The following is a 60,948-nucleotide window of genomic DNA, read 5'->3' on the forward strand; positions in this document are numbered from 1 at the left end:
TCTTCTCAGGGTGTAGTTCTACTGCCATTAGTGCCAATATACCAATTCGGAAAGGACTGATAAAATTTGGAAATGAAATTCCATTTTGAAGCAGACATACCGGCCAAAAAAAATGAACAAAGTGAATAGGTTGAAAAGTACCAAGATACATAAATATCTGGCAATTCAAAAACATATAAAACATATTTTTAAAATGGCCTTGAAAGTTCAGAAGGGTGTTACATTTTATAACTTAAGCTCAAAGTTACCCCAAAATCAATCATTTTTTATTGAAGGAGGAATAAAAACTAAAATTCTGCAACACTGCAGTTCACAGGAATGGTAGATTTTCAAATCACTGAATTAAGTGTGAATACTCAAAATGAGAAATTTATCATCTGTGGGGAACTGTGAAAATATACACTGGAAACATTTTAAATTTTTAACAATTAACTTAATGGATTTTGATTCTACCTTTCATAAATAATTTCTTTTTTCAGGGTTACAGGAAATCTTTCATTTAGAACTAGTTTCAATGGGGAAATACTTATGAGTTGCATATCTGGCTGTAATAGTCAATAAAATAGAAAATAGAACAGGCATTTTCCATTGAACAGCTTATCTTTAAATTATTCTCATAACCGGAACAATATATGCAACCTGACTTCTGTTAAACATTCATACTCCAGCATTTCCTTCTCTCTTCAGTTTAAATGTACTTCAAGCTGCTGTGAATTTTCAATAGTTTTGGGTTAGGAGTTTGTGAACACCTATTTTTTAGTTTCTTTATCCACTGACTATTAACAGCCAAAATTTATGTAGGGAGGTCCAAGGAGCTCAGGACTTTTTAACCTCAGAACTTACTTCCAAGTAGAAGGAGCCCAGTGGTGAGAGCCTGCACACACTCATGTACAATACTATTGGTCAAGATCACAAGGATATGCAGGGATGGCTGGGACTCATAATTAGATTGATGGGAACCAAGATATCAGGAAAGATCATTGCAGGAGGATGCAATACTCTTTGAGGGTGTCACTCTGTCAATCAAGGAGAGAGGAGTGGTGATGCAAGGAGACTAGGGCTGGGGTTCAGAGTAGATTACAGAAGCAATGGAGGGCAGAATCAGGAGTCAAGTCATTCAAGATTTTGAATTGATCACTGATTGAGTGATTAATGTGAATTCATAACCAAATTTTCATTCAGTGATGTTTAGAATTGTTTTTCCCAGCGACAATTATTTGCATTTTTAATAAACTAATGCTTATTTCTGATATGGGTAAAGGATGATACATACTTGGTCTTTCCCAAAACAGCATCTGTTGAGCAGAGTGGTGATTGTTTCAATGCAAAATGGCTAAAAACCCATTTGCCAAGCGGCTGAATTTCTAACCCTTCAAACCGTCTCGTGCAATTGGCAAGGAATTGCGGAAACTAACAAAAGGACAAATGAAATGAATTTGTGCACAATTCACTGTCAACGAGTACAAGAGGCAGCAGACCAGTTAAAATACACAGTCCCTGAATGAGTGATAGTCATCAAATGAAGAAACGGAGATATTTATTCTGAAACAGAGAGGTGATCATTAGTTTGTTGACGTTCAGGTGCAGTGAAGTCAAATGACAACTTTAATTTACACAGTACACTTAATGTGTCAAAATGTCTGAAAATATTTCACAGGAATATTATAGAACGAAAAATGACACTGAGAACAGAGTAAGAGGTTTCTTCTTCATATTGTTTTTAAATTTGCACCAGTTGATGCAAGACCTAATAGAATGTGAAATGTTACATTCCAAAAATGCCCATATGGGCTGTTGGAGCTCTAGAGAATGCAATGCTGTCTGAATATTAACCTTTAGCTGCTAGTGACTGGAGCTCCATACATTAGCTAGAGCAGTTCTACGTTGCTCAAATAGATCCCAGTTTCGGCCCACTAACAACAGTATAGCCGAATAATTCATGACATTTGCCTTAGAAAGCAATAACTCACATTTCTTTAGTCCTGAACAGACATCATGGATAAAAAGAAGATCCTAACACCCTTTACATGAAGTGTAATACTAGCATCAGGAATGTGGATTCAATGCAGTCAAATTGACCAAGAATCCTGAGACAGCACTTTCCAAACATACAACCACTAACATCTAGAATGATAAGGGCAACAAATGCATGAGAATACCACTCCACCTTCTGCAAGTTCATTTCCAAACCTGACTTGGAAATATATCACTGTTATTTCACTGTCATCAATTCAATATTCTAGAATTTATACAAATTATTTAGATGGTAACATAGCAGGTATAGTTAGATGACACCAAAATTGGAGGTGTAGTGGACAGTGAAGAAGGTTATCTCAGAGAACCATAGGGGTCTTGATCAACTGGACAGGTGGGCCGAGGAGTGGCAGATGGAGTTTAATTTAGATAAATGTGAATTGCTACATTTTGGAAAGGAAAATCAGGGCAGGACTTACACACTTAATGGTAGGGTCCTGGGGAGTGTTGCTGAACAAAGAGACCTTGGAGTGCAAGTTCATAATTCCTTGAAAATGGAGTCATAGGTAGACAGGTTAGTGAAGAAAACGTTTGGTATGCTTTCCTTTATTGGTCAGGCCACTGAGTATAGGAGTTGGGAGGTCATGTTGTGGCTGTACAGGATGTTGGTTAAGCCACTTTTGGAATACTGCATTCAATTCTGGCCTCCCTACTATAGGAAAGATATTGTGAAATCTGAAAGGGTTCAGAAAATATTTACAAGGATGTTGCCAGAGTTGGTGAGCTTAAGCTATAGGGAGAGGTTGAATAGGCTTGGGCTGTTTTCCCTGGAACATTGGATGCTGAGGGGTGACTATGATGGGCATAGATAGGGTGAATTGCCAAGGTCTCCTCAGGGTAGACGAGTCCAAAATTAAAGGACATGGGTTTAAGGTGAGAGGAAAGAAATTTAAAAGGGGCCTAAGGGGCAACGTTTTCATGCAGATAGTGGTTGTGAATGGAATGAGCTGCCAGAGGAAGTGGTGGAGGCTGGTACAATTACAGCATTTAAAAGGCAACTGGATGGGTGTATGTATAGGAACGGTAAAGAGTGCTATGGGCCAACTGCTGGCAAATGGGACGAGATTAATTTAGGATATCTGGTTGGCGTGGACAAGTTGGACTGAAGGGTCTGTTTCCATACTCTATGACTCTTTAACTGTCTCACTAAAAGCACTGTGGATGAATCTACCCCAAAATGAACTGCAGTGGTCCATGAAGACAGCTTGTCGCAATCTTTTGATAGTCAATCAGGCACTGTCAGCCAACAAAACCCTCATCTCATAAATGAATAATAAAAAAAAACTAAGTTTATTTGGTCTTTCTGATAGTCAATAGAATTCTTGAACAACCTTTAATGCAAATAAGGAATTTGCTGTACACCATCTTGCACATTCCCACTCCCTAATTATTTTGAATGTTTTGGAGAAATTGTAAATAAACAACAGTTACATTTTGATGAAGAATTCAATCAAAAAACATGAATTCTTTGATTCCCCTTTCAAATGCTAACTGGCGCGCTTTGCATTTGAAGAAAGAAAGACTTGCATTTATTTTGCACATTTAACAACACCTGAAAAACTCACATCATTGTAAAGCTGATGACATTCCTTTCTCAGCAATCCCTGTTGTAATATAGGAAACTCAGCCACCAATTTTTGTGCAGCAAGTTCCCACAAAGAGCAATGTGACAATGAACAGATCATCTGTTTCTGTGATGTTTATTGAGGAATAAGCATTGGCTAGACATCAGGGAAACTCCCAGAGGCTTTTCAAAGTAGTGCCAGACATCTTTCACCCCAACCCCTACCTTTTCCTCCGCTACATTGATGACAGTATCGTTGCTACCTCTTACTCCCACAAGAAGGTTGAACAGTTCATCAACTTCACTAACACCTTTTACCCTGACCTTAAATTTACCTGGACTATCTCAGACACCTCCCTCCCCTCTCCATCTCCATCTCTGGTGACTGATGTGCCACAGACATTTACTACAAACCCACTGACTTCCACAGCTACTTGGACCTCCTCCCACCCTGTCTCCTGTAAACATACCATCTCTTATTCCCAATTCCTCCATTTACACTGCAAAGGGAGGCACAGAGGCTCAGTGGTTAGCACTGCTGCCTCACAGCACCAGGGACCTGAGTTTCATTCCATTGTCTTTCCCTTAGGACAAAAATGGATACCCCCGCAATTTTATCAACAGATGCCTAAGGGGAAGACAACGGAATGAGGACATGCCACAACCCAAAGGACTTGCCACGTTACCATACATCAAGAACATTTCTGAACGGACAGCCAGACTACTACGACCACTACGACTCATAACAGCACACAAACCAACAGCCACTCTCAGACAACAACTCACCAGGACAAAGGACCCGATACCCAGCATGAGCAAAACCAACATAGTGTACAAAATCCCATGCAAGGACTGCACAAAACACTACATAGGACAAATAGGAAGACAGCTAACGATCCGTATCCATGAACACCAACTAGCCACGAAACGACACAACCAGCTATCCTTAGTAGCCACACACGCGGATGACAAGCAACATGAGTTCGACTGGAACAACACTACTATTATAGGACAAGCCAAACAGAGAACAGCCAGGGAATTCCTGGAGGCATGGCACTCATCCATAGATTCTATCAACAAACACATCGACCTGGGCCCAATATACCGGCCACTGCAGCGGACAGCTGGAACTGACAACCGGAAGCGGCAGAGACAAACCACAATAAATGCCGGAGGAAACATCACAGAAGCGCTTCACAGGAGGGTCCCAAGCACTGAGGATGTCACCTGGACAAGGGATGAAACGTCTGCAACACAAATTCCCAGCTCGGCGAACAGAACCACAACAACGAGCACCCGAGCTACAAATCTTTTCACAAACCTTGCCTATCTATACCCCTTATAAACCTTTATAAAGTCACCTCTTAAGTTCCAGTGCAAAAAGTCCCATCTTATCCAGCCTTTATTAATAATGCAAACCTTCCATACCTGGCAACATCCTGGTAAATCTTTTCTGAACCCCTCCTACAGCTAGGTGACCAGAACTGGACACAATACCCCAGAAGAGGCTTCACCAATGCCCTGTATAACCTCAACTTGACTTCCCAATTCCTGTACTCAATGGATTGATCAATGAAGGCAAGTGTGTTAAACATTTTTTTAACCATCCTGTCTATATGTGATGCAAACGTCAAGGAATTATGTACCTCCAATATCCTTTAAGGAAGGAAACCTGCTGCCCTTACTTGCTCTGACCTACAGGTGACTCCAGACTCACAACAAAATGATTGACTGTTATCTCGGCAATTAGGAATGAACAATGTGATGACTTAGCCAGTACACTCACATCTCATGGATGAACACAAAAAAAATATTTTAACTTGAGTTAATTTAACAAAGCTTTCAGGACTTAACAAAAGAGTGAATATTTTTAGTTACGAAGATCAAGAAGAAAAAACCTGCAATAAGTGGATTAGAAATGAGAAAAGAGGCCATAAAAAAGTGAAAAAGATTCCATCTCTGAGTCATTTGTGAAAAGTAGATAATGGAACTTTTATGGTCAAGCTGTTATTCTTGGGAGACCTCGCAGTTTAACTGAAATGACTTTGTTCAATTTCCTTTGTTTCGCTTGCTGGCGAGCTAGCCTCTAACACTTACTTATCTCTGATGCTGAGGTGACTATTAAAAAGTTCTTTGATTTTAAGACCATAAGACCATAAGACATAGGAGTGGAAGTAAGGCCATTCGGCCCATCGAGTCCACTCCGCCATTCAATCATGGCTGATGGGCATTTCAACTCCACTTACCTGCATTCTCCCCGTAGCCCTTAATTCCTTGTGACATCAAGAATTTATCAATCTCTGCCTTGAAGACATTTAGCGTTCCGGCCTCCACTGCACTCTGCGGCAATGAATTTCACAGGCCCACCACTCTCTGGCTGAAGAAATGTCTCCGCATTTCTGTTCTGAATTTACCCCCTCTAATTCTAAGGCTGTGTCCACGTGTTCTAGTCTCCTTGCCTAACGGAAACAATTTCCTAGCGCCCACCCTTTTCAAGCCATGTATTATCTTGTAAGTTTCTATTAGATCTCCTCTTAATCTTCTAAACTCCAATTAATACAATCCCAGGATCCTCAGCCGTTCCTCGTATGTTAGACCTACCATTCCAGGGATCATCCGTGTGAATCTCCGCTGGACATGCTCCAGTGCCAGTATGTCCTTCTGAGGTATGGGGACCAAAACTGGACACAGTACTCCAAATGGGGCCTAACCAGAGCTTTATAAAGTCTCAGTAGCACAATGGTGCTTTTATATTCCAACCCTCTTGAGATAAATGACAACATTGCATTCGCTTTCTTGATAAATGACAACATTGCATTCGCTTTCTTTGACATTCATAGCACTCTAGCTCTTGAACTCTTACGAGTACACATGTGTATCTCAGCCCATTGACACACAGGTTCACAAGCACACCTTCTTCAATGAACACAGGTCAATTGGATGCAGGGCAGGTGACTAAGGTGTCAATGGGAGAGCAGTTTGGGGCCAGCAAACATTATTCTAATAGTTTTAAAATAGTGATGGAAAAGGATAGACCAGATCTAAAAGTTAAAATTCTAAATTAGAGGAAGGCTAATTTTGATGGTATTAGGCAAAAACTTTCAAAAACTGATTGGGGGCAGATGTTTGCAGGTAAAGGAATGGCTAGAAAATGTGAAGCCTTCAGAAATGAGATAACGAGAGGCCGGAGACAGTTTATTCCTGTTAGGGTGAAAGGAAAGGCTGGTAGGTGTAGGGAATGCTGGATAAATAGAGAAATTGAGGGTTTGGTTAAGAAAAAGAAGCAAGTGTATGTCAGATATAGACAGGATAGATCAAGTGAATCCTTTGAAGAGTAGTAAGGGAGTAGAAGTATAGTTAAGAGGGAAATCAGGAGGCCAAAAGAGGGACATGAGATAGCTTTGGCAAATAGGGTTAAGGATAATCAAAAGGGATTTTACAAATCCATTAACGGCAAAAGGGTAACTAAGGAGAGAATAGGGCCTCTCAAAGATCGAGGACCCCTTTGCCCACCTCCAACACATTGCATCCACCTGGACACCCCGCGCTGGCCTATTACCTGCCCTCGAGCTCTTCATTTCCAACTGCCGCCGGGACATTAACCGCCTCAACCTGTCTACCCAACTCGCCCACTCCAACCTCACCCTCACAACGCACAGCCCTCCAATCCCTCTGCTCCAATCCCAACCTCACCATCAAGCCAGCGGATAAAGGGGGCGCAGTGGTAGTCTGGCGCACTGACCTCTACACCGCTGAAGCCAAACGCCAACTCGAGGACACCTCTTCCTACACCCCATCAACCATGACACCACCCCCCATCACCAAACCATCATCTCCCAGACCATACAGATCCTCATCACCTCAGGAGATCTCCCACCCATAGCTTCCAACCTCATAGTCCGGGAACCCCGCACTGCCCAGTTCTACCTCCTTCCCAAGATCCACAAGCCTGACCACCCTGGCCGACCCATTGTCTCAGCATGCTCCTGCCCCACTGAACTCATCTCTACCTAACTCCACACTGTCCTATCCCCCCTAGTCCAGCAACTCCCCACATACGTTCGAGACACCACCCACGCCCTCCACCTCCTCCAAGACTTCCGTTTCCCCGGCCCCCAATGCCTCATCTTCACCATAGATATCCAATCCCTCTACACCTCCATCCGCCATGACCAGGGCCTCCAAGCCCTCTGTTATTTCCTCTCCAGACGTCCCCACCAGTACCCTTCCACCGACACTCTCATTTGTTTGGCCGAACTGGTCCTCACCCTTAACAATTTCTCCTTTGAATCCTCCCACTTCCTCCAGACCAAAGGGGTAGCCATGGGCACACGTATGGGCCCCAGCTATACCTGTCTCTTTGTTGGCTACGCAGAACAGTCGATCTTCCGTAAGTACACCGGCACCACTCCCCACCTCTTCCTTCGCTACATTGATGACTGCATTGGCGCCACCTCGTGCTCCCGCGAGAAGGTTGAGCAATTCATCAACTTCACCAACACATTCCACCCTGACTTTAAATTTACCTGGACCATCTCTGACACCTCCCTCCCCTTCCTGGACCTCTCCATCTCCATTAATGACGACTGACTTGACACTGACATTTTTTACAAACCCACCGACTCCCACAGCTACCTGGATTACACCTCTTCTCACCCTACCTCTTGCAAAAATGCCATCCCGTATTCCCAATTCCTCCGCCTCCACCGTATCTGCTCCCAGGAGGACCAGTTCCACCACAGAACACACCAGATGGCCTCCTTCTGTAGAGACCGCAATTTCCCTTCCCATGTGGTTAAAGATGCCCTCCAACGCATCTCGTCCACATCCTGCACCTCCGCCCTCAGACCCCACCCCTCCAACAGTAACAAGGACAGAACGCCCCTGGTGCTCACCTTCCACCCTACTAACCTTCGCATAAACCAAATCATCCGCCGACATTTCCGCCACCTCCAAAAAGACCCCACCACTAGGGATATATTTCCCTCCCCACCCCTTTCCGCCTTCCGCAATGACCGTTCCCTCCGTGACTATCTGGTCAGGTCCACGCCCCCCTACAACCCACCCTCCCATCCTGCACTTTCCCCTGCCACCACAGGAACTGTAAAACCTGCGCCCACACCTCCTCCCTCACCTCTATCCAAAGCCCTAAAGGAGCCTTCCACATCCATCAAAGTTTTACCTGCACATCCACCAATATCATTTATTGTATCTGTTGCTCCCGATGCAGTCTCCTCTACATTGGGGAGACTGGACGTCTCCTAGCAGAGTGCTTTAGGGAACATCTCCGGGACACCCGCACCAATCAACCACACCGCCCCGTGGCCCAACATTTCAACTCCCCCTCCCACTCTGCTGAGGACATGGAGGTCCTGGGCCTCCTTCACTGCCGCTCCCTCACCACCAGACGCCTGGAGGAAGTACGCCTCATCTTCCGCCTCGGAACGCTTCAACCCCAGGGCATCAATGTGGACTTCAACAGTTTCCCCCACCTCACCCTAGTTCCAAACTTCCAGCTCAGTACTGTCCCCATGACTTGTCTGGACTTGTCCTACCTGATATCTCCTTTTCCACCTATCCACTCCACCCTCTCCTCCCTGACCTATCACCTTCATCCCCTACCCCACTCATCCATTGTATTCTATGCTACTTTCTCCCCACCCACACCCTCCTCTAGCTTATCTCTCCATGCTTCAGAATCTCTGCCTTTATTCCTGATGAAGGGCTTTTGCCCGAAACATCGATTTCGCTGCTCCTTAGATGCTGCCTGAACTGCTGTGCTCTTCCAGCACCACTAATCCAGAACCTCTCAAAGATCAGCAAGGCAACCTTTGTGTGGAGCCACAAGTTATGGGGAAGGTACTAAACGAGTATTTTGCATCAGTGTTTACTGTGGAGAAAGACATGGACGATATCGAATGAAGGGAAATAAATGGTGACATCTTGAAAAATGTCCCTATTACAGAGGAGGAAGTACTGAATGTCTTGAAACACATAAAGGTGGATAAATCCCCAGGACCTGATCAGGTGTACTCTAGAACTCTGTGGGAAACTAGGGAAGATGATTGCTGGGCCCCTTGCTGAGATATTTGCCTCATCGATAGTCACAGGTGAGGTGCCAGAAGACTAGGAAGACTTAATTAAAGATCTTATGTGAAAACACAAAGAAGACTGATGATTATTTAAACCATGGCCAGGCACCAGGACTCTGTTCTCTTAATCAATAATGACACAACAGTGTCCATTACAAATAGCACAGCTGTAGAACTCATGTATACACTTCAACAGAAGTGTTTCAAACAGAGCAATGATGAAATATATTCTATTTAATTTATATCATGTGCAAGCGAGGCAATTTCAAATGGTTTCTCAGTATGTTGAAGAGTTTCAGTGCACAATCATGGCCTTGACAGTACCAAAGGGATTACCTGGTAAGCTTAGCGCTTCATTGTAGAATAATCAATCAGTTTAATAATGGCAATGGCCTGAAGTGTTCACTGTCAGTAAATATATAGTCGTTACCATGACATAATGAGTAATTATAAGAAAGTATTATTGCTCCTAGCCATGACAACCAACTGACTTCTAATGGCATATGTATACTAAATAGGACATTTGAATCAATTGGGCTAAATAAGAAGTCAATTCAAGGTTAAGTAATAATGAACATGCATGGGTACTATTTTGAAAATACAAGAAACATTGAATAAGTAAAGACCGATGCTGCATCTTCACATTTTCAGTGCATTGACAGTGTAAGTGTAATCCAATCATGTTGCATAGCTCTTCCACAACATCTTTATATGTAGGTCTATACATTTATTGTTTTGGTGATATTTTAAACAGTTAAAGAAGGTGATAGTTCGAGTTCACATGGAACAAATCTGGTACAGATTCTGCACTGCAGTGAACTTGGCAGCAAACCAGCTGAAATTTCAAAACAAGACTTTGATGTGATTCCAGTACCAGTAAACACAGGTCCCAAGTCCAATACCATAATAAGTTTTCAATATCTCCAGGCAACAAAGGACATCACTGTAATGATTTGACACCATTACTCTAGTGCCTTTTCCATATACTCAAACCTTAGAGATGGGAAACATCAGATCCTCAGTAGTAAACATTACCCAAACTCTCATTTAAAACAGTTAATAATAGTTAGATTTGGGGCAGTATTGATTAAGATCTATCTCAAATCTATACCTGGGTGTGGAGGTGCACTTTGGTACATGACTGGACAGACAGCCATTTTTCTGGATTAGTGGTGTTGGAAGAGCACAGCAGTTCAGGCAGCATCCGAGGAGCAGTAAAATCAACGTTTCGGGCAAAAGCCCTTCATCAGGAATAAAGGAAGAGAGCCTGAAGCGTGGAGAGATAAGCTAGAGGAGAGTGGGAGGATTCGAAGTGGGAGGATCCTCCCACTTCTTCCAGACCAAAGGGGTAGTCATGGGCACATGTATGGACCCCAGCTATGCCTGTCTCTTTGTTTGCTACGTAGAACAGTCGATCTTCCGTAATTACACCGGCACCACTCCCCACCTCTTCCTCTGCTACATTGATGACTGCATTGGCGCCACCTCATGCTCCCGCGAGAAGGTTGAGCAATTCATCAACTTCACCAACACATTCCACCCTGACCTTAAATTTACCTGGACCATCTCTGACACCTCCCTCCCCTTCCTGGACCTCTCCATCCCCATTAATGACGACCGACTTGACACTGACATTTTTTACAAACCCACCGACTCCCACAGCTACCTGGATTACACCTCTTCTCACCCTACCTCTTGCAAAAATGCCATCCCGTATTCCCAATTCCTCCGCCTCCACCGTATCTGCTCCCAGGAGGACTAGTTCCACCACAGAACACACCAGATGGCCTCCTTCTTTAGAGACCGCAATTTCCCTTCCTATGTGGTTAAAGATGCCCTCCAACGCATCTCGTCCACATCCTGCACCTCCGCCCTCAGACCCCACCCCTCCAACTGTAACAAGGACAGAACGCCCCTGGTGCTCACATTCCACCCTACCAACCTTCGCATAAACCAAATCATCCGCCGACATTTCCGCCACCTCCAAAAAGACCCCACCACCAGAGATATATTTCCCTCCCCACCCCATTCTGCCTTCCACAAAGACCGTTCCCTCCGTGACTACCTGGTCAGATCCACACCCCCCTACAACCCACCCTCCCATCCTGGCACTTTCCCCTGCCACCACAGGAACTGCAAAACCTGCACCCACACCTCCTCCCTCACCTCCATCCAAGGCCCTAAAGGAGCCTTCCACATCCATCAAAGTTTTCCCTGCACATCCACCAATATCATTTATTGTATCCGTTGCTCCCAATGCGGTCTCCTCTACATTGGGGAGACTGGATGCCTCCTAGCAGAGTGCTTTAGGGATCATCTCCGGGACACCCACACCAATCAACTACACCGCCCTGTGGCACAACATTTCAACTCCCCCTCCCACTCTGCCGAGGACATGGAGGTCCTGGGCCTCCTTTACCGCCGCTCCCTCACCACCAGATGCCTGGAGGAAGAACGCCTCATCTTCCGCCTCGGAACATTTCAACCCCAGGGCATCAATGTGGACTTCAACAGTTTCCCCCACCTCACCCTAGTTCCAAACTTCCAGCTCAGCACTGTCCCCATGACTTGTCTTACCTGCCTATCTTCTTTTCCACCTATCTAGTCCACCCTCCCGCCGCCACTGACCTATCACCTTCATCCCCTCCCCCACTCACCTATTGTACTCCATGCTACTTTCCCCCCACCCGCACCCTCCTCCACCTTATCTTTCCACCCTTCAGGCTCTCTGCCTTTATTCCTGATGGAGGGCTTTTGCCCAAAACATCGATTTTACTGCTCCTTGGATGCTGCCTGAACTGCTGTGCTCTTCCAGCACCACTAAACCAGAATCTGGTTTCCAGCATCTGCAGTCATTGTTTTTACCGAGACAGCCATTTTTGATGAGGGAAAAAAATACTTCCTGACACTGCACAATTTTCTTCAGAATTTCATGCAGGTCATGGATATTTAACTCCACAGTGGCCAAGTTGCCCATTTTACATCGGAGTGAAAATTGGATCTCCTCTTGTGCAACATTTTTGATTAACATTATTGATTTGGAAATTCAATAAAAGCACCCCTAATTTCATGAAGACTATGGAAAACTTGCTGAGGAGTCTCGAACATTCTGAAAAGTAAATGCTGAGGGTTTCAAACTTTCAAAAGTCACTATTTAAAATTATGCTATATTGCAGACGTGTTTTTCATGCAGTGATTCATCATAGGGAACTATCTTTCAAAGATAAGTTGATACTTATTTTGGTTAGCATTGTAAATTTGTTTACATGCATCACAATATTTTTACAATGGAGAAACACAAGATGTGGTGAAAAACATATTAATATGTCCATCAATCTGTTCTTACTACTTTCTACTCTGACTTAAATTACTTTGGCAGATTTTTCTTAGAACTGGCTTTGGTGCTTTAAAAAAGAACAACTTGCCTGTTCCCTTACATAAATTGACAGGCAGTCTTCTTTAAACTGGAAATGTTGTTCTTTCCTTCCTTGACAACAGTCTATTACTCAAACAGCTGTGGCCATTATCAATGATTGGCTGAGCTTCAAATGCAAAGGATTCAGAATAACCAATGTTCCATTCATCTGGAAGAGGAATGTCAGTTTCAGAAATTGTGACATTTTGATGTGGTTTCTGATTTATTGATGCAAGCTAACAGGATTACAACTATTAGATGCTTTATTCACATGACCAACCACAGTTGTTTTGTTCAGAAACAAAAATATTGAGGCTTTGTTAAATGATGAGAGGTTTTTTATTTCCCCCAAATAATGCAAAACACATTCCATTGAATGGAATCCAAGGACAGTAAATAACATTGGTACCACACAAATGTCAGGCAATGACCATCTTCAAGAACAAGAAGCTAACTATTGCTCCTCAACATTCAATGGCATTACCATTGCTAAGTCCTTCATTATCAACATCTTGGTGTTTAGTATTAAGTAAAAGTTCAACATCCTGGGGTTTACTATTAACCAGAAGTTTAACGGGAATAGCCATTTACGCACTGTGGCTACAAAGGCAGGTCAGAGGTTAGGAATCCTATGATGAGTAACTCAACTCCTGACTCCCAAAAACTGCACCATTTATAAGGCGCAAGCTATGGAATATTTCTCCCTTGCCTGGTGCAATGCCAACAATGCACAAGCAGCTTGACACCATCAAAGACAAAGCAACACAGTTTGTCAAACGTCTTGAATTCCTTCTCTAACAGGATTATGGATCTACCTACACCAAATGAACTGCAGGGGTTCAGAAGGCAGCTTACCATCATCTTCTCAAGGGCAGTTAGGGATGGGCAATAAATATTGGCCCATTCAGAGACACACACATGCTATGAATGAATTTTAAAAATGACCAAAATGGGCCATGGAAATGATATGGCTGTTCTGAGATGGGCTTGGAGGATACATTGAGAGGTGGGGGAAAGAGGTATGTAATGGCCCATATGATCTAATGGGGCATGCACTGTCCTGGAGAACAGGTGGTTGAGGGAAAGATGGATGAAGTATAGCGAATCTTTAAACATTGATGAGAGCTGGGATACTGTGGGGAGTAGCTTAAGGTTAACTAGCCTGTTTCTACATCAGATTCCACATGGACTCCAGCGGACTCAAAAACTGATCTGTGAACCTAACCATAGTGTGAAAAGACATAAATGATGTGTGAATTCACTCATGGGATAGGTGTGTCCCTGATCTCTGTTGGTTGCTGTAAACATACTAAATTTAGCATTACAGATAAATAATACGCAAAACCATTAAACTTAGTCATACACAGGGTAATATAATAACAGCAATTTTCTTGCTAAGGTTATCTACAGCAGTCATCAATATTACTTCTCCTTTTAGACACAGCATCTTGCAAGTTTGGCTTGTTCTCATTAGAATTATGTTTTCCCACTTCTCGAACAGCTGCATTTATTCATACTGTACCTAATTTGCAAGATATGTCTACACTTATTATTATAAAAAGCAGAACTCTTTTTGTTGGTAAACAATATAAATTGGTTAATGATTTGTCCTGTAACAAAGTAAGTATGGAATTGTTCCCTGTACAAATTTCAACAAGTTTTACAGTAAAGTGATGACAAGTAATGAGTGTACTTTTGAAGTTAATAATGCAATATTTGAACAGTTGAATAATGCAATATTTTTGATCTTTGTATTAAATCACTTCAAAATTTTGGCTTGTTTTTAAAGTCACAATGGATTATTTCCAATTTCGACAGTCTCACTCCTCCTTAACTCTGTAATCTTTTCCACTTCGTAAGCTTCCAAGATATCAGTGTCCCTCTAAGTTTGATCTCTCAAATAACACACTTTTAATTGCTTCATCAATATTAGCCACGTGCTCAGCAGCATGACCCTCAATCTTTCATCTTGCTTCTTTGAAATTCTCTGCATCTCTACTAACATCTCCTCTAACATTTTTCTCATGTAATGCAATGTCTGTTCATTCAAGAGCATAGGTACCTTCAAATATTTTTTGCATAGGTACACATGTGTACTATCTGAAAAGGATAACCTATATACAGTAACTAGAAGAAAATGATAGGGAATAATGCTGTCCAATCCCTTTCATCATTTAGGACATCCTTGAATCTACAGCTTTGACCAAGAATTTAGACAATGACTGTAGATGCTGGAAATCTGAAAAAAAAGCACACAGAATACTCGAGAAACTCAACAGGTCAGGCAGCATCTGCGGAAAGAGAAACAGTTATCATTTTGAGTCCAGTAATGACTCATTTTTAGAATGTATTCTTCTTCAGAACTTATTGTTGATTTAATAAGTTGTTTTTATTTAGATGCATCCTTTGTCAAACCACAAATGCATTATTAAATGCACAAAACAAGCATTAGTAAAAAAAGGCTTGTACAGCTGACACAATCAATGTCTTTCAGCTATAACAGGTATGTCATCCTATGATGCAGAATGTAATAAATATAGTTTTCCCCAAGTTAGTTTTATGGCAAGGGGATTGGCATACATACATAATGTTGCATTGATGAATTGGATTGAGATTTAGTTATAGGACACCTGCAGTACCATGTTCAGTTTTGATCTCCATATTTAAAGAATATTATAATTGAAATGAAGGTGGTAGAGTATAAGATGGTGATGGAGGATGGTTCACCACATAGTGTCTTTCTTTTGAAGGATGATAATGAAACATATTAATGCTGGAAAGAAAATTCTCGGCAAGTTGTCAAACATGAATTGACTTTAGCAACTGCAAATCTCCAGGCTCTCCATCAGTAACCTGTGAGCCATTGATTCAAAACCTGCAACAAGCAAATCAACAGATGAAAAGCAACAAAACCTGTGGCCTTGTTAAGGTCTTTAACGCTGGTCAGCTTTTGCTCCATTGAGCTCCCTGTCCATATCCTGTAGCTTTGGAAGGAGAAAGAACTGTCCACGACTTTCACAAATGTGTCTTCAAGAAGGGTGGTAAAGTATGCATTGTAACCTATCAAACTGCTTTCTTTTTGAAATACCTACTCTTTGTGGCAGAGAAAATTCTGCCAGAGAAAAAGTATGGCTTTAGACCTTCCAGAAGAACCTCTGATATGATCCTTATTGCCAGATAAATCCAAGTTGTTGCTGAGAACAGCACCAGGAGCTTTCATAACATTCACTGACCAGACCAAAGTATTTGATTCAATAACTCACAAGGCCTTGTGATTTGTTCTCCAGAAATTTGGATATCCAAGACACCTCAACACAATCCTTGCTGCTTCATGACAATGTGATTGTAACTGTCTCATCAAAGATCAACCATACCCTCTGGTGTGAGTATTAAATGTCAGCGAAATGGAAAACTCCTTAAACTTTGACATCTCTATACCAAGACTAATCTCTCATAGACATATGTGACTTACAATGTGCAGAAGACTCAATGCTATTGATCACTCTGCAGCAACTTTGTAAGCCACTCTTGATCCTTTCCAATTCTACTTACGAGAGACTTACTCTGACCTTGAATGTTGCCAAATCAAAACAGACATATCAAACCAGTCAAATTTTCCATCTCTTATATACATCAAAGGAGACGGTCGAGAATATGTTAACCACTTCCTATACCTTGGCAGCCAGCTCTCATGGAAGACCCCATTTGTAAGGTAATGTAATATCAACTCGGCCTTCTACAAACTACAGCTTTGAATATTTGCAATTAACAAAAGTCTTAGTGACCAGAAGAATTATACCGAAGTAAAACTTGGACTGTGTAACAGAGATACATGAGAGCACGAGAGAAATTCTATCAGCAATGCCTCTGTCACGTTCTCTGAATTCAATGGGAGGACCACCAAACAAATGCTAGTATCCTTTTCTAATGCCAGTTCTACAAACATTCAGGGGAAAAAAGACATTGCAGAACAAACTACACTGGTTTGGATACTGTGTCCTAATGGCTGAAATGCAATGTTACACAGACTCTGAAGCTCTCTGTGAAGCATGACAGCATTGATATGAATGACAGGAAGGATCTTGCCACTAATTATTCAAAATGATGACAATTTGTCCATTATATTGCATCATGTTTTAAGGCTTGATGATGAATCAGAGAAGTGGCAAAGAAAAGAAAACAAATGTTGCAGTAGGGGTAGCACGCTGGTTACCACTGTTGCCTCACAGTGCCAGGGACCCGGGTTCAATTCCAGCCTTGTGTGACTGTCTGTGTGGAGTCTGCACATCCTCCCCGTGTCTGCGTGGGTTTTTCTCCAGGTGGTCCGGTTTCCTCCCACAGTCCAAAGTTGTGCAGGTCAGGTGAATTGGCTGTGCTAAATTACCCATAGTGTTATGTGCATTAGGCAGAGGGAAATGGGTCTAGGTGTGTTACTTCTCGGAGGGTCGGTGTGGGCCAAAGGGCCTGTTTCCACACTGTATGGAATCTAATCTAATCAAATCCAACTACTCCATTTGGTAGCCTTCTCCATGTGTCCAATGACCTGCAGGTCAAGAATCAGCCTGTTCAATCATATGAAGACCAATGCAGAAACTTGGAATCCTGAGTAGACATCATTCTTGAATCATCTGTTATGAAGTTGAAGGCATGTAATGGACCTTTAAGAAAGAGTGAAAGCTGGCAAACACCTGTCATGTTACAGAGTGTGCTGGAAAATTTAAAGATGTAGCATTTTGGCTATAACCTAGACACCTGACTTATTTTCACAGCAGTTCAAATTTAACCAATCAGTTTAAATTATGCCCCAAGATACTAAAACCCAATCAAATTTGAATTTTACTGTTTTGACAACATCGAACCAATGAGACAATCTGATGTTTTGGGGTATAAAAAACAGACATTTTGGACAGTTAGGCAGACAAAGTGCACCTACTGCCATCAACAGACTGCCCGCAAACCCTCTGTCTAAAAGGTACCTTTTTCAAATGAAACATCTTTTCAGCAGAAGACTAAAGATGACCCAGGGAGATCTACAAACAGAGGAAGATTGACACCACTGTCTGGTTTTGAAAATTGATTTGCTGTAAATGTTTTAGGGGCTTTATCAGGTCAGTATATTGTTGTAGAGTGGGAGGTAGATAACAAACCTTTTAGTGAAAGGAGGCTTCGAGTTTAAAATAGTTGTTGTTTTTTGTTCTCTTTTGGAGTTAAAGAATAAAATTGTTACTTTTTCTTTAAATAGTGGAATTTGGGTGGTTCTCTGTCACTCATACTTTAACAGATTATGAGATGAGGTGAGCTTTTGTGTGTTTGGTTTAAATGGCAGAGGGATTTACCGGACAGGACAGACAGACTTTTGGTTTCTTGGAGAATCAAGACAGATGGGACTGAGTTGGAAAGTGCAGTTGAAACTAAAGATCAGCTACGATCACATTGGAAGCTTGACAGGTCACATAATCTCTCCCTGCTCCAATTTGTTATATTCGTATGCTTAAGAAAAAGAAGATTGGAGTATAGCATATGGAAATTATTCTGAAGATCATAGAACATTGTTTGAAAAGCTCACACATTCATATTAAAATAAACATGAAAACAAAAAATGAACATGTATTGTCTGAATGATGTGTGAATTTCATAGTTATTTAGATGTTGCAAAGATTATTTCTACATTGATGCTATACGAATGCAGCAATTTACACCCAGAGTCACGTTCTAACTGAGTTGGCATGCAACTATGAAAAATTCATCTTGCACTCATTTGGGCTTAATGTTTCATGGCATTTGGCTCTATTGATATGCCAAGACAGATTTAAAAAGTGCCCATGGGTACTTTGAAGCAACAGCAAAATGCAGCTGATCTCTCCTGTGAAGTTAACTGTTCATATTATCTAAAGATATGTAGAAACTGATGCAGAATGGCTACACAGTCTTTGTAGCTAGAGAATGAATTTCCATAGAAGCGGTTTGAAGGAGAATTACTCTATCACAGATGGGTTCAAATGGTTGAGATTCAAACTCCATAGTATATCAGGCAGTATTTATGTGGTTCATTGGAACATCAAGACTATGATTTACTAACGTGAATCTTGGGTGGTAGCTTCAGGTCATTCAGCTTGAGAGAAAAAGAGACTCAAAGGAGAGAGACCCCATCAGGCACTACCTAAAAAGCACGAACACTCAGAGAGGTGGGATTATACAATCAGGTCATATCTTCACTACAGGGGCTTAACTATAGTTTTGACTGGAACAATACCAGAAACCTACTGTTACAAAGAATAAGTCATTGTGAAATCATCACCAGAAACTTCTAGTAACCTTTTGCTTCCGTTAACCAAAAATAAATCATCAGCCTGCAAAGTTTTCAGCTTTTTGTTTCTTTAAAATCTGAAATGAATCTCTTTTGCAATCACCTTTGCTTATATGTCTGTGTGTTATGTCAATAATTCAACAGGCCCTGTTCAATTACATTTTGGTGTCGAGGAATAAACATTTATTTTAATTGAAAACGTAATGGAAACACTTGTTTTGAGTTTTTGTGTCACAACATTCAAGGGGTCAAAGCACTTTTATAAAAAACATTGTTTGCAATTGACTGAGAAGTGGATAAAAGAAGAAACCATGCTACTATCTCTCCCCTGTTCATAGTAATTTTATTCAACATGAAACATCAAATAGTACAATTTTGGAGCTCAATTCTCCACCTTATATCTACTCTAAGGCAACCCATCCACCACATTCAATATTTACAGCAACCAACACCAACACACAGTGGCAGCACTGTGGACTATTTCAATATGTACTGCTGCAATCCATTAAGGCTCCTTTGATAGTTCCTTGCAAATTCTCAATCTCTACCACCTAGAAAAAAAAGGACAGGCAGAGCATGGAAATACCACCATTGCAGTTCTCCTCCATGCCAGAGACCATCCTGAATTGGAAAATAATTCACCACTCCTTCAATGTCACTGAGTCAAAATTATGGAACTCCCTTCCGAGCAAGTTATCCCTACACTGACTAGATTGCTGCAGTTCAACAAAAGTGGCTCACTAGCAACTGGTCAAGGGCAATTTGGGATGGGGCGTGTCCTACTCAATTGGCCTACTCAATAACATCCCATGAATGAATTAATAAATGGGAAAAAAAATGGTTACAATCTCAAAAGTGTAGAGTGTAAAGGGCTCCAACTACAGCACAGGACAAGGATTGCATTGCCAATATCTCTGAAGGTAGTAATGGCTGTGAACATTCATTCCTTGGCTTCCTCCAGGCTGCTGCTAGGGATATTAGTGACATCTTGCTGTTGGCATTCCACTGTTGCATGAGGAAGGTTACTGAGGCTCTACTCTTAAAGAGCATGTACTTCATTTCATTCCCTCTCATCCAAGAGAAGCAGGAAGAACAGGCACAAAGGCCTTAAAGGACTTCAGGCTTCGAATTAATGCAGGATGCCAATGATGGCATGCACAACCTGTGGTGGCAATATAAGTCAAGTCTGCTCTCTATCGACTCTGAAACTGATTCCACTGCCTCAAAGTCCTGCTAAGGTGCACATGTCCAGAGGCAGCAAATCATGCAGGTAAGTTTTTGATATTTGACAGATCTTGATGCCTCATTCTATGTGGATCATAGCTCCAGCTATATATCAGCCACCACAATAAATGAAAGGATAGCAACAAGGTCTATCCATTGTTCATGTGGCTCACGAGATACAGATTTTATTTCAGCATACTATATTTGTGTAATGCTAAAAGGTACAATGTTACCCCCCCCCCCCACACTTGAACATAGGCAATGAACAGTAAAGTTAACATTCGTTCCATGTAGCAATCATGACTGCACAGTCATCGCCAACTCAGTGTGTGTTGTTTAATTACACATCAGAATCCTTGCCTCCATCTTTTTTGTGACTTCGTCATTTAATCCTTAGATTATTTACTAAATTGAAAATCATTATTTTAAAATCATTTTACACTTTTGTACTAGAGTCACAGTGTCATAGAGATGTACAGGACAGAAACAGTCCCCTTGGTCCAACCCATCCAGGCCGATCAGACATCCTAACCTAATCTAGTCCCATTTAGATTAGATTAGATTACTTACAGTGTGGAAACAGGCCCTTCAGCCCAACAAATCCACACCAACCCACCGAAGCGCAACCCACCCAGACCCATTCCCCTACATTTACCCCTTCACCCAACACTATGGGCAATTTAGCATGGCCAATTCACCTAACCTGCACATTTTTTTTTTGGATTGTGGGAGGAAACCCACGCAGACACGAGGAGAATGTGCAAACTCCACACAGAGAGTCACCTGAGGCGGGAATTGAACCCAGGTCTCTGGTGCTGTGAGGCAGCAGTGCTAACCACTGTGCCACCGTGCCGCCCATTTGCCAGCATTTGGCCCATATCCCTCTAAACCCTTCCTATTCATATACCTATCCAGATGTCTTTTAAATGTTGTAATTGTACCAGCCTCCACCACTTACTCTGGCAGCTCATTCCGTACATGCACCACCCTGTACATTAAAAAGGTGCCCCATAGGTGCCATTTATATCTTTTCCCTCTCATCTTAAACCAATGCCACCTCATTTTGGACTGCCCCACTCTAGTAAAAGACCTTGCCTATTTATTCTATCTTTACCTCTCATGATTTTATAAACCCTTATTAGGTCATGCCTCAGCCTCCGATGCTCCAGGTAAAATAGCCCCAATCTATTCAGCCTCTCCCTATAGCTCAAACCCTCCAACCCTGGCAACATCCTTGTAAATCTTTTCTGAACCCTTTCAAATTTCACAACATCCTTCTTATAACAAGGAGACCAGAATCACATGCAGTATTCCAAAAGTGGCCTAACCAAGGTCCTGTCTGAAGCAACATGACCTCCCAACTCCTAAACTCAATGCACTGATCAATAAAAGCAAGCATACCAAATGTCTTCTTCACTGTCTTATCTACCTGCGACTCCATGTTCAAGGGGCTATGAACCTACACTCCAAGGTCTCTTTATTCAGAAACACTCCTCAGGGCCTTACCATTAAGTGTATAAGTCCTGCCCTGATTTGCCTTTTCAAAATGTAGCACCTCACATTTATCTAAATTAAACACCATCTGCCACTCCTCGGTCCATTGGCTCATCTGATCAAGATCCTGTTGTACTCTGAGGTAACCTTTTTCACTGATTCCTGAAGAAGGGCTTATGCCCGAAACGTCGATTCTCCTGTTCCTTTGATGCTGCCTGACCTGCTGCGCTTTTCCAGCAACACATTTTTAACCTTCTTCACTGTCCACTATCCCTCCAATTTTTGTGTCATCTGCAAACTTACTCACCATACCTCCTACGTTCACATCCAAATCATTTACATAAACGATGAAAAGTATTTATGAGAAATGATGTACTTTATTTATAATTGCTAAATATAAGAGAGCTAATTATTGCAAATGAATTTAAAAGTGTTTTATGGCAAAAAAGTATAAATTTATATATCCTACTCAGCAATGTTCCTGATTGTTTAATCTGTGTTCCCTCAAATTATTTTATGGAAAAGGTTTTAAGCAAGCACTTGGCTTACATATTTCATAGCTCAATGGAGTAAGATTACGTCTATAGATTAAGGAAAAATAATTGTGGGCTCAATTTTTAAGAATAGAAACTAAGTCAAATAACCAGGTCATACTAAGCAGCTGTAGTTATTGGTGCTCAATCTATTCAAATCCAGGACTTTGCTGCAGGATTTCCACATATAGAGAGTTCTAAATTGAACATCTTCTATTGTTTGATCAGTAATGTCCCCACCATCCTAAGATCAGAAGTGGGAGTGTTTACTGATTGCACAATAGTCAGTACCATTTGCAGCTCTCAAAAAAATGAACAGTCTGTGTCCATATGCAGCAAGACCCGGACAAAGCCCAAACTTGTGTTGATAAGTGACAAGTAACATTTATGGAACATAGCTGTCAGGATTTGACTATCTCCAATGAAAGTGACTCCAACCATCTCCCCACGTTATTTAATGACATGAATATTATTGAATCTACTACTGTCAGCATTCTAGGCATTACCATTGATCAGACATTTAACTTGACCAACCAAATAAATATTATCTTTGCAAGAGCAGGTCAGAGGCTAAAAACTCTGTAGTGAGTGATTTGTCTCCTTTCTCCAAAACTCTGTCCACCATCTGCACAAGACACAAGTCAGGAGTGTAATAGAACATTCTCTACTTATCTGAATGAGTGCAGCTCAAACAACACTCAAGAAGCTTGACACCTAAGGCAAAGCAAAAAAAAGTGATCTGGTTGACGCTAGATCCACTATTATATTTACACTCTCTTTACTAATAGCAGCAGAATCTACCATCCACTAGATGCATTGCCGCAGGTCGCAAAGCCTCCAAGTCACAAAGCCAGGAACCCTACCACCTGACACAACAAAGGCAGCAGATTCATCGGAATAACATCACCTGCAACTTCCCTTCCAAGCCACATATCATCCTGACTTGGAACTAAATCATCACTCCTTCACCGCCACTGGATCAAAATTCTGAAACTGCCTTCCTAAAGCATTGTGGCAGTACCTATATTAGATGGACGCAAACAATTCAAGAAGGTAGCTCATCACCACACTCTCATGAGTGATTAGGGTTGGATAATAAATGCTGGTTTTGCCACTGACACCCAAATCACATGTAAGAATTTTAAACAAAAATCTGAGATAAACATCAAAGTGAACACAATCAAATGATTCCCAGTTTAAAAAGATTTAGCTTTCATAATAGTTTAGGGTACTAGTTCTTTATATTTGAGAGGAATGTAAGTTTTAATTGAAATGTTTAAAATGTTGAAGAGGTTAGACTGTCGTGTTTTTTTTTTTGGCCAAGGACTGAAAGGATCCTCTAACTGGGTGCAGTGCTAATAATGGACAATTGTTTGACTCAGGATTTTGAACAGTAATGTTTTTGTCCTAATTACTAATAAGCATGATTTTCACTCTCCTGGAGGTATTAACTAGACAGCATTTATTATGCATCACTAATTGCCCAGATAATTGAGATGACTCAGTTGCATTGCCATAGGTTTGGAGTCATATGTCAGCCAGGCTGTGTAAGCATGGTCCATTTCCCTCTCAAAAGGACACTAGTGAACCAGATGGGTTTGAAGATAATCAAAAGTGCTTACATAGTCACCATTAGAAAGGGGGAATGTCGGGTGGGGGTGGGTGGCAGATGTAAATTCAGATAGATTAGTTGGGAGGAGACTTTTTATTGAGTTGACACACATAGAAATGATGGTGAAAAGCAAATACTTATTTTCAAATGTGAAAATGCAGACACAGTGACATGTCACTGTCTCACCTATGTGTCTTCAGAATGCCATCTTCTTTCTTTCTCTCCCACTAACTTTCAGTGTATATGAAAGAAGTCCCGAACTGTCAGTGCAATGAGATCTTCTCCTGCCTGGAGCTGAGCTGGTCTCTGACAGTCCTCCAGGTACCACTGACATGGGGTGCTTCTTCCCTGACCACGTGTGAAGATGTTCTTAACAGCAGTTTTCTCCAACTCTAATCTAGAGAAAATACTCACCAGACTGTCAGTCTCTGAGCTGATGTGAGGTGCAGAAGGCAGCTTTGCTAATGCTTACTCTGAAAAATCTGTGTCCTTTCCCTCAGAGGTTGAAGGGGGCACAATATTAGCATTTCTATCAACTATGGACACTGGACACTCCTCTGGAAACTGCAGGAAACCCTCTAGGCTGATGGAAAGAAATGCTGGATTAAACTCGACAAAAATTGCATCATGCCAAAAGAGGGTAAGATTCAGTCCAATGAGAAATTTGATTTGTATAAAACTGGAACCCATTTAAGGCTGGGATAATGAGAAATTTCTCCAGTATAAGACTTGTGAATTTCTATCCCAGAGAATTCCATTGTTGAGGGCATACAATGCAGAGATTGTTAGGCCTCTTAGCACTGAGAGACTTGAGAGTTATGGGAAGGTATAGAGTCATAGAGAAGTACAGCACAGAAACAAACCGTTCAGTCCAACTTGTCCATGCCAACCAGATATCTTAACCTAATCTAGTCTCATTTGCCAGCACTTGGCCCATATCCCTCTAAATCCTTCCTACTCATATACCCATCCATATGCCTTTTTAATGTTGCAATTTTACCAGCCTCATTCCATACATGCATCACCCTCTGTGTAAAAAGTTGACCTTTAGGTCCCTTTTCTATCTTTCCTCTCTCACCCTGAACCTATGCCCTCTAGTTCTGGACTCCCCCAATCCAGGGAAAAGACTTGTCTGTTTATTCTAACCATGCCCCTTATGATTTTATAAACCTCTATAAGGTCTCCCCTCAGCCTCTGATGCTCCAGCGAAAATAGTCCCAGCCTATTCAGCCTCCCCTGACAGCTCACATCCTCCAACCCTGGCAACATCCTTGTAAATCTTTTCTGAACCCTCTCAAGTTTTACAACATCCTTCCGATAGGAAGGAGACCAGAATTGCACACAATATTCCAAAAGTGGCCTAACCAATGTCTTGTACAGCTGCAACATGACCTCCAACTCCTGAACTCAATACTCTGACCAATAAAGGAAAGCACACCAAACACATTCTTCACTAACCTATCTACCTGCGACTCTACTTTCAAGGAGTTATAAACCTGAGCTCCAAGGTCCCTTTGTTTCGCAACATTAAGTGTATAAATCCTGCTCTGATTTGCTTTTCCAAAATGCAGCACCTCACAATTATCTAAATTAATTTCCATCTGCCACTCCTCAGCCCATTGGCTCATCTGATCAAGATCCCAATGTAATCTGAGGTACCCTTCTTTGCTGTTCACTACATCTCCAATTTTGGGGTCATCTGCTAACTTACTGACTATACCTCTTATGTTCACATCCAAATCATTTATATAAATGATGAAAACTAGTGGATCCAGCACTGATCCTTATGGCACACCACTGGTCACAGGCCTCTAGTCTGAAAAGCAACCCTCTACCACCACCCTCTGTCTTCTATCTCTGAGCCAGTTCTGTGACCAAATTGCCTATTCCAGCCTATTTTGTATATGTTTGCTTCTGACATATGCTTCAGGCTGTCTTAGTGTATGACATCAGACAATATGGTGTAGGTAAACAGGAAGATAATAAATGTATTACTGTTGACAATGTTACTATAGCTTTAGGCAAATACTGAGATACATAAAATGCATTGATAATGCAGATCACAAGAGTATTACTTGCACAGCTGCTCAATTCAACATATCAGCTGCCAGCCTATGCAGCTTGGCATCACTGCTGCATTATTATCAAGTTCCAAATTGTTTGAAAATTTCAATGATTGTTAAAGAATGACATTATTTACTATTGGCTGTTGATAAAAATAAATATTTATGTGCAGTTCTCTTGTTGGGATAATACAACTATTCACTTCAGTCAAATAACTTATATGCTCTGTATAACATTCAATGCACCTTATATATGTACAAGTGGCACCATAAAGCCTTCCTACATACCTGGTCTCCACAGATAAGCTTTACTGCTTTCAGCTAATTATTATGGTATTAATCTTCGTACATTATATTTCTGCATCTGATGTTTGACAAATAATTGCCTGCACATCTGCTTTATGCATATTGGAATTAATTTTGACTTCAACCACTAATCTCTGAAGAAGCCTTTATTACAACTATGCAAAATTGATAAATAACAGTAACATATCAATGTTACTAAAATATCAAATATTACTGGAAAATGGAGCAATGCATTTGTTCTTTACTCTTGATGTAAATATGTAATATATCCAGAGGGAGTAAGCCTTTCAATTTTTTCAGAAAAGAGGAACTAATGTTACGCCTTTGACAATGAATTTTGAGTTTAGATGTCATTTTCTCCTTCAATGCAAGTTGAATGTTGGCAGCACCGATGGTTGAAATCAGAGGCCTAAGCTTGCAAAGAGGGCGGATGAACTGTTTGCCGTCAGGGGAATGTGTCAGCTTTTATGAAACATCAGCTAGTTTTCTGTGTTGGAACATATGCCTCGATAGTTCAGGAACCTGCTGACATTCACTGTCTCGGCTGACAGGGGAAAGGTGCCTGACAACTGTTAATCCAGACCTCAGTATGAATCAGTCTCCAGAGCTGATAGCAGATTCTCTGAAAATGATCTTGTCTATAAATGCCAAACAAATGGATTATTAGATTTCCAAACAAAGAATTATGTCTGAAGTTTCAGAGGAAAGTACTCTGTGTAAAGTCTGTGCTGATGAATGTGGAATTTTGGAACTGGCCCATTTGGCCAATTCAGTTCTGTAGCATATGTTTAGCAGAGTTCACTGTGACAAAGGACTCACCATGAGCACAGCTGACCTGGTTGAAAGCCTCTGTTATCTGCAGATGTTTTTTTTTTCTGGTGAACAAAATGAAACATATGAAGAAGAAATTGTTATAAAACAGAAAATCTTGAAGAAATGATTTCAAACAGCAAAGTTATTTTCTTCTTGTGACTAAGAAGCAACACATAAGGGCATAATTTTACACTCAGTTCTTGGCACTTGTTCATGTCCCTCTAAATGCTGCAAATAGTTATGATTCTATTTACTTTTTTAAGGATGAGGCTTAGTGAGTGGGATTATGTTTTGTCTTCCTTCTCATGTTAATTTTAAATATATGTATTCCAGGTGAGGTTTGATAATACAGAACTAAAAGCGAAGTGGAAAGACTCAACAGGTCTTGCATCGCCCAAGGAGAGAGACAGAAACATGGGACGGAATCATATTGAGATAGCAAGGGTCTCACCTGCTGTTGTAGAGCAGATAAGAGACCCACTGTCTCTCCCAGGGAACGGCTGTTGAACTATACAACAATAAGACTTTGCCCAGAATCAAGATGCTGGGAGTGGATTCCCTGTTGGTCAAACAGAATGGGGAGATGATTGCCTAATGGTATTATTGCTGGGCTGTTAATCCAGAGATCCAGATAATGTTCTGGGGACCTGGGTTTGAATCCCGCCATGTCTGATGGTGGAATTTGAATTCAATACAAAAAATCTGGAATTAAGAGCCTAATGATGACCATGAATCCACTGTCCATCGTCAGAAAAACCCACCTGATTCACTAATGTCCTTTAGGGAAGGAAACTGCCATCCTTATCTGGTTTGGCCTAGATGTGATTTGCAACCCCCAGCAATGTGGTTGACTCTTTACTGCCTTCTGGGCAATTAAGGATGGGCAATAAATACTGGACTTGTCAATGATGCCCTCCTCCTGTGAATGAATAAGAAAAGTTCAGAGCCCAGGCATTCTTGTACTCAGCAATAGCCGAAAGGAGGCAGTGATTGCTGGTAGAAGAACATCTTCTGAGTGTCAGGAATGTGGAGCAAACAGAACTGATGTAAGTGAGTTGTTAAATGAAGGTTCTAAGGTCTGGAGTCAAAGGAAGTGAGAGGGAGCAAAGGGGTCATAAGTAAGGGAAGGTAATTGCTTTCACTCCCATGCTACATGTTCAGTTCCACAATTAGACACTGACTGTCGTCTTTAATCAGACACCCAAAGCCTTACCAATGGCTTGGCAAGAAGGTTGACTATGAGCCTTCCTGTGAACCAATTCTGGTAGAGGTGTGCGACCACCCTGCCTAATTAAATGCCTCCCATCTCCAAGCCTGCCACTTCTGAGAGCACAAGATTCTACCTAAAGTTAATGCTTTAAGTTTAGTATGAATCATCTTTAAACGGAAAGTGTCTGTCTCTCACTCTCGTTCTCACTCTCCACAGATGTTGCCAGCCTTGTTCAGCATTTCTGGCAATTTGTTTTTATTTCAGGTTTCCAGAAATCACCTATTTTGCATTTGTTTTAATAATAGAGTTTTGCCTATACAACTCGGCCTATACAATTGATAGCTATGTTTGTTAGTATGAATGTATAATGGTGCTAAAGATTGATGGAAATGAAACTTAGCATGCCAAACATGTATTAGCTTACTTTTGTTATCATGCTTGAAAAAAAGCCATCTGTTTGTTTAGCTTTGCATCTATAATTGGAGTTTATGCTGGTGTGGTGACCACATTAATTGTTTAGTCTATACATTTATCTGCCAGCATCTTGTGGTCAGTAGCTAGAACTGTACTGGCTAGAACAAAGCTGCTAATGAACTGTGTGGCATTGACTTCACCCTCCTGCCATCATTTATGTGTGGCACCAATTCAAGGGAACTGCAGGTGTCCAACAAAAGTGGTGCCATCAAACAGCATAAGAAGTCAATTGCATAAAAAATTCTCACAGTCAACAAACTAAGTCATCAAATACATTGAATATTAAAGTTTTAATTAATATTTTACAGAGTGAAATACACGATTGAAGTGTATTCACAGTATTAACATAGAAGCTGTGAATTATAAGCAAACACTTCACTGTTTTTCAGGATTGTGACTCCTTTTATCATAATTGAGGAACATGACATTCCACAAATATAAAATTAATTTTTGAAGGCTGGTAAGGTTGGTTGAGAGTAATTATGAACCTAGCGCACCATCAAAAGCCTACTTATCACTCATTTAAGAGAGTCCAAAGTTTTTTAGAGTGTTTTGCTTTCCATTTAGCTCTGATCGTTAGCAGATGTGCTACTGTGTTTGTAAACTTATGGGATCAATTCTCAAGTTGGTGATTTCTGCTCTTTTGTTTGATTGGTAATTATAATGATCCAGGAACACCAACTGGAAGGCAGAATCGTTTATTGTTAAAAATCATACAACACCAGGTTATAATCCAACAGGTGTAATTGGAAGCACTAGCTTTCGGAGCGCCGCTCCTTCATCAGGTAGTTGTGAACTGTTGGGCTATAACCTGGTGTTGTGTGATTTTTAACTTTGTACACCCCAGTCCAACACCAGCACTTCCAAATCATTTATTGTAAAAAACATCGTGATAGACTAATTAGTAAAGTTTATTGTTAAATATCATGTAGACTAATTAGTAAAGTTAGGTTATATGGAATTCAGATTGAGCTTGCCAATTGGAAACATAATTGGCTTAATGGCAGGAGACAGAAAGTGATGGTGGAGGGTTCTTTTTCGGACTGGAGATCTGTCACCAGTGGTATTCCACAGGGATTGGTTCTGAGTCCTCTTTTGTTTGTCATTTATATAAATGTTTTGGATGAGAGTATAGAAGGTGTTAGCGCGGATGAAATGATATTGGTCTGAGCCCAGAGTGCGGTTCAACAATCCGTAACATTTATTACTACAGTAACGCCGGCGGAGACCAACCGAGGTCCGAATCTCGGTTGCTTTGCTGTTCCCGCGCGCAGCTTCATATTATATACTTTTAGTTGTCAGGATGTGTGGGATTTGAGGATGAATGGGATGATAGTTCACCATCATCACTGGAGTAGGTGCGAATAGGCTGTTTCCTGCCGTCCCAGGAGAGTTGCAGGGCACGCACAATAGGGTGCTAATTGGTTTATGTAAAACGGGTCCGGGTATTATCTGCTTGTCTCTCTCTGTGAGGGCAGGGGCTAGCACCCCCCTTTGTTCCCTTGGCTTGTTGGTGTGTATTGGTCTGTCCGTTCCTGTCTGGTGGATGCCTGTCCTTTGTGTCAGGGTGGCTCCGTATCGATGGGTATGGGTGTGTTTCAGTCAGTCTCTTGATGTGATTAGGAGATGGGTTTCCATATTTAATTAATTCCGGAGTTTTGGTCCATGAGTCATGGGTAATGTTGGTCTAGTGTGGATTCTATCTGTCCTCTGTCTCCTATCTCCCAGTCACGTGGGCGGACCAGCAGCTGCTGAGTTTTTGTGGGTTTAAAGCTGCGACTGCTGTTTAAAACACAAAAATGAATTCTTATCGTTTCCTGATGTAGGCATAGTCCCGTGGCAAAAGCAGGGAGACTCTGATGCCCGCTTGCAGTCCCCCCTTTCGGCAAGGGGTTGGACACGTCCACACCCCCGATGCCGATATTTTAAAAGTCGGTTCCTCGCCCGGTACATTCCGCCGGCCGTCATGCTGCAGTCATGGGGCCTTTGGATAGTCCCGGGAGAAGGTCACGGTAAGTCGAGCCCTGTGAGCTCACGGTGCCTGATCGCCCGCCAGGAGTCGATGGCGTGGAGCATGGTCTTCCTGGCCTTTCGTTTTTTGTGCTGGCAGCATGAATGACACGCCAGCTGGAGCCAGGCCAGAGCCAGCAGTAACTGTATTCCTACAATGGTGTGCGAGATGATTCGGATCCAGGGATGGATGTTCACGTTCAGGCCCCAATCCCACACCCTCTGCGCCCACCCATGGGACTGCAGAGCTGTGTCTGTGTCCTCCTCTAGGTCCTTTACATGCGACTGCAACTGGTGATACAATTTCACTGAGTGTCCTACCCGGGTCCTAAGCTCCCGTAAGACCTCAGCCAAATGTGGGATGGGGGCTTGTTCAGGCTCCTGATATTCCCTGAGGGTGTCCCTGAATTTATCAGGAGTTTGTATGGACTCGGGGTTCCGTCGTCGGACCTCTGAGATGTGAGCTTGCCCAACCATGACTGGGCGCCTGGGGGTGAAGCAGAACTCGTGCTGGGGAATCGGGCACTGCAGTCCATTATACCAAAATGAGGTTTCAAGAGTGGAGACATAATATCGTTCCCCCCCCCACCATACCCCGCCCTAGTGAAGTGGGAACCCGTGGGTTCGATTTCAAGGGTGCAGCCCTGTGTCCGGTTGAACCCGCAGTCCGCTGTTTCACTCCTTCGTAAGGGGTGAGGGCAGATGGTAATTGCCCCCCGCTGCTTGCAGCCTGTAAGCGGCACACCGTACACAGCGCCGTTTTGAGATATGGCTGTGTGGTGAGCTAATCGATATTTGAGGGAAGCGTTTTCCCGTATGACTCCGATGTTCTCAATGTGAAACAGGGGAAATGGCCCCGGCTCTGGGGTGACCACAGGAATCAGGAGGACAATCCCGACTCCTGTCGCCTCACTGACCTCAAAGTCGGGCATCACTGGGTATACTCTGGTCATACCCTTCAGAGTCCGGTTGTCGAGCGGCCCGGAGCGCCCCGCGAGTGAGGCCAGTTTGGCACTGTCGATCCAGTCGGGCACCTCCCCCCTTTGGACCTGGTCAAGATTATGCCGGATCTGGGCTACCATCCACAGGCCATACGCATGGCCCGGTCTATAAGGCGGTTAATGGTGTGGGCGTGTATCTCCAGGACTGCAATGCCGTCGAGCTGGGTGTATGCTCCCTCTTCCCCCAGGCGTGCCTCGTCTGCCTGATTTGTGAGAGACCTCTGTAGCAGGTCCCTCATTACCCCTTTTAGTTGCTCGACCTTTTCGTTAAGGCCCTGGATGTCTCGGGAGTTTACTACGGATGTTCCCGTGTTGAGTCCTGTGAGAGCATCGTTGACGATGTCCCGTCTGTGTCGGTGTGTGTGCGTGTTATGTATGTCATTTCGGTAGTGGGTTGCCCCCATGGCGTCTATGGCCCTCTCTATAATCTCCTTCCCCATCATGGCGTATAGGTTGCGTACCTGTGCTGTGCAATAGTCCGGTACCCGGATGCCCAATATATTGACCAGCACAGGCACGACCTCATGTCGGATGTTGCCATAAAGGGCCTCTCCCTCATCCCACAATACCAGTCCCTCCGCGGGCCCCGGTCCCAGGGAGGGGCATGGCAATATCTCGGGAGTCGTGGTCGGGGGCGGTGTGGTCGGGGCGGGTGGAAAGCACAAATACAAAGAGACTACCGCGGCATTAGTAGGCTCGTAATATCCGCAAACAGACAGATCCCGTACAGTAAAGGCATCAAAGGCCGGGGCAGAGGAGAGGTCCTCTGGCATGGCACACATTGTCCCGAACATGCAACCCCCCAAGTCCATTGCCTCAGCACGCCGGAGGCAGGTCGGCCGCGGGTCGCGCTCCGACGTGCAGAATAAACAGAGTGTCTGTACGCCCAGGAGAACTTCCAGCCAGGCGTTGTAGAACGCGTCGATCACATCGGGCTTGTCCCTTGCAGGAATACAGATGGCATCGGACGTATTGAAGGCAACACCGTGGCGGTAGAAGTTGTCATATATTTCAGGGAAGGAAGGCACTAGTCGTAGGGCGAAGAGGAGAGCAGGGAGGAGAGCGGTGCACCGGTGAAGCATGATCTGTGGGAAGAAAGGGAGAGAGGCACTCTTACCAAGGGTGTAGGGTTAGTGTGTGTAGGAGCAGGTCTCCCTGGAACCGGTCCACCCGTTGCACTGTAAGGAGAAAGAGGGGCGGTTAGAGTCAAGTCAAAAGAGGGGGGGCGGGGGGGGGCGGAGTCTGTCCGGTCGGGGCTTAAGGGTAGGGTTTAAGCTGGGACCAGTGTTTCCACCTGCCCTTTCCCTTCATGTCGACACAGGCGCACGTGTCGCTGGTGAGGATGATTTTGTGCGGTCCCAGCCACTGGGGGGGCGAAGCCGGGCCAGTCGGGGGCGGCCCTGACCAGGACTTTGTCCCCAATGCCGGGAAGGGGTTGGGCGGGCAGATGCGGCTGCAGTTTTTCCTGGTCCCTAATGTCCTGCTGGTCGCGCGCAGTTTGTCTAAGGGACCGCAGCTGCGTGTCCAGCTGCCAGAAATAGCACGTCACCCTGTCCCTCAGGGGGGCCATGTCTCCCCCCCGACCATGACGTTCTCTGGTAGTCGCATGGCCCTCCCCGTCATGAGCTCGAAGGGAGTGAGGCCAGTGGAGCGGCCTGGGGTGGCCCTTAAGCGCATCAGTATGCAGGGCAGAACGTCCACCCAGCCCTGCCCTGTTTCGGCGATCACCTTCGCCGCTTTGAGGGTCCGGTTCATGCACTCGACCATCCCGGAGCTCTGGGGATGGAACGGGACGTGGAAGTGCTGTCTGATGCCTAGGAGGCGGCAGGCCAGTTTCATTGCGCGTCCGCTGAAGTGCGTGCCCTGGTCTGAGTCTAAACATTTTGAATTGACCTGCAGGGTCCAAGGCTTTTTACAAAGTGAAAGGTTAGGGTTTCTTCTACTCTTTGTGTGAAGAAATGCTTCCTGACATTATCCTTTTGCTGTCTGGCTTTAATTTTACACAGTCTTGCTCTTGATTCGCCTGCCAGAGGAAATCGTTTCTCTCTGTCTGCCCTTTCAACTCTTTTAGTTATCTTAAACAATCCAATTAAATCATCACCTTCATTGTATGGAGTATTTGGGTCTAATCAATGTGGAATTCATGCTCAAATTCTAATTGTTCTGTCATATTTTTGCTAATAGTCTTCCTTCCCAGCAGCTTCCTGGACATTATCTCCCCAGCTCAAGTTAAGCAAATCTTGCAGCCTCATTTTAAATCCTTAAAAATTTGGCCTTTCCAATTTGAGCATGAGGTTCCATCTGCATTCCCGCAAGGTAAACATAGAAATTTGTTCTTGTTAACTTTGCCATTTGGCTTCCTCTTCGATTCTGGCAGATTAACTTGTGAACTTCTGGGATGTCTTCTTGTATCCAGCCAGATAGAAATGTTCATTAGCTAACCTTTAGTTTCCAACTATTGGACTCAAGTAACTAATTTAAAGCAAAAAAAAAATTATAGTCTGGCATTCTCAATACCTGAGACTTAGAGACTAACAGTCTATTCACTTTTAACACAATCTACCATTGTCTACAAGTGTGAATACCTTCCCACGAAAACAACTAAGGGACACCTATAATCTTAACAATCCAGTTTGCTGTCAGTGAAATTCAAATTTGCCTCCATGTTACCCTAATTTACTGACAGCCCCAAAATGTAACCATCTTGTAAAAATAATTGTTTGGTAGTACTGAACTTAAAACATGTCTAAAAAGAGACATGAGGTTGAAGCTTTTTGGCTTGCACTCATCAGGATTGAAATGAAGCATAGTCTTAATAAGTTTCTTATTCTTGTCGGCTATAAAACGGGTAAGAGAACCCTCTGGCCCCCAATCTAGGTCTTCGGCCGCACTCCCACCCATGGTAGGGGCGCGGCGGGTGTAATGTAACAGAAGCTAATTTAAAGTAAAGCTAGCAGGCGTGCTAAGGGATGTCGCTGGCACTGGCTTATTAATCTCCCAGTCGGGGAGTCCACCCCCTTTAAGTCGAACCCTAGCCCGCGGGTCAACCTGGGCAGGGGGAGAATAGTTACAGACGGGGCACGTGTTGATTACTGAGCGCGCAACCCCGGGTTTCCGTGAGTCTCTCTCTCACCGCCTGACGTTCAGCGGCCGTGTGTACCCCACAAATACTGGGCGTGAATCAGGGGCCCGAGTGCAGGGAGGGGGGGGCGTGAAGTCAGACCTAACCGCGCCTGATCCTACAGAGGTCAATACCTCGGGACCGCGAGGTCAATGGGCAGAGCGTATAACCGCCGGTTGGCCCAAAGGCCCCGCGTCTCGGGCTGGTTTGGAGGACTTCCCTTCTTGTAGCATGCGTAGACTTCCCAGCCTCTACTGCGTACGCAAGGAAGGCGCTAAAACCGGGCTCAACATACAATGGGGTCCCCTAACTCCCACTGCAGAGGTCAACCAGGAAGGCTTGTTTGGTCGGTTTTTAAACAGGGGGGTCAATCTGTCGGGGTCTCGTATCTAAAGTCATCAGTCCAAGGATAGTCCGTCAGTCACAGTAGCACATTGACAATAAACGACAATAATAATAATCACGCACACTTTTACTAGTGTTCCGCGACCCCAATCGCCCACCCGCGAAGGGTCACTCACACACACACACACACTTTTAAAGAGTACTCTACCGTTACACGACTGCCGGACTCACTCTGTTCACAGGTTCAGATAATGGCTGGCAGTGAAGTCCCTTGCGGGACACTGGGAGACTTTTACACGAGAAGTAAAAGAGTAAAGATACTCACCCAGTACCGTCGCAGGGATCCAGCAGCCATCGTTAACCAGGATGAAGCCCCCAATTGTTAGCACGGGTGAAATGATATCAGTCCGAGCCCAGAGTGCGGTTCAACAATCGGTAACGTTTATTACTACAGTAACGCCGGCGGAGACCAACCGAGGTCCGAATCTCGGTTGCTCTGCTGTTCCCGTGCACAGCTTCATATTATATACTTTTAGTTGTCAGGATGTGTGGGATTTGAGGATGAATGGGATGATAGTTCCCCATCATCACTGGAGTAGGTGCGAATAGGCTGTTTCCTGCCGTCCCAGGAGAGTTGCAGGGCACGCACAATAGGGTGCTAATTGGTTTATGTAAAACGGGTCCGGGTATTATCTGCTTGTCTCTCTCTGTGAGGCAGGGGCTAGCACCCCCCTTTGTTCCCTTGGCGTGTTGGTGTGTATTGGTCTGTCCGTTCCTGTCTGGTGGATGCCTGTCCTTTGTGTCAGGATGGCTCCGTATCGATGGGTATGGGTGTGTTTCAGTCAGTCTCTTGATGTGATTAGGAGATGGGTTTCCATATTTAATTAATTCCGGAGTTTTGGTCCATGAGTCATGGGTAATGTTGGTCTAGTGTGGATTCTATCTGTCCTCTGTCTCTTATCTCCCAGTCACGTGGGCGGACCGGCAGCTGCTGAGTTTTTGTGGGTTTAAAGCTGCGACTGCTGTTTAAAACACAAAAATGAATTCTTATCGTTTCCTGATGTAGGCATAGTCCCGTGGCAAAAGCAGGGCGGCTCTGATGCCCGCTTGCAAAGGCGTGGTTAGTAGGTTTGTGGATGACACCAAAATTGGTGGCATAGTAGACAGAGGAGGAGGTTTTCTAAGATTACAAAGGGATCTTGATCAAATGGATCAATGGGCTGAAAAATGGCAGATGGAGTTCAGTCTTTATAAATGTGAGGTAATGCATTTTAGTACAATGGGTAGGGCTTATACAAGTCATGGTAAGGCCTTGGGCAGTGCTGTAGAATAGAAGGACCTAGGGGAGCAGGTACATAAATCAATGATATTTGAATCACCTATAAATAGGATAAAAAGGAATTTGGCATGCTTACCTTCATTGTTCACTTCTTTGAGTGTAGGAGTTAGGGAGCCATGTTGAGGTTGTACAGACATTGGTGAGGCCTCTTCCGGAATACTCTGTCCAGTTCTGGTCACCCAGTTATGAGAAGGATACAATTAAGCTGGAGAGGATTCAGAAAAGATTTACCAGGACATTACCAGGTATGGAAGGTTTGAGTTGTAAAGAAAGGCTGGATAGGCTGAGACTTGTTTCAGTGGAGTGTAGGAAGTCGAGAGGTGACTTCATAGAAGTTTACAAAATAATGGGAGGTATAGATAGAGTTAATGATTGTTATATGATTAGGGGGTTAGATAGGGTCGACAGTATGAACCTTTTCCCGCGTATTGAGTCGGGTATTACAAGGGGGCATAGCTTTAAATTAAGGGGGGGTAGATATAGGACTGATGTTAGGGGTAGGTTCTTCACTCAGCGAGTCGTTAGTTCATGGAATGCCCTGCCAGTAACAGTGGTGGACTCTCCCTCTTTATGGGCATTTAAGAGGGCATTGGATAGGTATATGGAGGATAGTGGGTTAGTGTAGTTTAGGTGGGCTTGGATCGGCGCAACATCGAGGGCCCAAGGGCCTGTACTGCGCTGTATTCTTCTATGTTCTATGTTCTATGTTCTATATTTTCCCTAGGATAGGGGACACATTTTTAAGGTGAGTGGAGAGAAATTTAAAAAAGACATGAGGGCAATTTCTTTTACACAGAGGGTGGTTCGCATGTGGAATGAACTTCCTGAGGAAGTGGTGGATATAGGTACAATCACAATGTTTCAAGGATATTTGGACAGGTACATGAATAGGAAAGGTTTGGAGGGATATGAGCCAGCAGGTAGCTGGGAATATTTAATTTGGGATTATGTTCCGCATGGACTGATGAGACTGAAGGGTCTGTTTCTGTGCTGTATGTCTCTATGACTCTAGAGCCATTTCTCATGGTGTATGTAGGCCAATCCCAAACCAGGGTAGATAGTTCTGCAAACCAGTCATCTCATGATGAGAATGCAGAAACAGTAAAGAATACCAATGGGATGTTTTCCTTTATTGGGCATGATATTGAATACCAGGGCAAGATATAACACAAAAACTTTTGAAGAAGCTGGTTAGGCCACAATTGGAGTTTTATGTCCTGTTCTGGTCACCATATTATAGGAAGGACATAATTGCTTTGGAGAGTGCCAAGGTTTGAAAATTGCAGGTATGAGGAATGATTGGATAGGCTAGGGTTGCTTTGCTTAGGATAGAGGATGCTAAAAGGTAACCTAATCAAGGAGGAGGTTCAAATGGAGCTGACAGGGAAGACCTGTTTCCCTTAGCAGAGAGATCAATTACCAAGGGATACAGATTTAACATGATTGACAGAATGTTTAAATGGTACATGAGGAAAGTCATTTTCAGAATGAAAGTGGGGTGCCTGAAATTCACTACCCAATTGATATTTGAGGCAGAAACTCATTGAAAAGGATCTTGGATCTATAACAGAAGAGTTGAAACACGTAAGTCTATGGACCAAGTGTTTGTTAGTGGAATTGAGTAGGTAACTTGTTTATTCTTCTGTCATAGACATAATGATCTGAATGGCTTTTTTGTATGCTGTAGTTTTTCTATGACACTATAGAACAATAATGTTTCTGCTTAATTTGGATTAGCATGTACAATAAGAAACAATACTATAAATATTCCTTACCAATTATCAACTTAATGCAAATGCAGTTCCTTGTAGGGTGATGTGTTACAACATATTTAGATTGCTGTAGAAAATACAAACTTGGGGCATTATGACAAAAGGGTTACTGCCAAGAAGTTACGCAATTGTATGTGTTAAGTCAGTGGTAATTCTATGGCACACACTGAATAGTTTCAACTGAGATTCTTTTTTTGGTTGATCAGATTATGGTGAAGATTGGCTACAATAGTAAATTTCACCCGATGAGGATGTCATTGCAAGGAGCAGTAATGAATAGATGTAAACAATTGATCTAACGTTTGCCACAATTTACTGTCTCTTAAAATGCAAATCCAGTGCACTATTTGATTACTCTTATGTATCCAGTTCAAGTCAGCTTCCAGATACATAAAACGGATCAAATACTAAACAACAAGAGTTACAATTGACTTGAAGCATAATGTAAACGAACCATTCATTTTTTTCTTTGGAAAATCCACTCATCAGAGTTAATATAAAACATTTGAATGCAGGATTTGTAAAAAATTATTTAAGACAGATGGTTCTTATTTTTCAAAATGTGAATGTAAAACGTGCTTAATATGGATAAAATACAAATGTCTCAGTAAGAGGAAGGAAAAAATAAAATATTTATTTCAAAGCTAAATCAGTAATTAGTGTCTATGGGAATTGAAGGATAGTTTTCATATGTTGATAAGAAGACTGCCAAAAGGTCTTGGCTTTTTCTTTTTTATAATATTTATCATATTTAATGGTTTCTAAGCAATTCCACCTGTGTTTCATGGCTTCAGTAAACTCAAAACAATCCAGGGCAACAGGAATATTGATTGTCTCCAAAGGAAGAAATGAACTCTTCACATCCGACACTTAGTCTTTGTTTATTGCTGACACTAGAAAATCTGTTTGATCTAATTATAATTTATTTTATGTGCCTAAATTTTCTGAGCTGGCCCCAGCACCAATATAACCATTAGCACAAGCTTAGGAAAATTTACCCTACGATGTTTAGATCAAACTGCTATTGCAATGACATAAAAAGCTTGATGTAAATTTCCTGCTCTACTGCACTTAAGCATTGGATAACAATGGTTTTAAATGCTTCCAGTTGAATTTCAAAGCCCTATGTTCAAAAGGAATTGGTAACAATTATACAAATAAGCAACTTCAATAGCATTGTCTCCACCAAATATATCCTCCACTTTCTGCATTGTTGGCTATCTGTCTTCCTCTGCAAGAATCATTTTGAGTCTCCTTATGCACCCAGTTTCTTCCTCGTCTTCCCCAGGTAGAAGGGGCCACAAATCCATTTTCCCATTTCTCAAGATTGTTATATCAATAAGTAGAAATGCAACATTTGACCTTGAAAGACGTTGACTAAAGGAGAATAATGAGATATGAAATGTTACAGAAGATCCACACCATGCCATTAAGCTTCACCATGACAGCAGAAAATATGGATATAGATTCAAACTGGGTATCCCAACAAAACTAAAGTAATTAAAACTGCCTGGGGTAGCAATCGAGGGGAAAGGTTTTGTTTGCATCCAATATACAAATGAATGCTGCATTGTGAATTATAGCCTTTAATGTCTGGATGGATGAATTAATTTATCCTTGCTTTACGTGTATTTATCTTGTGATCTTGTGAAATGCTGGTCTGGATTTGACTGCAAGTTGGTTTCCAGCAAATTCAGGACATCTACCAAGATGTTTCATGGACATCTACCAAAGCTTCCTTTGTAGATGTCCAAGAAACAAGGGAGAAAAAAATTGTTTTATTACAACTTTTTCTGAGGTTGATGTTCTTCTGTTTTGGAATGGTCTGCTAGAAAAGTAGCAAAGCTTCTGTACTTAGATCTATATTGAAATTTCAGTTGGCTCCTGATGCTGCCAAGTGTGAAGACTCCACTGGTGTTGAGAAATGTTCTTGTCATGACAAAGTTAAAAATCATGACACCAGGTTATAATCCAACAGGTTTATTTGGAAGTGCTCGCTTTCAGAGCACTGCTCCTTCATCAGGTAGCTAGTGGAACACAGACATCTGTGTCCTGTGATCCCGCCCCACTAGCTACCTGACAAAGGAGCAGCACTGTGAAAGCTAGTGCTTCTAAATAAATCTGATGTACTAGAACCTGGTGTTGTGTAATTTTTAACTTTGTCCATCTCAGTCCAACACTGGCACATCCTCATTTCGTCATGACAAACAGCAAAACCTGATGACTGGGTTAGAATCTCAGCTTATTTTAACTGTCTGCATTAACAGGAAAATGGCATTTAAAAGATTCTTGCTAGGTAAAGAGGCTTATTGATTCAAGAAGTGAGTCAGCAATCTCTCTAACCTTGATTAATTGTTTTAAAATATACATCTGCCAAATGAATGTGCAAGAACAAATCATAAACCATTAGTGGCTTATTAGTCCATGTTCTTATTTTTAAAATAAATCATAAGCTTTCAATATTATGAACCATGAAAGAAGGCTATATTCTAGACCCAGTTTAATAAGTTTCACTATATTCACTGCACAACTTTCGACCCTTGGTCTGTGTTTACATTTAAACCAGACTGCCAGAACCACAATGTTTGCAGTGCCAGGGGATGTCTCTGTCTGCATTTAAATTGTCCTTGAATTTTGGTGGAATTAGATAAGGGTAAATAGGAGATCAGCGAGAATACCGTGGAGGAGCAAACAGAGGTGACAACTATAAAGCAATAATAGGAGGAAAGGTAGCTCAATAGCTGAAATAACTCCACTCCCATCACCAAGTCACCCTTTATTTATACGTCAAAAGTCTTTGACACTGACCCAACTCTGTCAGAGCCTGTTGTCAGAGTGAACAGAATCTCTGACACTTGTGTTAATATCGACTGCCAGGGCTCCCTGATTGAGGCTGTTAACCTGATCCAATCAGGTTGAAAAATGTGTTGCTGGAAAAGCACAGCAGGTCAGGCAGCATCCAAGGAGCAAGAGAATCGACGTTTTGGGCCTATGCCCTTCTTCAGGAATGAGGAAGGTGTGCCAAGCAGGCTAAGATGAAAGGTAGGGAGGAGGGACTTGGGGGAGGGGCGTTGGGAATGCGATAGGTGGAAGGAGGTTAAGGTGAGGGTGATAGGCCGGAGAGAGGGGGTGAGGTCCACTTGGTTGATTCCATTACAATCACTACAGTAGCTACAGCAGGTTCTTGGCAAGAGGATCACTGGGGAATCATTTTTCATGGGATGCATTTTCTTTGAAGACCTCTCAAAACCAAAAGAGTTAAAAATTCAGTGTTGGGGAATCACATAGGGGTGGCAAGAAGACAGAATTTGACCTGCAGGCTGGTGTAAGGTGTTTAGAATACAGTGCAGGATCCTTCATATTGGGGCGAGTGAAATCTTCCTTCACATTGCATTTTGTGTGAATATGCATCAGTCTACCCTGCAGAAAAGGCACTGGCTGACCTTCTAGTTCCTTGCTGCATGGCCCTTCCTCCAATGATGAAAATGTATAGACCATAGAAGATGAAAATGATCTTTAGAAATTTCTTGGGTTTGTAGGTAACATCGCTGTCACTTTTCAATCCATGTTTAGCTCCTCCCTTATTTCTACAGGCATTGAAAGCATTGCATTAACACTGGGCTGAAAAGAGATCAGTAACACTCACATCACACAAGCTTCAGGCAATAACCAGCCCCATGAAATTCATTGGCATTATCATCACTGAAGCACCTAATATCAACATCCTAGGGGTTACCATTGACCAGAAACAGAATTGGACTAGCCATGCAAATACATCTGCTGAAAGAGCAGGTCAAAGTCTGCAAATTCATCAAGGCTACTTAAACAGCACCTTCCAAACTCTTCACCACTTCCATCTAAAAGGGCAAGGGCAGGAGATGCATCAGAACACCTCCACCTGCAAGATCCTCTCCAATCACAGACCATCCTGAATTGGAAATATATCATTGACCTTTCAGTGTTGCCAAAATTCTGGAATTCCAGACCCAGAACCATCTGACAATTTGATCTCCTCCCTAAAAAGATTGTGGTGACATCAGCTGCCACAAAATGAAATTATTACGGCTGCTGAAAGATACTCTCTCAGCTGCTGTCAGTATGTGGTTCGAGCAATCCATCATCAATGGTATCTTGCTCAAAGTAAATCATTTCCTATTCCTATATTGAATAAGGGTTTTGTTAGGCACACTTCCACCAATGTCATTCTTGTAAATTACACCCTGCACTCTTGAGAATCCAGCCAGCTGTACAAGGACTGGGTCATTTCCTCACTTTTTTTTATTCCCCTGTTGCTCCATGATGAACAAGGCTTTTTGATGATTCAGTTAACTAATTTGGAAATATCACCAGTCGTGGCTTGAACTGAGATAATGGCAGGACATTTCATTAGCATGGTTGCTTTGACCACAATGGCAGGACTGTCTCTCCTGCTGGATGTTGTTTGTAGATCATGCTCCAGTAAACCATACAAGTTGTTAGCAGAATCAGTGCTGAATCATAAGCATCAGGGACTGGCTGCTTCTGACACACCCAAGTCATTGTTCTTGGGTGGTAAAGATGAAATTCCTGGTCTGCCTTTCTGTGGATTCTAGGTATGACACATTCCAGCAAGCTTGCCTCTGCCCTCAGCTCAGGAATTCCTTTTCCTCCTCCAAATTAAACACAGCCATTGGCAGGCACAATGGAATTTCCATGGCTAACATTGCCTGTGACCACAGAAAGGAAATGGTGGCAACAGGAGTGCTGTTATGAGAGCCTTGTCTTCAGCTGCCAAGCTCTGGAGTTTCTCAAATAAATATTTTTGCACTCTTTCCTCCATTAAGACACTTCTTCAAACCTGTAGTCTCTGATCAAGCTTTAGGGCATATGCCCTAGATTTCCCTGGTATTAGAGTTTGCTTTAATACTGCCATCTTGCACCTAGGGATATCTTGTTCCTTTGAAGGTCATTTATAACTATTGGTTGTTTCACTGATGACCTTCCAAACACAACTGCAATGATACATAATCATTGCCAAGTAGGATTAAACCATCTGACCCATTGCATCTGGATCAACTCTCCACCTGAGCAACACATATAGTACCTCTCCCCACCTTCTCCCCATATTCTCCCCTCTAATTTTTCAGAGAATAATCCAATTCACCCTCGAATACTTTAATTGGCAAGTATTCAATCTATAGCAACTCAACTTTAAGGGATGGGGTTCAACAATAAAAAAACTCAGCCGATACCACTGATATCCAGATGTCATATTTTGACTTTTCTACATATGCAAAGGACTAAACTCAGCCATAGTTGAGGTTCATGGAATTGTAATGGTTAACTGGAAAGAGAATAATGTGCAGAACAAATGCTGAGGTGGTTTACAACTCTTCCCTTATCGTGCAGTGGCAGGTTTATACTTTAATTTTATATAATGCAATCAAAAGCTTGCGACATATTCAGTGCATTTGGGGGAAAGACTATTACTTCATTTCTTATTTAGCAACAGATGCTCAGGAAATCATTCTCTTTAAACCGCAGAATGTTTTTGATTATGGCCATTCTTTATTTGAGTCCACACAATACAATGATGTGTACAATATTTAGAATTCTTTATTTTATAATTTGCCAGCATTCCTATTGATTGGGTAGTCTGATTGAAGAGGTTCTACACTCAAAGAGAAGATAAGCAGGAGTTGGAAATGTTTTCATTCTCTTGAGGCTGAAGGACCTTGAATCCATTCTGTCAAATCTAGAAGAATGTGGCATTACCTGGTTCCATGCTGGCAAAAGCAATGAATTCACAATGTTGTTTGTTGCTGGTTCAATTAGGATTATAACACTAATATAGGAAACCAAACAACTGTGTATCTTAGACTTCTACTGGCAATGTAAACAAGATAAAGGTAAAAATTGGCCCTTGAAGGGATATTTTTGTCATGGACAGAGGATAACTAATTGGATTAAAAGATCAGAAAGGAGGAACAGAAAGAAGAGCTAAGAGCAATTTCTCAGAGTGGAAATAATTAATGGTACTCCGTGAGTTTCTATTCTGAGGTGACATTTCTTCACGTACAGAGGAACCTCGATTATCCAGCATTCGATTATCCGATTTTTGGATTATCTGGACAAGAGTGCAAGGTCCTGATGCTTGGCTAAAATGTGTTATCTGTCACTCAAATATCTGAACATTGGATTATGCGAACAAAATACTCCCTGCCTGTGTTATTCGGATAATTGAGGTTCCTCTGTATATCAATGCTTTGCACAGTGACACCCAAATGCCCAGGTGAGAGTGAAAGTGAAGGAACAGTAAACAACCTTCTGGAGTAATGGCAGCTATACAAGGATATTGATAATATCCTGGACTGGACAAAGGCAAAGAGAGGATTCATCGTGGGTAAATATGAAGTGACACATGTGTACAAAGTAAAGGAGCAATATTTCAACTTTGAATGAGAGAAAGCCTGGTGATGTGGAAGAGCTGAGGGAATTTGTGTTTCAAAAGGTATTAAATCCTGGTACACATTCTCCACATCTCCAGATTCTGAGTGGCTCCCCTAAATAACACTCCCATCACTCACCTGCTCAACTGCAAGTTGTCTCTGGTGATGTTACCCAACACCAAACTATTTGGTATTTTATGACTTCAACATGTGGAAAGTAGACATCCAAGCAAGATCCCAGAGAGACCAGCAAGGCCTTTAGGGTAGAGTGATTAAACCACAAGGAAAGCATGCAGAAAATTATGTGTTTTCAGTCTATTCCTTAGCTGGAACTACAATTGGAGAGTGGGATGTGATGATATGAATTAAGCCCAGGTTTTGGCTGCAACACCAACATTCTGCTAATATCAAAGCTGCTCGGCTATTGAGTGTCACAAAAAAAAGGGCAGGCTGAATCATAGCAGTTTGAAACAAGACTCATTGTTTCTCACAATTATTAAACACTGATACAATTATAATGGATTTGGTCAGCATGTTGGTCTTAAGATGTAGGTTAGAGCTGATCCAGGTTTACACAACCTTCTGCTCACTGAAGTAGGTCACCAAATGTTATGTAAAAAACCAAGGGAACAAAAATAAAAGCTGTCAGAAAATTATATTATGCAGAAAGAATCCTTGCTGCAAGTCAAGCAAAACAAAAAGGTCAGCTTGTTTTGAGTGGGTCTTTTTTTCATTTTGAAATGAGTGGAAAATAATGTCAACAGTGCGGATGCACATCACATTTACTTGTTCATCTTTATTGTTTCTTTCCAGTTAAGAGGAGAACTCCAAACCAAAACATTGCAATGTTCCATTATTAATAGACTTTCTTGAGTCGAAGAGTGTGGTGCTGGAAAAGCACCCGAGGAGCAGGAGAATCGACGTTTCGGGCACAAGTCCTTCATCAGCTCTTCAGCCACCTCCTGTAGCAGATTCTCTACCACAGCCATATCTCCTTCTTCAGCGCCTGCCTACAGAACTGACTGATTCCGCAGAGACTCTGGACTACATCACAATTTGGACCTGAACAGGACAACTAGTACCAACAACAAATCCGAAGCCTCCAGAAATGGTTGTCCTTCTGGATCCTCTGCTCCACACTCACAGCCATCCCTGCAGTCAACACTGCCACAGCTCAGGGCCACACTGTCCCAGACCTGCAAAGGACCTCTGCTGCTCTTCATCCTTAGAAGAATCCACATACTGAACAAATGCTTTTTTTACACCATATTGGATATGAAAGACCATATGTACAACAAACATTCATGTACCTACCTCAATACTTGGGATTCCTCGACAATTCCAGAAGCTTCTCTTGGCCTCTGGAACTGTTCGGACACCATAAGCCACACGGCCACCCCAGCCACCACTGCCACGGCAAACGATGACATCACTTCCACCCTGCCGGGCCACAGACCGCAGCCACTGTCGGCCATGCTGCCTCCATCATCACCGACAAGACAACTAAATCCATGATCACTGTCCAGACAACTGCCTCTGTGACCACTGCAAGATTCACTGCCACTGGAACTGACGCAAAGTCTACCCAGTACATCATTCCCCCCCCTGTAGTTGTCACCGCTGCAGCCACTTCCGCTCCCCAGTGATGCCAGTCACTGAAACTCAGCCGATGATGTTGCTTACATCACACGTTACCTCACTTCCACCCCTGCAGATACCACCGAAGGCCCCATTTCAGCCCCCTGACCCCCATGGCCAGTGTCACTTGCTTTGGTGATGTAATTCACAATCCTATAGCTACACCCACTCCTGTGACAGTCTCCGCCACCCCACTCCCAGCTCCAGCCCCACATTAGGTCCTAGCTCCCAGCCCTTCCATGTTTTCACCATCCCCACAGACCTCCCTCTCACTGATGATCAGTCCCCAGTAAAGGCCTCACCTTCATCCCACTATGCTCCCGGATCCGTAAGTTTGACAATTCCTGATGAAGTGCTTTTGCCCGAAACAAAGATTCTCTTGTTCCTCAGATGCTGCCTGACCAGCTGTGCTTTTCGAGCACCACACTCTTTGACTCTGATCTCCAGCATCTGCAGTCCTCATTTTCTCTTCATAGATTTTCTGTCCATTTCAAAAATTTTCAATTTTTATACATGTGTGGGCCTTTCATGATTGTCTACAATGATCTAAAATTATGGGCAGAATCTCTTTGGGGATGGAGCGATTTTGGCTGTGGTGAGATTTGTTGCAGAATCAAATGAGAAATCCAGCAAGGCATAGCTCAACATCATGAGCCACTTATTCCACCTTTTACGCATCTGCTGAGCGGCGAGGTGAGATTCTTACCAAGCAGCTGCAAAGTGCCGGTTTACGTGCATTATTGCATCTTCAATGCTTTGTTAATTCCATAAATTGCTTCATTAATATTCAGCTTCCAGTTTCAAGAAATGGCCTGAACAAGTGAGATATCAAGAAATTTCAGCAAGTAAGTCAGAGCAGATATCAGGCGACTTCAGTTTGTCACTTTTTCTGAACAACCGCAGTGTTATTTAGGACTAAGCAACAGTTCAAGGCAGGAGCAATTTGCAAATCAGAGATGGAGGTGATGTTGATGGGCTTGAGTTGTGGGTTTTGGAGTTCTTTGGCTGCTGCGAGTCCCTGCATGAGAGGTAGCTTTTAATCACACAAGAAACAAAATGGGTGCTGATGTTAATTTTGAACTGTTGCTCCACGATGTACAATAAATTGTGCTGGAGTCGGTCAAAAACCACATGACACCAGAGTAGAATCCAACAGGTTTATCTGAAAACATTAGCTTTCAGGATGCTGCACAAAGGAGCCGCGCTCCAGCAGCTAGTGTTTTCAAATAAACCCATTGGACTATAACCAGGTATCATGTGATTTTTGACCTTGCCCAATCCGGTCCAGCACCGGCGCCTCTACATCATGTGGTGTCTTTCCTGGAACCTGTTCAACATGACAGCACTTTTTGAGCCTTCACACCTCTTGTAGTTTCAGCAGATAGTTCTGGAATTCCTTTAAGTATTTAATGACCTTTTGTAATTGACTCATAAGGTACGTCAGATCAGTGTTCAAGATTCTCGTGGTTCAGTGGTTGTGCCTCTGAGCCTCTGGCTCCAATTCAGGCCCCACCTACACCAGGGCTAAGCAGATTGATGAGAAAATATTTACATTACATCAGCCTTGGGCTCTTTGGAATCTATACCATCTATTCAAAGAACTTTATCAGGATCTTCAAGCACTATCTCCTTATAGTGAATTATTTCAAATTGTGTTCTTATCATCCAGATATTTAGCAATCCAAAGTATTCTAAAAATTTCTTCTATCACTCAGTCTTCATTTTCAAAGTCAGCGTTACATTTTTCCAACTCTTCATAGAACCCTGATATATCTAATTTCTAATGCCCCCGTTTACAACAGAGTCCTCAGATCTACCTGGTTTTTAAAAACATTTGCCCCTGGATTATGGCTCAATCTGTATTTATTGCATTAATCATAAACCGTGGTTGCTTTTAAGAAGGTGATGGTGAATTATTGTGTTAAATACAACTGAGTAGACTATGGAGCTATTTTTGGGGGGCAGTTGAAAGTCCAACCACATTTTCTGGGTCTGGAGTCACGTATATTCTAAACGAAAATATGCATGGCTGCCCTGATAAGTTCATCAGGATGCTGCATGATGACATTGCTTAGCAACTATGAGTTAGAGTCTGAGCCTCACTGTGGAGATGGGGTTCAAGCAGAGCTGCATCATGGCACCCACCCCATTCACCATCTTCATTGATACCATCCCCCATTTCACTGGCCAAAACCTGCCCAAGGGAATTCAAATCAACAGGCTAATCAACCTTTCTTAGGGCAAGGTCTCTATCTTGGAGCTTCAATATGCTGATGACCATGCCATCGCAGCACTCTCTGTGAAAGATCTGCAATGCACCTTGGATGGCTTTGCCAAAGCATATAAGCTCCTAGGCCTTACCCTTAACATAAAAATGACCCTAATACTCCATCAACTACCACCCAACAGCCCCTCCATTCCTCCTTCAATGACAGTTAACAACCAGCTACCTGAAAATGTGGATCCCCTCCCATACTTGGGCAACCTTCTCTCTGGAGAGAAAGTGAGGTCTGCAGATGCTGGAGATCAGAGCTGGAAATGTGTTGCTGGAACTCGGATTTCACCAGTTTCCTCATTTTCCCTCTCCCCACCCTGTCTCAGTCAAATCCATCAAATTCAGCACCGCCTTCCTAACCTGCAATCTTCTTCCCGACCTCTCCGCCCCCACCCCAGTCTGACCTATCACCCTCACCTTGACCTCTTTCCACCTATCACATTTCCGACGCCCCTCCCCCAAGTCTCTCCTCCCTACCTTTTATCTTAGCCTGCTGGACAAACTTTCCTCATTCCTGAAGAAGGGCTTATGCCCGAAACGTCGATTCTCCTGTTCCCTGGATGCTGCCTGACCTGCTGCGCTCTTCCAGCAACACATTTCCAACCTTCTCTCTGCCAAGGCCAACATCAATGCAGAAATACAACACCATCTGAGCCCTATCAGTGAAGCCTATGCCCAACTCAGAAGAAGGGTGTTTGCAGACCATGACCTACAGGTCCAGACTAAACTTCTAGCCTACAAAGCTGATGTCCTTCCCACACTGCTACGTAGAGCTGAAACATGGACTACTTACAATGGATACCTTAAAACACTGAAACAACACCCAGAGATCCTGACGAAAAGTCCTGCAGAATGCCTGGGAAGATAATGCATTAACATCAGCGTCTTGGCGGAGGTCACCATAGCCAGTATCACCACAAACGTAATTCAACAGTAACTCCGATGGATCTCCTATTCATCCAAATACCCAACGCGCGCCTCCCAAAACAGATCACGTGCTCCCAACTGAAGGAAGGTCAGCCTGCCCCTGGTGGCCCAAAGGAAATGCTTCAAAGATACCAACATCAAGAAATTCCATGCCAACACCAACAACTGGGAGGACATGGCTACAAACTGGAATCACTGGAGAAACATCATCCAGCAGGGAGCTAATACATCATGGAAACAATCTCCATCATGCCCCTGAATAGAAGTGAGACACAGCATCAGGAAGGCCCACCCACTAACACTTCCAACCACCATTACCATCCCCCAATGCCCACATTGCAATGGAATCTGTGGATCCTGGACTGGCTTCGTTAGCCATCTGAAGACCCACAAATAGATGCCCTTATGGAAGATAATCATACTCACCCAAAGTGATTGCAGAGACATTCTACAAGAGCTAAGGATTGTCAAAAGATGTGACTTACAATGACCTGGAAGATTCACACAGGAAAGGATTTTATAAGTTCAGTCCAGTCCAAGAATACAGGCAGCCAAGACCTAAAAATACCAGCCTATATTAATACTCCAATTTCCCAAACAGGTGTGGTCAGAGTGTTCTCAGTCAGGGGCTCTGTATCCCTGCACACTTCCTCCCAAAGAAAGTGACTTATGCTCTGTTATGGTGCTCCACAACAGTCAGATCAGGGGAAGGAGATGTACAGCGCTCAGTCAGGGGTCTGAGCACTTCTTGTCTGGTGATGTCTGTTAAGTCACCTAGGAAGTGAGACACAGTCAGGCCATTGTGCCAGTCATTAGTGGTGCAATGACACACTGAAGGTCTCTTCGCCAAATTTGTGCAGTTCTGATAACACTCAAAATGGTAGATGCCATCCAAAACAAGGGAGCACCACATCCAGAAACATTCATTCCCTCTACCACTGAATCACAGGAGCAACAATGTGCACGGTCTACATGATTAGATTAGATTCCCTCCAGTGTGGAAACAAGCCCTACGACCCAACCAGTCCATACCGACCCTCCGAAGAGTAAGTCACCCAGACCCATTTCCGTTTGACTAATGCATCTAACACTATGGGCAATTTAGCATGGTCAATCACCTGACCTGCACATCTTTGGACTGTTGGAGGAAACCCACACAGACACGGGGAGAATGTGCAAACTCCGCACAGGCAGTCGCCCAAGGCTGGAATCAAACCGAGGATCCTGGTGCTGTGAGGCAGCAGTGCTAACCATTGAGCCACTGTGCCGCCCACAAAATGCACCAAGGCTATTTAGACAGCACTTTGCAAAACTACATAAACTTCAAGGAAAAAGACAAGTACATGCGAACACCATCAACTGCAAGTTCCCCTCTGAGCCATTCATCACCCTGACTGGGAAATATATTGCCTTTCCAAGAGTGTCACTGAGTCAAAATTTTGGAATTCCTTCCCTAACGACAATGTGATGTGTGCTTGCTGTAAATGGTTTGCAGTGGTTTACGAAGGCAGCTAACCACCACCTCACCAGCTCACCACCACCTCACCAGCTCTCAAGGGCAACTAGGGGATAAGCAACATTCCTGATGAAGGACTTATGCCCAAAACGTCGACTCTGCTGCTCCTCGGATGCTGCCTGCCCTCCTGTGCTTTTCCAGTGCCACACTTTTTGACTCCGATAAGCAATGTTGGCCAGCCAACAAATCCCACATCCCATGAATGAATATAAACATCTAAGTGGACCCCTCAGCGTGAATTTCAAAGGGTCGGAGGGATGCAAACAGGATGGAGGAGGATGGCCAGCCACCTCTGGATAGTCCCGCCCGGAATATTTGAGGGGCCAGTATGTGACTTTTCCTCCGACTGGTTGCCTCCGAGCACTGCTTCATCTGTTTGTGAGGAAGGGGTAGCTGGCATGCTTATCAGATCTGCAGTTGCCCCATCAACCTGTTGCCATGATTGATCCTGAGGACTAGTGGCTGGGGTGATGGAGTGCCAATGTGTGCACATCTCCCTCAGACCCTGAGAGTGCTGGGCCTGCCTGTGCTGCCAACCTGCCCATGGAGACAGCCAGTCTGTTGCATCACCAGCTGCACTGCTACAGCATCTCAGCAATAAGGGTGATTGGATCTCAAATCCCTGTCTGCCATTCCTGTTCCTCACTATGTATGTGGGTGAAGTCTCTGATTGGACACTGCAGGTACCTGCTCTCTGGTAATCCTCTGAGGGACAGCTGCAGAGCTGTCACAGTGAGATGCTCACCAGATCATGGTCTAATGTTCCCACTGAGATCACAGGATCTGAGTTGTGAAGGGTTCAGGATGCAGTCTTGCCAATGATTTCTCTCTAGTTTTGATCATTTCATCCTCAAAGCTCACAGAAGTGGCATCTGCAGGAAGTGTGGAGGTGCTGGACATTCTGCTGGTACCTGCCCAGGAACAACGGCCTTTTAAGGTTTGTATGAGCTCAAAGGATGCTGGTCATTTGACCGATATTCACTCAGTGGCAAGTTGATCTTGGAATGGGGTGTGGTAAGCTGGGACAGGAATGGGACAAGATAGACACGATGGTATGGGGTTGATGATTAATGAGGTGGGTTTGGTGAGGTATGACAAAAACACTCATAGGGCCTCAGGACAACACATCCTCCAAAAATCTTGATGTAACATGGACATTAGTAAATGAAATCCATTAAGATTCAGCTCTATAACTCTTGCAAACAACCATTGTTGAGTGTAACCTTTTGCTTACATTTTGCTGTGTTCTGGAAACTGCTTGCAAAATTCTGTTACGCAGCAATAGCCACAGAAAGGTGGGTATGATTTCACTTCAAGATTATTTAAACCCTTCTTCCTCATTCTGGTTAATGAAACAAGTAGAAGCGTTCTATCCAGTAGTTGACAGAGACCTAATGGCATGTAATGAACTATACAAAACTGAAATACACTGAAAGAAAATCAAATTTTTAAATGGTGAAAGCAAGTTTGTGATATTTACATTTTGGCACCAATAAACAAATCCCAGTCAGACTGTTTGTCCTGATGTGAGAAAAATATTGCATTTTCATTGCAAAATTGTTTTCTGGGAGCTCCTTTTCACGATCAGTAGTGTGATTGGTTACATCAGGTTTGAATCTTGCAGATACACTGCTCCAGTTGCTAGCTGCTGTCTGTTATCATGAGCCATTTCTCCTCCTATAAAGAGTGTGTGCCTTCCAATATGTTAGGCTGTCATGGTTGAATAGCTGGCAGCATAAGTGCAAGGCTGGCAACAGTGCCAAGTTGGTGAGGGTGAGGTCAACTATGTGAATAGAAATAATTTGTTTATTCACTCATGGGATGTGAGCATCATGGTTGGATCAGCATTTATTGCTTATTCCCAGTTGTCCTTGAGGGGATAGTGGTGATCTACCTTCTTGAACCACTGTAATCTATTTGGTGTCGGTACATCCAAAAGGTCATTAGGGAGGGAACTCTGAGGTTTGGACCAAAGGAAATTGAAAGAATGCCAATTCATTTCCAAGTTAGGATGGTGAGTGGGTTGGAGGAGAACTTGCAGGTGGTGGTTTTTCCATGTATCTGCTGCTTTTGACCTTTCATCTGATAGAGATTCAGAAGGTGTAGTCTGAGGAGGATTGGCAATTCATTGCAGTGAATTCTGTAAGTGACATATAACACTGTTACTATACATCAGTGGTGAAGAGAATAAATGTTGAGCACATTCATGAATGTTGGGGTGTCAATCAGGTGGGCTGCTTTTGTCCTGGAGGATGGTGAGCTTTCTGGGTGTTGTTGAAGCTACACCCATCCAGGCAAACGCAGTGTTCCCTGACAGTCCTGATTTTGCCTTTTAAATGATGGACAGGTTTTAACGAGTCAGGAGGTGTGCTTTGATAGGGCTCCTTGATGCCACCCTCAGTCAAATGCTGTCTGGACATCAAAGACAGTCATCATCACCTCACCTCTAATGTTGGAGATTTGTCCCTGATTAGAGTAAGATTGTAAAGAGATTGGTTGTAAAGTGGGCCTGGGTGGAGTGCAGACAAAGCCTTAGTGAGCGGGTTATTGTTGAGTAAGTGCTCCGTGATAACACTGTCGATGGTAGCTCTCCATCATTTTGCTGACGATTGAGAGCAAACTGATGGCCTGGTAATTAACCTGGGTTGGATTTGTCCTGAAATGATAAACCTATGCGATTTCCACATTGTTGAATAAATGCCAACCCGGATGTAGCTAAAGTAGAATAGCTTAGCTAGGGGAGAGTCCAGTTTTGGAGAACTGTTCTTCAGTATTATTACTGGAAAGTTATCAGCTCTCAATCTTTCCAGTATTCCTTCAGCCAGTTCTTGATGTCATGTGGAGTGAGGAGAAAGTGAGGATTGCAGATGCTGGAGATCAGAGTCAAGAATGTGGCAATGGAAAAGCGCAGCAGATCAGGCAGCATCCAAGGAGCAGGAGAATCGATGTTTCAGGCATATACCCTTCATCAGGAATAAGCAGGCATCCCCGGAAGGAGCTTCTCAGTAAGGTTAAAATCATCTCGGAGAAAGTGAGGAGTGCAGATGCTGGAGATCAGAGTCGAAAATGTGGTGCTGGAAAAGCACAGCAGGTCAGGCAGCATCCGTGGACCAGGAGAATCGAGGTTTTGGGCATAAGCCCTTCATCAGGAATGAGCCCTTCCTCATTCCTGATGGAGGGCTTTTGCCCGAAACGTCGATTCCCCTGCTTCTTGGATGCTGCCTGACTTGCTGTGCTTTTCCAGCATCACACGATCGACGACATCATATGGAGTGAATCAAATTATCTGAAAACTGGCACCTCTGATTCTAGGGGCCTCAGGAGGAGACTGAGGTGGATCATCCACTTGATGCATTGAGCTGAAGATAAATGCCAATGTTTTTTTATCCAGTCAGTGGCTTACGTTGGTAGGAGGAACCAGCTCCTAGGTCTTGATGGTGATACACTTTAATATTTCAATAAAAGACTGACTACTATTATTGCACTAGTGGACAATAATTAGTTGCAGACCCTTTTCAATTGCTTCTGACCTCCACTGAGCTGCAGGAAATATATTAAATTTGAGCTAACTGCTGGTTTTAATAATTGTTGCACCCAGGGTTACCAGTCATTCTCTCTCTACCACCAATGCACAATAGCAGCTGTGTGTACTATCTCCAAGATGTACAGCATCAACTTACCAAGGCTCCTTAGAAAGCACCTTCCAAACTCACGACCACAACTGGGAACAGTATTGCTGTTCTTGCACAATGACTGTGTCAAATGTTTGGGACTCCCTCCCTGAACAGCATTGCACATGAGATTGCAGTAGCTCAAGAAACAAGTTCACCACAAGCTTCTCAAGGCAATTAATGCTGGCCTCAACACCAACTCCCGTGAGTGATTAAAAACAAATAGTCTCAGGTCATTAGTCTACGACCATTTATTTTGAGGGAACAAGATAGAATGAGTCCTACAAAAATGGTAAGAGACTGGAAATATAGAAAAAAAAAGAAAAATATTTTCATATTTATGTTTGAAGAGCTGCAACAAACTCAATCTCTTGATTTCTGCCTTGCAGCATTCTTAAACCCCATTTTCCTGAAGGCCCTACATTAGCCCAAAATTTCTCATAACTTACACTTATGATCACTACAATAAGATATGCAGTTATTAGATGATTTGCTCTTTGGGATGATGCTGTGGAAATTCCACGAACAAGCAGAACCTGATTCTGTTGTGTATCAGAGGAGAGGCCATTCGAGGACAGTTCCTTACAAGAGAATGAACCAATTAAGGATTACCTAATAGCAAAATGCAGGAACTGCAGTATTAATGATCAAAGTACACCCTGGGGTTGTTCAGGGAGAGGTGGGCGCCGCAGGGAGTGGAGTACATTATTTCTCACTCAACTCTATTTTGATTTAGTCCCTACCCTCCCCTTCACTGTTTTGATCACACAGCACTGCCCTTTGATGTGAAGGGCAGTGTTTGTCACTGGCCACCCGGGTGTTTTCCTATCTTCCTGGTGGTGGAAATTGAATAAAGATTCGTGCACTTTATGTCTTTCACTGTGTCTCACACATATACACACACACCATGGGTGCTGGGGAAAAAATAAGCACTACCGCACTTAGGTGGTAGTGTGGGGGTTAAATTAAAAAAATAAATAAACAGGAGCATCAGGGGCTCTGTTCACTCTGAGAGCTGCCTCTGAGGGAGCTGGATCAGTGTGCGTGTGTTCAAGGACTCTCCTTGATTGTGTCTGAGAGGAAGGGGACTATCCCTGGACCAGCTGCCCCACTCCCTCCGTGACTCCCTCGTCAGGTCCACACCCCCCACCAACCCAACCTCCACTCCCGGCACCTTCCCCTGCAGTAAATGATGTGTGTGGTGGTGCAGGTGAATTTGTGGCGGATATGGAAGGATCCTTTGGGGCCTTGGAGGGAAGTAAGGGGGGAGGTGTGGGCGCAAGTTTCGCATTTCTTGCGGTTGCAGGGGAAGGTGCTGGGAGTGGAGGTTGGGTTGGTGGGGGGTGTGGACCTGATGAGGCAGTCACAGAGGGAGTGGTCTTTTCGGAACGCTGATAGGGGAAGGGAGGGAAATATATCCTTGGTGGTGGGGTCCGTTTGGAGGTGGCGGAAATGACAACGGATGATACGATGTATATGGAGGTTGGTGGGGTGGTAGGTGAGGACCAGTGGGGTTCTTTCCTGGTGGCGGTTGGAGGGGCAGGGCTCAAGGGCGGAGGAGCGGGAAGTGGAGGAGATGCGGTGGAGGGCATCGTCGATCACGTCTGGAGGGAAATTGAGGTCTTTGAAGAAGGAGGCCATCTGGGTTGTACAGTATTGGAACTGGTCCTCCTGGGAGCAGATGCGGCAGAGACGAAGGAATTGGGAATATGGGATGGCGTTTTTACAGGGGGCAGGGTAGGAGGAGGTGTAGTCTAGGTAGCAGTGGGAGTCGGTCGGTTTATAGTAAATGTCCGTGTTGATTCAGTCGACCAAGATAGAAATGGAAAGGTCTAGGAAGGGGAGGGAGGAGTCTGAGATGGTCCAGGTGAATTTGAGGTCGGGGCGGAAGGTGTTGGTAAAGTGGATGAACTGTTCAATCTCCTCGTGGGAGCATGAGGCAGCGCCGATACAGTCATCGATGTAGCGGAGGAAAAGGTGGAGGATGGTGCCAGTGTAGCTGCGGAAGATGGACTGTTCCACATATCCTATGAAGAGGCAGGCATAGCTGGGGCCCATGCGGGTGCCCATGGCTACTCCTTTGGTTTGGAGGAAGTGGGAGGATTGGAAAGAGAAGTTGTTCAGGGTGAGGACCAGTTCAGTCAGTCAAAGGAAGGTGTCAGTGGAAGGGTACTGGTTTGTACAGCGGGAAAGGAAGAAGTGGAGGGCTTTGAGTCCTTCGTGATGGGGGATGGAGGTGTACAGGGACTGGATGTCCATGGTGAAGATAAGGTGTTGGGGACCGGGGAAGTGAAAATCATGGAGAAGGTGGAGGGCGTGGGTGGTGTCCCGAATGTAGGTGGAGAGTTCTTGGACTAAGGGGGACAGAACCGTGTCGAGGTATGCAGAGAAGAGTTTGGTGGGGCAGGAGCAGGCTGAGACAATGGGTCGGCCGGGGCAGTCAGGTTTGTGGATTTTGGGCAGGAGGTAGAAACGGGCGGTGCGGGGTTGTGGGACTATGAGGTTGGAGGCGGTGGATGGGAGATCCCCTGAGGTGATGAGGTTATGGATGGTCTGGGAGATGATGGTTTGGTGGTGGGAGGTGGGGTCATGGTCAAGGGGGCAGTAGGAGGAGGTGTCCGCAAGCTGGTGTTTAGCCTCAGCGGTGTAAAGGTCGGTGCGCCTCCCTTGTCTGCCGGTTTGATAGTGAGGTTGGGGTTGGAACGGAGGGAGTGGAGAGCTGCACGTTCTGAGGGTGAGAGGTTGGAGTGGGTGAGAGGGGTGGAAGAGGTTGAGACGGTTAATGTCGCGGTGGCAGTTGGCTATGAAGAGATCGAGGGCAGGTAAGAGGCCAGCACAGGGTGTCCAGGTGGATGGGGTGTGTTGGAGGCGGGAGAAGGGGTCCTCAGAGGGTGGGCGAGAATCCTGGTTGAAGAAATAGGCGTGGAGGCGAAGGCGGCGGAAGAATTGTTCGATGTCTAGCCGCGTGTTGAACTCATTAATCCGAGAGCATAGGGGAATGAAGGTGAGGCCTCTGCTGAGGACTGATCTTTCATCCTCAGAGAGGGGGAGGTCTGGAAGGATGGTGAAAACACGGCCGTAGGGGAATGAAGGTGAGGCCTCCGTAGGGGAATGAAGGTGAGGCTCCTCCATCGCCAGACCTTAGCAACACGACGGCTGGAGGAAGAGTCTCATCTTCCGCCTAGGAACCCTCCAACCACAAGGGATGAACTCAGATTTCTCCAGTTTCCTCATTTCCCCTCCCCCCACCTTGTCTCAGTCAAATCCCTCGAACTCAGCACCGCCTTCCTAACCTGCAATCTTCTTCCTGACCTCTCCGCACCCACCCCCACTCCGGCCTATCACCCTCACCTTGACCTCCTTCCACCTATGACATTTCCAACGCCCCTCCCCCAAGTCCCTCCTCCCTACATTTTATCTTAGCCTGCTGGACACACTTTCCTCATTCCTGAAGAAGGGCTTATGCCCGAAATGTCGATTCTCCTGCTCCTTGGATGCTGCCTGACCTGCTGCGCTTTTCCAGCAACACATTTTCAACTCTGATCTCCAGCATCTGCAGTCCTCACTTTCTCCTATAAATTTAATGCCCAATTTGAACAAAATAACATATTGGGTGAAGAGAATTGCTGTCCTCTATTTAATTGGCATGTGTTGTTTCGATTATTAACATTGAAGCAATGTTCTGACAATTGCCATGAATGCAGAAAATTAAGTGATGCATTTTAAGAGAGAAATTCTGTGTTCTTCTGGTGTTTTTCCTCCAGTCCCTACTAAAACCATGGCAAAAAGAAACAGGTTAGCTGAAGGTCAGTCTCTTCACTATTTTAAAGGGTTTAGCCGTATTCCACCTTTGCAAACTTAACAATTATTCTATTTCACAATTACATCATTGCACTATTGGTTTGGGATTTCTTTTGCGTGAAACGTAAATGTTTTCCTTTTTCATTGAATGAGGCACCTGTGTAAATAATTACACATAATGGACAAAGTTAAAAATCACATAATACCAGGTTATAGTCCAACAGGTTTATTTGGAAGTACTAGCTTTTGGAGCACTACTCCTTCACCAGGAAGCTACCTAATGAAGGAGCAGCACTCCAAAAGCTACTACTTCCAAATAAACCTTTTGGACTATAAACTGGTGTTGTGTGATTTTTAACTTTAGATTAGAGTGGTACTGGAAAAGCACAGCAGGTCAGGCAGCATCCGAGGAGCTGGAAAATCGACATTTCGGGCAAAAGCCCTTCATCAGGAATAGCCATTCCTGATGAAGGGCTTTTGCCCGAAACGTCAATTTTCCTGCTCCTCGGATGCTGCCTGACCTGCTGTGCTTTTCCAGCACCACTCTAATCTGGACTCTGATCTCCAGCATCTGCAGTCCTCACTTTCGCCTAGTTGATTTTTAACTTTGTCCACTCCAGTCCGATACCAGCGTCTCCACAACATAATGGACTAACAATTGGTCCAAGTAGCTTTCATTCTGTGCTCACTCCCAATCTCCTGATCCTATCATTTCCAATCACTTACTGCAAGGGCTGAAATTCCTTGGTTGCCAACTTTCACCTGCTCGATATATGTAAGCTTGAGCCTGGAGATGCACAGACCTAATTGTTCAAGTTCATGAACTTGAGTCCCCACCACACCTACTGACAGCAAGCCCAACATTGAGTCCTCCTAAATTTTAGGTGCTTTGTCAAAACATTTGTTGATGTTCAAAAACAATCATCAAAATGTGAAGTGCATCTTCATGTTCAAATGCTAGAACTAAGTTGCACGACATATACTTAATATCATTTCATGAGACAGTGGAACAAAATGTATTCTGGTCCAAACAACATTATCTTGTGTGACGTTTGATATTCAGTGGAAAGTGATACCTAATTTCCAATAATGTTCAAAATTAACCCAGAATTTCACAATTTGGTGAAGTAAACTTAAAAAAAAATTCTACTGTCACTATTCCGAGAAATCTAAACAGTGAGTCAATTCGGAGAAGACCAATAATATTATGCAAGATAAACAGTACCAAGTATAAGTTTGAACTCAGCTTATCTATGTAACCCTGACTGTGCAGTTTAAAAGACAGGACATCGCTTTATTTTTAATTTTTGTTTGCCTGTTCTTGAATTATCCAAAGTGATGTTATTTTACTCGAATTCACAGATGCCTTTGCATAATAGGTGTGGTTTATTCAAATATTAGCTATTTATATTTGATTTCAATAAATTCATATTTGGTTTCAAAACAACTCCACCTTTGGCATTGCAAAACCAAGCAAGCAAAAACGTAAGTGATGTTTATGTGCTCTTCCTTCAAGACACATGCATATAATTTGTTTTCTTCACCAGTTACTGCACTGATACATAGTCATTAACACAACCCAATAAAATCTTTAAAATATGACTTTATTAATACTATCAGAAAATAGAACAAAGATCTGTACCTCTCAATGTTTACCAGGAACTATATTTGGTACGCAAAATTCCAGGAACTCCATGCTGCAACATGTCATAATCTTCGTAGACTTCCGCATTGTGCTGACCGTGCCTCTGAGAAGCATGCCTTGTTGAATTACGATAAACTACTGCCATCTGCTGCTGCGTTCCCATTGACTGGAAGTTTTCATCATTGTTGAAGTAAAGGAGCTGGCAGCTGGCTGAGGATATCTGAGTTTTGGATTGGGAACATTGCAGAGACAGCAGGGGTTCTGCCTGTGGAGATGAACGGCGGGATACCAACTCCACTTTAGCGGGCTGCCAGAACT

The 60,948-nt window shown here is 43.4% G+C and overlaps 1 protein-coding gene across 2 annotated transcripts; it reads right to left on the reverse strand.

Moving 5' to 3' along the window:
• Positions 1 to 30,319: 30,319 nt before the first annotated feature.
• LOC148145122 (uncharacterized) lies at positions 30,320 to 60,680 on the reverse strand. 2 transcript variants are annotated; one of them, XM_087973597.1, is made up of 3 exons: positions 60,628 to 60,680; positions 37,034 to 37,162; positions 30,320 to 33,237 (listed from the first exon to the last, which is right to left on the reverse strand). In XM_087973597.1, exons 2-3 carry the CDS (start codon positions 37,037 to 37,039, stop codon positions 32,227 to 32,229), a joined length of 1,017 nt encoding a protein of 338 aa, XP_087829723.1. In that variant the 5' UTR covers positions 37,040 to 37,162; positions 60,628 to 60,680; the 3' UTR covers positions 30,320 to 32,226. The 2 variants fall into 2 exon arrangements, with proteins under 2 accessions (XP_087829723.1, XP_087829724.1); XM_087973598.1 differs by having other exon boundaries at positions 30,320 to 33,330.
• Between the last annotated feature and the right edge of the window lie 268 nt (positions 60,681 to 60,948).

The sequence above is a fragment of the Chiloscyllium plagiosum genome, unplaced genomic scaffold, assembly GCF_037043375.1.
Source record: "Chiloscyllium plagiosum isolate Xiang-an unplaced genomic scaffold, Cpla_swu_hap1 HiC_scaffold_26, whole genome shotgun sequence".
NCBI lineage: Eukaryota > Metazoa > Chordata > Chondrichthyes > Orectolobiformes > Hemiscylliidae > Chiloscyllium > Chiloscyllium plagiosum.